General features: G+C 34.7%; 7 protein-coding genes across 12 annotated transcripts; 3 read left to right on the top strand and 4 right to left on the bottom strand.

The window, feature by feature from the left end:
• The first annotated feature begins 719 nt into the window (after positions 1–719).
• Positions 720–3,383, top strand: LOC142607498 (E3 ubiquitin-protein ligase SIRP1-like). 2 transcript variants are annotated; one of them, XM_075779016.1, is made up of 2 exons: positions 720–969; positions 1,964–3,383. In XM_075779016.1, exon 2 carries the CDS (start codon positions 2,015–2,017, stop codon positions 3,173–3,175), a length of 1,161 nt encoding a protein of 386 aa, XP_075635131.1. In that variant the 5' UTR covers positions 720–969; positions 1,964–2,014; the 3' UTR covers positions 3,176–3,383. The 2 variants fall into 2 exon arrangements, with proteins under 2 accessions (XP_075635131.1, XP_075635132.1); XM_075779017.1 differs by having other exon boundaries at positions 782–1,461.
• A 3,016-nt stretch (positions 3,384–6,399) lies between these two features.
• LOC142607539 (pyruvate kinase, cytosolic isozyme) lies at positions 6,400–10,421 on the bottom strand. Its single transcript, XM_075779077.1, has 3 exons — positions 9,981–10,421; positions 7,809–8,270; positions 6,400–7,497 (listed from the first exon to the last, which is right to left on the bottom strand). The coding sequence occupies exons 1-3, from the start codon at positions 10,191–10,193 to the stop codon at positions 6,685–6,687; spliced, it is 1,488 nt and encodes a 495-aa protein (XP_075635192.1). The 5' UTR covers positions 10,194–10,421; the 3' UTR covers positions 6,400–6,684.
• Positions 10,422–12,555: 2,134 nt separating this feature from the next.
• LOC142607538 (glucosidase 2 subunit beta) lies at positions 12,556–20,349 on the bottom strand. 2 transcript variants are annotated; one of them, XM_075779075.1, is made up of 17 exons: positions 20,022–20,349; positions 19,821–19,940; positions 18,875–18,970; positions 18,121–18,360; positions 17,151–17,383; positions 16,607–16,699; positions 16,415–16,480; positions 15,228–15,552; positions 14,997–15,101; positions 14,805–14,906; positions 14,635–14,692; positions 14,434–14,502; positions 13,692–13,779; positions 13,396–13,457; positions 13,256–13,307; positions 13,060–13,158; positions 12,556–12,966 (listed from the first exon to the last, which is right to left on the bottom strand). In XM_075779075.1, exons 1-16 carry the CDS (start codon positions 20,137–20,139, stop codon positions 13,096–13,098), a joined length of 1,890 nt encoding a protein of 629 aa, XP_075635190.1. In that variant the 5' UTR covers positions 20,140–20,349; the 3' UTR covers positions 12,556–12,966; positions 13,060–13,095. The 2 variants fall into 2 exon arrangements, with proteins under 2 accessions (XP_075635190.1, XP_075635191.1); XM_075779076.1 differs by having other exon boundaries at positions 12,556–12,962.
• A 4,089-nt stretch (positions 20,350–24,438) lies between these two features.
• LOC142606482 (uncharacterized) lies at positions 24,439–26,307 on the bottom strand. Its single transcript, XM_075777822.1, has one exon. The coding sequence runs from the start codon at positions 26,305–26,307 to the stop codon at positions 24,463–24,465; it is 1,845 nt and encodes a 614-aa protein (XP_075633937.1). The 3' UTR covers positions 24,439–24,462.
• Positions 26,308–26,574: 267 nt separating this feature from the next.
• On the top strand, positions 26,575–42,113 carry LOC142607328 (E3 ubiquitin-protein ligase BRE1-like 2). 3 transcript variants are annotated; one of them, XM_075778776.1, is made up of 19 exons: positions 26,575–26,834; positions 28,775–28,936; positions 32,491–32,578; positions 32,702–32,950; positions 33,096–33,263; positions 33,498–33,691; positions 33,789–33,872; positions 33,993–34,112; positions 34,194–34,380; positions 34,466–34,626; positions 35,868–35,939; positions 36,659–36,735; positions 38,381–38,575; positions 39,897–39,969; positions 40,114–40,200; positions 40,327–40,464; positions 40,538–40,740; positions 41,371–41,533; positions 41,725–42,113. In XM_075778776.1, the coding sequence occupies exons 5-19, from the start codon at positions 33,131–33,133 to the stop codon at positions 41,854–41,856; spliced, it is 2,019 nt and encodes a 672-aa protein (XP_075634891.1). In that variant the 5' UTR covers positions 26,575–26,834; positions 28,775–28,936; positions 32,491–32,578; positions 32,702–32,950; positions 33,096–33,130; the 3' UTR covers positions 41,857–42,113. The 3 variants fall into 3 exon arrangements, with proteins under 3 accessions (XP_075634891.1, XP_075634890.1, XP_075634892.1); XM_075778775.1 differs by having other exon boundaries at positions 26,660–26,834; positions 32,702–32,932; XM_075778777.1 differs by having other exon boundaries at positions 26,662–26,834; positions 32,702–32,955.
• Positions 42,114–44,005: 1,892 nt separating this feature from the next.
• LOC142607880 (uncharacterized) lies at positions 44,006–47,787 on the top strand. The gene is made up of 4 exons (XM_075779539.1): positions 44,006–44,444; positions 44,592–44,666; positions 47,182–47,354; positions 47,484–47,787. The coding sequence occupies exons 1-4, from the start codon at positions 44,123–44,125 to the stop codon at positions 47,676–47,678; spliced, it is 765 nt and encodes a 254-aa protein (XP_075635654.1). The 5' UTR covers positions 44,006–44,122; the 3' UTR covers positions 47,679–47,787.
• Positions 47,788–49,227: 1,440 nt separating this feature from the next.
• On the bottom strand, positions 49,228–55,660 carry LOC142607793 (uncharacterized). Of its 2 annotated transcripts, none has more exons than XM_075779423.1 (9): positions 55,541–55,660; positions 53,514–53,831; positions 53,016–53,141; positions 52,871–52,910; positions 52,682–52,764; positions 51,920–51,997; positions 51,764–51,817; positions 51,391–51,525; positions 49,228–51,268 (listed from the first exon to the last, which is right to left on the bottom strand). In XM_075779423.1, exons 2-9 carry the CDS (start codon positions 53,817–53,819, stop codon positions 49,565–49,567), a joined length of 2,526 nt encoding a protein of 841 aa, XP_075635538.1. In that variant the 5' UTR covers positions 53,820–53,831; positions 55,541–55,660; the 3' UTR covers positions 49,228–49,564. The 2 variants fall into 2 exon arrangements, with proteins under 2 accessions (XP_075635538.1, XP_075635539.1); XM_075779424.1 differs by having other exon boundaries at positions 53,514–53,824; positions 55,541–55,609.
• Positions 55,661–60,948: the final 5,288 nt, after the last annotated feature.

Here is a 60,948-nt window from a genome sequence, read left to right as displayed (position 1 = left end):
GGTCGATGATCGACGCGGGTCCTGTTGGATTTATTGGGTGGGTCGAGCCACCGGTTGAGTTGGGCACCCCTATATCGAATAGAACCAAATACCTAGTTTTCCTATAATTTTATAAATTGTCGCATGAAATATTAGAAGTGATTCTTTTAAATTGGTTTAGAGCTAAATTCTGTCCAATCACAAAAGCCATGATGTCCTCTAAGCATGTGAGATAGATGATGTGGACATCCCTCACTTTTGCTACCATAGTTGCCTCTCCTTTGTCAGGAAGAAGTCTCCCAAGTCCACATCTTCTCTTATGACATGCTCACTCTTCCTGGATGGATTGCTTAAATTTCCATTCATTTGATTTGCTTCTCTCTCTTTTTGAATTTTCTTCTTTGGATGTGAAGAAAATTTGGGAAACTAAGGAGACCAAAAAAAAAAAAAAAACTAATTTTCTTTTATAATGTACTCCGTATTTAATAACCAATTCACTTAAAGCAATGTACGGATAATTAATTTAAAAATAGACTCAAACACGAAGGACTAAAAATATAAATTTGAAACATAAAGTAAGAAAATAGAAACAATCAAAAACTTAAAAAAGAGGGAAAAATACAAATTAATTAAAAATTACATTTTAAAAACAGCAAACATGATAAGATGAGAGTAAAAAAACAATAAAATATAGGAAGAGAGAACAAAACAAATAAAAGAAAAAAGGAAATAGTGGAAGAGAAAGAGAGGGGAAAACGCGGTTTGTTGTCCTTGTTCCCAATCAATAGAATCTTTCCATTCTATTGATTGCCATTGTCTTTTCTCCTCTCTCTCTCTCTCTCTCTCTCTCTCGCTATCATTTCATTCCTTCTTTCCTCTCTTACTAATACAATTTAAAAAAAAAAAAAAAAAAAAACACAAGGCTAGAGAAAAAAAAAAAAACCAAAAAAAACACAGCTTTTGTGGTGATGTATTGTGAGGTGGGTTAAGGTAAAGATTTTCAAAACTCTTTTGACTATATATATCTTTTTATGTTATTTATGTTTCCTTTTAATTTAAATTTTTGTTTGACAAACTCAATGATGATGTTATTTCCTTTCCTTTGCTTGTATGGTTGTAATTTTATCTAATATCATAATTGTTGCTTTTTTTTTTTTTGTGATTCTGAATTTATCAAAAAATTTAGGAAAATTTTCTAAATTTATAAAATAAAAAAAATTTATGAAATTTAAGAATTATTAGATGGTTCCAGATCCTTCTCTCTTCTTTTTTTCCAATGACAGTTTTAAAGGGTTTTTTTTCTATGTCTCTCACCTAACTTTCTTTCTCTCTTTCCTTATTTTTATAAAAACATAAATTACTGAGTCTAAACCCTCCTTATTTTCTCTGATATGCAATACCCATGAGCTATATTTTATCATTTTTTTTTTTAGATTTTGGTTTTGGACCTGCTCTCTCCTCTTGTTCCTCTTCTGGGTCTTGGTAAGTGCAAAATTTTTCTCAATCTCATTTCTTTTTATTTATTTGCGGATCCAACAATTTTTGTTATAATATACCAATTTCAAAAACGCATTTTTTTTTTTTTTTTTTTGGGCTTACTAGATTATCTTGGTTCACAATATTAACCAGGTTCTTTTGCTTTTTGGGGTTTGACTTTTGCTTTTTTGAGGTTAATGGGTATGCAAATCTGTGACCTTTATTCTATAATCTCAAACAGTGTTTCTGGGCAATTTTTTAATCTTGGAATTTTGTGGGGTTCCTCTTTTTTTTTTTTTTTTTTTTTTTTTTTTTGGGTGTGGTGGTTGAAAAGGTTGATGATGATTTAGATCTGTGAAAGGCTTGCAAACTGTTTGATTATTTGCCGTTGAATGAATGTTTGACTATGAGGGTTTTTGTGTTGGGGATGGTTGATGTCTATTATTCATTGAATTGCTGTGTTGATTTTATTTTATTTTTTTTAAATTCAATTTTTTGATTGTGACAGAGTCAAAGGTGGTGGTGGTGGTGGTGGTGGGGAAAGAAGAGAGAAGAAAATATGGAGGAAACAATGGCAGCAAGGTATTGGTGTCACAGGTGTTCACAAATGGTGAATCCTGTTATGGAAACTGGTATCAAATGTCCCTTTTGCCAAGATGATTTTATTGAAGAAATGAGCAGCACTGCTGGGGATAACCAAGACCCTGAAACAGAATTTGGATCTGACCGTGCCCTTTCTTTATGGGCCCCTATCTTGCTCGGCATGATGGGCAATCCTCGCCGCCGAGGGCGGACTAGACGTTTTGAATTCGAGGAGGACGAGGAGGAGGATAACAATGATGATAATGGCGAGTCACGCCATGGGGGTGAGGCTGATGCGGAGCGTCAATTGGAATCCATTATTAGGAGGAGGAGAAGAAGCTCAGCTACTATACTACAATTGCTCCAAGGCATTCGAGCTGGAATGCAATCCGAAATGTCTGAGAATTCGGAGGGTGATAGGGATAATAGGGATAGGGATAGAGAGAGGGAAAGAGAAAGAGAAAGAGAACGCGTAATTTTGATCAACCCTTTTAATCAAACTGTGATTGTTCAAGGTTCTTTTGATTCAAACCGGGGTCAAGGTGAGAATCAGAGCTCCATTGGGTCGCTAGGTGATTACTTCATTGGTCCTGGTTTAGATTTATTGCTGCAGCATTTGGCTGAGAATGACCCCAATAGATATGGGACACCACCGGCACAAAAGGAGGCCATTGAAGCATTGCCTACTGTGACAATTAAGGATAATTTGCAGTGTTCAGTGTGTTTAGATGATTTTGAGATGGGTGCTGAAGCAAAGCAGATGCCTTGTAAGCATAAATTTCATAGTGGGTGTATTCTGCCTTGGCTTGAGCTTCATAGTTCTTGTCCAGTATGTAGGTTCCAGCTGCCTGCTGATGAGGCAAAGCGTGATTCAGATGATGGGTCTAGAAACAGTACTAATACCCCAAGAGAGAGTAGTGAGAGCAATGAGAGCAGTCAAGTTAGTGGCGAAGAAGGAGAAGGAGATGGAGATGGGAGAAGTGGAAATACAAGAAGGTTTTCATTTCCATGGCCATTTCCTAGTTTTTTTTCATCTTCAACATCTCAATCTGGTGGAGGTAATTCTTCCTCAACACCGTCATCTTCGTCAGCTAATGCAACTGGAAGTGGGAATGCATCTCAAACAGATGAGAATTGAATATATTTTCCTCAGTCATTATATGAGTTTAATGTTCAATATATTGCCAGACATCCCTTATGTATATATTATCGTACTTGCTGCATCCGAATCTTGCAAGAACGATTTGTGTGTTCAATCTTGTAAATCACCTGCTACCCTCTTAAGAGAATTGCTGTTTTTCTTAATTTGCCTACTGTTATATTGTATAAATTTTTTTTTTCATTCATTGCTTTTATTTTGTGTGTGTTTTAGGTGCTTTGAAAGTTCCAATATGATTGTAATTTCGTGTATGGATTGTCTGCTTGTTTGAATTGGTATATTGATAACAGGAGGTGGAGCCGTTTGATTTGGACCAAACTCCATTATAGATAAGACTTTTAAGAAATGCACCCATGTGGTATCTGATTCTTTCTATGCACTAATTGCTAGATGTTGGGTGTCCGAAACTCTCTACAATAAATAATTTTATTCTTTGGGTCTGTGATTTGAGAAATGTTTAATACTACAAACAATATCTTCTTTTAACAATGCTTTTCCTATTAGCTGATTGTGCTTGGTGATAAAATGTGGGGACAGATGACACGACCTGATTGGTCCAGCCGACAAAAAGTTGCCAGTTCATCACTTCAATTATACGCTGAAACCATGTGAATGGTCTAAAAATGTGTCTCGGTTTTTTCGTTTTGAATTGCACCATTGAGTTATAGGCTTATAGCTCAATTGCCATTTCTCTCGTATAATAATATAATAGAGGACTAATGAGTTTTAGCTCGATTGGCACTTTTTTCTCCTATAATAATTGGTTGGACGATAAAGTTATTGATTTAAGATCCATTGAGTTTATGTGTAGCTTATCATCCAAAAAAATAATAATAACAACAGCTTAAGGGATGAGAGCGGAAATTCATATAAAATTCATTGAATGCATGTGTAACTTAGCATCTAAAAAAATAATAACAATAATAATAGGATAAGGGATGAGGGCGGAGATTCACGATCCATACATTGCAACTTATTGATAAAAAGGAAGAAGAAGAAGGATTTGAATCATGCAATTGTATATGTTTTTGGATGCTAGAATATTGTTTCTGATATAAGAAATTCTGAAAATGAGATGGAGAAATATTGTTTTGGCATGATGGGTTTTTGACTCTTGATTAATTTTTTTTCGTTTTGAAATCTTTCAGTTTTGTTGTGGGCATATATTCAACCAATTTTGGTCTTACATATATTTCAACGTTCATTATTATTATTATTTTTTTCTAGAATGCCAGAATGTTGTTTCTGACATATAAATCCTTGAAGTCTGAAACCAAGATGGAGAATATTTTGATCTATTGGTCATGTTCCTCTTTGTGTAGCAAACTCTTGACAGCTTTCACTGTATAGTCTGTATCAATAATTTTTTTTTTCTAGGGAGTCACCCACTTTTAAACCTTTTTTGCCGAATCAAATGCAAAACTAGTGCTGAGATTGATGAATTATTATTTTTATTTAACTGATGAAATGTATAGATAAATTTTCTTTTGTACTTTGTTTGAGGAATAATCTAGAAACTTTTACTAACATTTCACACAGTCTTTGCCATAGTTAATTGAATTGCAATGGCTCCTAAGTACTTTTGTAAGGTGGAGAATAATGGTAAATTATGTAATACGTAGGTCAAAATTTGCGGTGGATCAATTAAATTTTTTTTGGGTTTCTTGGTCCCTAAAGTATCTTTAAAAAAAAAAGTAAATTATCCCAATTTGTCCTAAACAGTAAACAGCGAAGCAAATGTATACTTCATATAAGATTAGAAAATATAAGCTGTAAGGTGCTATTCACGGCTTCACCTTGTCCATTCTTAGCAAGGAGTTCACTGGTATTTCATATTTGGCGTAATTTACTGATGAAAATAAAAGAGGTTATAACCTTTTGCCAAATCTCTCATTAAAAAAAATATAATGATTAAATCATGTACCCTTTTGCCATGACCATTGCAAATTTTTTTCTGAAATTCCCATTCGTGGTAATGGATTTCTTTATCTTCTTCTTTTAAATTTTTTTTTTTAATCATGGATTTTTTCATCTTAATTCTTATAAAATAAAATAGAAATTTTGAATTCATCATATTTCATGGAATTAATGTGAGTTTATATGGTTTAATCGGTCAAGTCTCTTGTTATTAAATAATTTTTTTTTTTTTAAAGATCGTTAAATAAGGAATTTAATTTTGAATATTATTTACACAAAAAATTAATTGGTGTATTGGACTCATGATAACAAGCAATCACAATAAAACAGACCTCATAGGATCAAATCTTATCATATCTTTGGGGGAAAGAAAAAAGCTATGAAACTGAAATTTAGCATATGCATTTAAATTATGCATTTAGGCAAAGCACACAATGCGCTCTTATCCCCTTCCATTTTCCGTATGGGGAAAATTTGTGTGAAGTGGACATCAAACAAGTAGAGACATACATTTTATCCTTTAATGAGATAGCACCAATACTGATGAGAGAGAGAGAGAGAGAGAGAGAGAGAGAGAGAGAGAGAGAGAGATGTTTTGGGGGTTAATAATAGGATATGTGTAAAAATATTAAATTTATGCACTTAAGATGGGCAAGGCACAGGGGCTGGGGCTCGGGGGTGAGACATATAATTCCTTCCTACTAAAATGAAAAATTTCAAATCTTAGATGGACATTTTCCAATAACCTTTTTTAGAACTAATTTCCAAATGTTTTGAAGAAATCTGAATTTCAATAATGTGAATGAAATTCCTATCTTTCAATATGGATTGAACCATCTTCAAATTATTGCATTACATTTTAGTTTAGGCAACCTTCCTCACATCTAGGTTGTAATGTGGATTTAGGCTTTACAGCCAATCCTGACTGGTACCCAACCAACAACAAATAATACTCACTCTTGCCCACTTAAACAGATTTGGATCCCTGTTTTGGAAATTAAAACAAGTTCTCATAGTTTGCATTTGGATCTAAAGGATTTAAAAAACAATTGCCAGGATAAATTGTTTGATATAGACTTAACAACGAATTATGAATTGAGCTTTAAAGATCATACTCTAAAGATTGCACTTAAACAAAGACATTTTTATATATTATAGATTTAAATTAACATCTGACGTCTAAATCTAATCATTTCTAATGCTCAAATCCATCAATAAATTTCAACGATATAAAAATAAATAAAATTGCATTTTTCATACTCTATTTAAGTCATTTAAACTAACAATTGAAATCCAAATCTTTCTTTTATAATATCTTTATCCAAAGGAACCATTGTGTCAAAGTTTATATGATCAGACATTTGGAGATCTAAATCTCAATGCATTTTTCTCATCAAAACACATTTTACTAGTAATAAAGGTTTCTGTGACCAGAAACAAAAGCAAGGTTGCAAAATCAGAGGCATCATCATTTGCTCACCTTGAGACTAGCCACTTCCGACAAGAGGCAAAAGAGGAAAAAGGGAAACAAAGAGAGAAATAGGCTGTAGGAAAAAGATCGGAAATGATCATCACTTGATGGTCAAGATCTTGATAATAGATGCATTATCAAGCTTATGCAATGCCACAACAGAATCTCCATTCTTGCAGAGACCCTTTTCTTTGGCAAAGTGAATGGCAAACTCCAATGCTTCTTCTGTTGTCTCTGCATCAGAAGCCCTGGCAGATCCTGCGCTTAAAACTGGAATCAATCCACGGAAAATTAGGCTATGCCTTGCTGGAGCTTCATCGCTGCACGACCAGTTAAACAAGTCAGTAGTCATCTCCGGGACAACCACAGACAAGATGGGCATGCCTGGCCTATACTTGGCCACCAATTTTGCAGAACTTCCTCCTCTGGTTAGGACCAAAATAAGAGTTGCTTTTGCTGAGTTGGCTGTTTTGACAGCAGAAGAAGCCAGGCTCTCTAATGGGCTCATGGGCACTGGCGAGTGTTGCATAATTCTTTTGAAGACGTCTCCATAATCAAGGGTGTTTTCTGCTTCTACACAAATTCTGGCCATTGTCCGAACTGCAAGTTCTGGATAAGCTCCAGCAGCTGTTTCACCACTCAGCATCACGCAGTCAGTGCCATCAAGAACTGCATTGGCAACATCAGTAGCTTCAGCTCTAGTTGGCCGAGGAGATTTGATCATTGACTCCAACATCTGCGTTGCAGTCACAACAGGTTTTCCTTGAAAGTTACACTTGTAAATCATCACTTTCTGTGCAAGAAATATCTTTTCAATTGGGATTTCCATTCCAAGGTCACCTCGAGCCACCATAAATGCATCTGAATTTGCAAGGATGTCATCAAAATTTGCAACACCTTCTTGATTTTCAACCTGCCACACAAATTTCAAAATAAAACACAAGTATCGGAATCAAATAGTCAAAACTGACTTGAAAGTGTAAACATGCGGTACTGCTAACGATCTCATAGATATCAGAAAATATCCAGAAAAAACTTCCATATAATTCCAAATGAGGTCATGATGTATTCTCAATAAAATACCCAAAGTAGCAAAAACTGCCAGTTATCCTTTTTAATTGAGGCCAAGGCAATTTCCAAAGTTTGGTTTTGACTTCCACCATAAGCAGCATTGGTGAAACCACATTTCAAGATAATTTAAAGTTTCCACAAACATCAACATACCTTTGACATGAGAAGTATGTTCTTAGCATGTTTCCCAAGCAGCTTCCGAACCTCCACAAGGTCTGAACCTTTTCGAACAAAAGACAAAGCAATCATGTCAATTTTATTGGGAATTCCCCACTTCAAGATGTCCTCCTTGTCTTTCTCTGTTAAAGTTGGGAGATCCACTACAACCCCTGGAAGATTAACATTCTTTCTCTCGCCAAGAACTGCAGTGTTCTCACAGCGACATCGAACCAAACCCAATTTTTTGTCACAAGCTAAAACTTTAAATGAGATAGTGCCATCTGCACAAAGTATCACCATTCCTGGCTGTACATCCACAGCCAACTTCTTGTAGCTCATGCAAATCATATTCTCATCACCCTTTATGCTATAGTCAGTAGATATGGTGATTTCTTGACCCAGTTTCAGCTGGATGGGTTTGCTATCTTTGAGAAATCCAGTTCGAATCTCTGGACCCTGTTACATCAATTAGAAATTAACTCTTTTTCTATATTTTTATTAGTAACTTGATCTAGAACTTTAAAAGCTTGCCACTAGCCACTAGGAATGGCTTACTTGAGGTTTAGATAAAATGAAGAAGAACAATAACAACATTCGGAAATGAAAAAGGTGACAAAATAAATGGAAAAAGAAAAGTCATCACCATAGTTTCAAGGCCATTCAAAATGCCTTACTAAGGAAATGTACTAAAGGAACAAAAACTTCAGGAAACCAAGTTACAATGATCAAGCAAAACAAGAAGGGAAAAACAAGAAAAATATGGTATAACTAAACACTATTTGAGAAGAGTAAAAAAGACAATAGACTTAAACTCAAGATTGAATCGTTCGCAACCCTCAAAGCTTCTGGCATTCCGTTCCTGCCAAATACACCACATCAAACAGTCTGGAACAATCCTCCATATATCTAGACAACAGTTTTTTTTTAGAACATTTGTTTTTTGTTGGTAAACTACACAAGCCCATTAGGTCTTGAACCCCAAGACGTCACCCGCCAACCCATTAGAAATAAGTGTCAGTTGAGCATAGCTCATTGGCTTGTATAAAACATCACATCCACTCCCCATGACACACCTTCTACTCCCCACCCCAAATAAGAAAAAGTTGACCAAAAAACATAAATGATTCATATCACAGCTAGAGGGTCCAAAACATCACTACGACTTCACCTGCCATTACTGACCCAAGTGACCCTCTCCCATTTCCTGTTTACAATGTAGGGTGGTTTTTTTTTTTTTTTGATAGGTAATAAGACTTTTATTGAAAAAAATTGAACATCATGTTCACAATGGTGAAGGCTCTGAAAAAGAAGCAGATACAATATAATCAAAAACTAAAGGAAATAGAGACTAAAAATTCAGATAAAGAAATACAATTTGTACACCCCCAAATACCTAATCATAGTTATTTAGGTAATAGCCAATACCCAATCTTATCCCTAATTTTGGTGGAATATAAATCCAAGACACAAACCACTAAAAATAACTACAAACATTATTAGAAACCTAAAATAAAAAAATAAAAAACATGAAATGGGAATGTTTAAAATAGAATTTAATCACTCTTTTAAAGAATATATACTACCTATATTGAAACAATCCATTACATGGCCAAGATGCAAGTGCCTTGCACCAAAGCAATAGGTCACGAGTTCAAGTCCAAGAATCAACCTTTACCAAAAAATTAGTAACAAGGCTTCCTACCAATCAACTCTCCCAGACCCCCAAAAAAAGTAGGAGTTTGTGCAAGTATATTTGAGATTCTTCTTAATGCAAGTCATAAATTATAATGCCAGAAAGATCATAGACAGTTTTAAATGTGTAAAAAAAAAACATAGACAGTGGGATTGTGGTCCCTTGCACAAGAAACGAATAGCAGGACTCATGGTGAACACTTGGCATAAAATCAAAAACCACAGATTGTGCAATAAGAGTTCAAATAGTATTTGCTTGATCCAACAAACTATATGCCTATATATACGAATGTAAAAGAAAAAGACAAAACCCCATGTGGGTAATTACAAGAAAGGTCACCCAAAAAGCACAGAAACAAACAAAGCCAAAAAAATAAGTGGAGCACGAAAGGCAAACAAAGAAACCGATCGAATAAGAGAGAGAAAAAAAAATGAATACCCAGATGGAGAAAAGGTCTGGAGAGGTGGTTTTACCTTGGTGTCAAGCATGACAGCACAGAGAATACCGGTGTTTTCCATGGCGGTTTTGAGATTGTCGAGGGTTTCCTGGTGGTAGTCGTGAGATCCATGAGAAAAGTTGAAGCGAGCAACGTTCATGCCTGCTCTGAGAAGCTTTTCTAGCATTGGAACCGACCTGGACGCGGGTCCCAAAGTGCACACGATCTTGGTCTTTGGTTTCTGCTCCATTTCCCTTTCTTAACGAAGAAGAAGATTGAAAAAAACAAGAGTAAATCTCCGATGAAAAATGAAGAAGAAGAGGAAGAGTCAAAAGAGTTTTGTTGTGTTTTGAGATTGTAAAAATCTAAATATAAGGAGAGAAAATATGAGATTAAGACTTGAGAGAGAGAGAGAGAGACAGTTGAAAAGGGAAGTAACGAAGGCAGCGTGTTTTGTCAATGGCTCAATGCCCACTACTCCGAACAATGTAATAGGTTTTTTTTATATAGGTTTAGAAGGAGTATTCTTTTGACCCAACCAAAAAAATAATAATAATAAAAAATTTAAAACATTTTCTTGGTGCACAAGGTGTCCTACTTCAAAAAAAAAGTGTTATTAAAATGAAAAATATCTATCTCACAATATTTTTCATAATAAATTATGATAAATTGACACCGACTTTAAATTGAACCAATTGTCACTGAATAAATTAACAATTATCACCATGTACTCTTAATGTAATGGTCACTTCATGAGTAAGAACGGATAGTCAAATTACTTCAAATAAAAAAATTTGTCTTGTATAAAAAAAAGAAAAGAAAACAAACTAACACTCAAGAGTTTTCGGGTGAAATGTTATAAAAATATCTTGCATAGGCACATAGCACTGATAGCAGAATAGCTGCTATAGCACACAATAAAGAAAAGTAATAAAAAAGAAGGTATCATCTATAATATTAGGTGCTAATTATTATTAATTCCAAAACTAACTACTAGGTGGATATGCTTTTTTGTGTTTATCATAAAAAAGAGAATATGCTTTTTTGTTTATTGCTTATAGCGAGAGGGAATTTTTTTTTTTTTAAAGAACCCTGACTCTTTTCGTGCTGGTCTATTTGGATACGTTTTACTAATCATCACTTAATTACTTTAAATATATTACAAAAGATTTATCAAAAAAGTAAATAGTAGAAAAGAAGAAAAATATTTTCAAAGTGTGTAAAAAGTAAAAACACCTCAAAATATGGTGAAAAAGCCTAAAGAGTTGGCTTTTTTGGAAAACGAGAAACGGTTCAGAGCTGTTGGCGGTTGCCGTTGGTTTTAGGATTAGAGAGCGTTTCAAGAGGAAAACCAAAGGGCTGCTATCAACGTCAACAATAGTGAAATTACTTGATGTTTGAATTGAACACCGACAAATGTTTTCTTTCAATAAAATTGGCCTTTGAAGTTTGAACGGGTGTGAAAAATTGGGTCCTCTTGAGTCTTGTCTCTGTATTTTTTCCGCATAAGGTTCCCTAAACCCTAAACACATAAGGAAATGTCTTCTACTTTGACCAATTTTTTACTCTATGATGGTCAAATTTTCATCTTAGTATATGACTTTACAAATTACTAGAAGGTCTTTTATGACCACCATGTGGAAGAACAGTATTTATTATTTCTAATTTTCTGGCTTAAAGGGGCTCATAATAAAGCAGCCCAATGTTTTGAATGGGTGCTAGTGATATTTCATGCCCATAGCACAAGGCCGTTGATTGCTCATAATGAAATTCCAGGTTCAAACTTTTCCCAAACTACACGCTCACAAAGTTAAGTAAAACCTTGGGCTGTTGCCTTTTAACTGGTGCAAACTGCGAAGTCCAAGCACTTTTGCAGTTGGGTTGGTTGTCTCTCATTTATCATCACAGGTTCTACGTGTTTAGCTGTCAATTTCAATATTAAAAAGATAGTCGGCAGGCAATCACGGGACTATGTTTAACGCCTGTTTGGTTAATTTAAGTAATGTTGTTGGGGTGTTTTTAATATGCATGCAAGTAAAATATGTGTAAAATTATTTAAAATGTACAAAAATGTATTAAAACTTACCTACCAAACACCCCCCTAAATATAAATGGGTCGTGGACACTGCCCGGTGCCATTTAAGAAATTGTTGGTTTTTATTTTATGCAGCGTGGAGTTAATGAAGCTAACTTTTTTTTAGTTTCATTTATTACTTTAGCAGTATATTTAGCCTCTCTCTTCAATTCATGCCAATTATTTATTAGTTGTACTTCACAATAACTCATCTTTAAAGATTCCAAATCTTCTATCCTACTTTTTCAGTTCCACTCTATACTCCACCAATAAAAACTTGTCACGTGTTCACCTAATTAATTAAATATTATCATTATTAACTTATTAAATGCTACCGATATTAATCAATAGTAGTATTTAATTAATTAAATGAACATGTGGCAAGTTTTTATTAGTAGAGTATAAAGTGGAGCAGGAAAAGTGAGACAGAAAGGTATCATATGATGCGCCGTTAACATTTTTCTAAATCTAATACCACTTTCGAAACTCGATTCCCCACAATGATATGTTTTTAAAAAAAAAATTGATCTCAGTTACATTTAAAAAAACAAAGATTCAACTAATGAAAGTACTTTCCACTGATTATCATCACCAGTAATACTAAGGAACTATCATGTCTCGGAATCAACCACTCTAAAAAAATTAAGGATAAGACTGCTTGCTGGTGAAGTTTTGTGCACTAGATGTATCATTTTGTGCAACAATCACACTTGACTTTTAGTATTACTTAGTACTACTACTTAAATTAACCTCAATTCAAGAATGTAACTCAGGATGAATATCAAGACGAGTCTAGCTAAGCCCAACTTGAAATGAGGGCTCGCAAGTCCCAAGGCTCAACCTCAATCCATCTCCCCCACAAAAAACAACTGCCATATCAAGTGTGCTCCGGAACAGAAAAATTTCAGGAGTCCACCTCAGACGTTGCGTTTAACATTTTGCAAACTACCTGCCCAAAAGCCGCATTATACATTTCTTAACCTTGGACATTGAATAGATTAGTTTCCCATTATCAAATGATCACTTTAATCAGTCAGCTTACTCTAAATCCATTCGAGGGCAAATCCATCCAGAAAGTTCAAAGTTCATCGTGGCTTTGTGGTTGTTCTTTATTCATCAACTCTAGTTTATGTTGCAGTTCCTGTCACATTTCATTGTTTACCCATTCTACCGTCAGGATTTAGTGCAGGAGACAAGCAACAAACACCGCAAATTATTTAGGATTGAGAAAAAAATACCTTAAGCTTTTCTTCTAGGCATAGAGCTGGGGTAGATAACAATGCCACATATCTGCCATGACAACATTAACAATGAGAGAGATAGAGAGACAGGGAGACAGACAGAGACAGACAGAGAGGGAGAAGATAGCAATTCTTACTCGCAACGACTTGGTTCATCTACATCAGCAACCTCATTTTTCAGTCCACATCTTAGCCTGACCTGTGAATCAACGCAGAGAATTGCAGGGATATATCAAGAAAAAAGGGCATTTAGTTCTTTTCAGAGGCACTTCTAGTAAAACTTGGTGGCCTACAGTAACAACCTTTTTTTATAAGCATGATTGCCAGCTAAAGCAACCACTGAAGCCACAACCTCACTCACCCTTTGAAAAAGGGCATTTTACACCAAAGAAAACAAAGACATGACTCAACTTTATAGCATGAGAATAAGTACCTTCAAACTTCTATCAGGCCCATTCCAGCATTTGTCACCATTTGAAAACATCATGACTCGGTATGAATCCTCAAATTTGTCCCAGCGCCTATGATCCAGAGAGAAATGGAGAGAAAGAAACAGCAAGTAAGCTGATTGAGAATAGAATAAAACACATGAGAGAGAGAGAGAGAGAGAAATGTCACAGCAAGTAGAGGGACGTGGTGTCTGTGTCACACATATACACAACGTAAATCAGATACAAAAATGATAAACCCATATCCTTAAATATTTCCAAAAGTGCTAGAACAAAAATAACAGAATATCAGAAGCACCAACAACCGGCCATGACTCTACTGAGAGAAGACCAACAAGATAAGGTGGTCTGTACGGATTAGAATGTTACCATTTATTTGTGCTCCATACCAGGAGATGTAACCAACTGAGCAATGGCACAATTATGTCATAATTTTATTGTTCAATGTTGCATTCTTCTCGATGCATGGATATCAATCTAGAATTAAACTGATTGGTTCAACAACTAAGATGCATTCAAAGTCTCTGACAAAGATCTCCCGGGCAGAAGAAATAACAATAATAGATTATAAATTATTGTTTAGATAATAGACAACAAATGATACCTAGATAATATTGTTTAGATCCTTCTTCTGGTTTACCTAAAATATCACCTCAAAATATATACACACAAAAAGAACCAAGGAACCTAGAAATGTAAGGGAGAATATATGTAAGAGATACCAACCCCAAACGAGTTGTAGTATGGCTCTCCTCCTGGGAAGCTTGTTTGTATGGGCAGACTTTGTAAACATACCTGAACCAAGATTTTTTTATTGCCCAAATGTTAAAAAAAAAAAATTGAAAATAAACAGCATTGCAATGTACTTAAAAAAACCCATTATATCATGAAGACAATAAACTATTAGACTAAGACAAAATTTGTAACTTGTTCTGCTTGCTCTCAAAGCAACGATCATAGAATGAATAAAACTCCTTCTCCGGCCCTGCAATAATAAATCCAAGTTTAGCGTATGGAAGCCAAGCTAACAACTAACTTTCTCACAATGAAGACAAAACCTACAGCATAAATACAGACACAGTTCATTATGTACTAACCAAAATCCTGTTTAAGCTTCTGCGACAAACTTGATATTCTTGACTGAAGTTTAGATAACTTGGCACTGGAATCATCATATTCTTTGCGTACACTAGCAGCCTCTAAAGAAGCCAAAATGAAACAGATAAGCCATTTCCTTGCACTTATTTCCAGTGTTAGTAACTGAATATAGCATAAAAATTCAGTTATACCTGTCTGGTTTACTGGAGTCTGGAAAATATTAACAGCACGTAGAACGTTTTGTACAGTTTTTTGTATCTTCTCCAACCAAGAAGGGTTACTTGGGGTTGTTATATCTAAATGATGATTTGGTTAGTAAAAAATTAGGAGTATATCATTATAAAAAAAACAAACAGATTTTTTTTTTTTTTTTTTAAAGGAGGCACAAACAACAAATTCACCAGGAACAAACTGTTGCAAACCTGACAAGTCTGGTTCAGTGTCTGAGTCAGATTTGTATGAACCAGAATCATAATGATCCTCCTCTCTAAAATCTTCATCTACCTCATCTTCCATATCTTCATCCTCATATCTTTGGTTGTCATCATCTGTTTCCGAAGCATAGCCATCATCTTCCTCATCATGTGTGGCCTTATGCATCTCCTCATGGCCTCCATGATCTTTATCTTTTGCAGCATCAACTTCTTCAGTTTGTTTCTCAGTATTCTCTCCTGTCCAGCGAGAAGCAACAAGGCGACCCAACTCTTCCTTTGATAATCCCTCAGTCTTTTCAGATGCATCGTTCCCCTAAAGATACCAAGGAATGTTGTAATTTAAGATTCCAAGAAAATTTAGAAACTTTGGAAAGTGCCCCTCCCCTCTTTGGAAAAAGAAAAGGCTGATGATGGAAAACATATCTTAACTCTCTCTCTCTCTCTCTCTCTCACACGCACACACACACATGCATATCATTTATATTTAAATTCAGTCAAAGCTACTAGACATTGTAAAACTCGAGAATGTAACACATACAAACTCCGACACCTCTCAAAAACCATTCCCCACAGATATTAGTGACTCATATTTCCTACACAACTATTTCTACTTGAATGCCCATCTAGAAGTAGTCAACATAATATTTGCATACCCTCATCCACACTCACCCTATAATTTTGTTTATAGAATTTTTATATTAAAAATATCAGTCAATGTGGAATTGGTCCACCCTAGACTAGAATTTTATTAGACTAAAACGAAATCTTAGTCATTTTCAAAATCTCAAGGGTGAAAATCTCCAAATACCTCTCTTTATCTTTACCTATTAGCAAATGAAACGTACATACCATATCCATAACACAATGATATTTGTAAGAAATAATATGGCAATATTCCAATAAGTTAAAGCTGAACTGGAATTTCCTTCTCCCATAATAATTGGTTGGAGGGTGAGATCATGGGTTCAACACCCACTAGGTATGTAACTTACCAATCAAAAAATGAAATAGAATGACACTTTATTGAATAGTTAGGTATTAACAAGTCGGGCAATCAAGTGGTATGATAAGTTGGATTTGGAGATATAATAGAGGACATGAATGAAGAAATTTATATTTCCAATTAATAGAATTGAAGAGAAAAATATCACAACACTGGCTTTATGAGGAGATACCTTGCTTTCAGAATCATGAACAGTTTCAGGGATAACTGCAGACTCTTCCTTTGCTTCTGCTGCATGCTGTATTGAGATAAAAATATCTAGAAAAGATCAGATAATGACATTCTTTGCGAGTTCACTTCCCTCCATATCTATTTGGAAAAAAGAGGGGGGGGGGGGGGGATATAACTTTAGGGAGGATTTTACCTGTTCTACTCCATCAACAAGAGATCCTTCATTCCCAGAGTCATCACTGTACTCTACTTCAGCTTCTGACTCATCATTTTCAGTTACAACATCCTATTAAAAGGCTGTGAATGAGAAACTAGTAGATATAAACTTATTTACAATACAGAGGAAAAGTCACTATTGTCACAGGCCAAGCACAGGTAATTCGACACCTATGATTATACACAAGTTTGTGGTTGCATGCAGGCATGGGCAACTATAGGTATGTACAACATTTATCTGACAAAGTTCAATAGTAAACATAAAAATTACAAATGATGCCTATTGAAGGAAGATTAATCACCCACAGTTTCAGAAGTTTCATAGTGTATCATGTATTCTCTTTTCGTCTTTTAGCTTAACTAGTTGAAAGATGTGCACAATACGGGCAATTTATAAGCATTTGACAACCCTAACATTTACAATGAAGAGAAAATCATATGAAATTTTGTGTACAGTACACACAATACGTGTAAAGGTTGGTTGAAATTCAGCATCATATTAATTTGAAAATTAAAATAACCTGATCTGCAGAAGAATCTTCCAAAGTTCCAATGTCATCAACATGCATACTTTCAATGGGCTTTTCTTCATTGTTAGTTTTCTCCTCAGCTTCACTTGTCCCCTGATTAGCTTCCTGCTCAGTTTTGCTCTTTTCCTGGTTAGCCTTCTCCTCAGCTTCTTTTCTTTCCTTCTCTTCTTTCTCTTTCCGTAATCGTTCTTTCTCCTCTGCCTTTTCAATTTCATCCTTACGCTCTACATGGAAGGTGATGCAAACAACAATTACATGGTGGTAAACTTCATATTACAAAATAATCACAAAGGATATTCAAGTAAGACAGCAATATCTATCAGTCAGAAAGAGGACCAAGGTCACTAGAGTAAAATAAAAAACTCTATGTTTTCTAGAAGATTAACAGCAGATGGCTCATCATGTCTCTTATAGTCCTCTTCATTACAAATCAGAATAGCAACCTTTGTCCCCTTATTCTCAAATCTAACGTCGCTGCATCAGTCTATAACTACTATATTCTGTTGAAGTTATGCAGTAACTAGAACATCTTCTAGTAGTTCCTAGCGTTTCAAAACAAGGAAATTGCTATTTTCTAATTGGAATATTCAAAATGTGGCTCACCACTTGTACTTAGATGGAGTTTGGATAGCATTTATCACCAGTGTTTGTGCGTTTTGCTGAAATAATGTGGGTCCCATGGCACTTTTCACGGACTCATAAAAGTCATCCAAACACAAATTTCAATATAAATTTGGGTCCCACAGCACTATTCACACATTTAAAAATTATTTTGCTACGGTGTTTTCAGTTTTTAGCAAATAAGTGGTATCCAAACATGCTCTTAATCTTCTAAACAAAATATTCAACTTTGATTAGCTGGGCTACAACCTAGGGATAAACACAATGATTACGATTATATTTACTTGAAAATAAACAACAAGAAAAGGGCACAACATGGACACAAGTCACACAACTATACCTTTAAGCTGTTCAACAAGCACCTTCAGTATTTTTTCTTCGTCTTTCAACTTTAACAGTTCCGCCTCATCTTTTGCCAGAGATAGTTTTGCTTGTTCAACGTCCTGCTTTCGTAAAGTGACACCTTCTTGATATGTAGCAATCTTTTTCTTCAACTTGTCTCTAGCCACTTTGCCAGCCTCCCAGCAAGTATTTGGGCACTTCACCTTACCATCATACTCATCACTCCCATCACAGCAGTCTACATATCGTAGACAGGTAAGATTAAATTACAAAGTGAGTCAGGTAAACAATTGAGATACAACAGAAAATCTAGACACAAACAGCGTTTAAAGGAAGATAACAAAACTTCTTAGTTGCGAGCCCATGGAAGTGAAGGTATAATATCAAAGGCAGGAAGCAGTTTTCCTTCAAGGTACACTGAACTATATCTTTTAAAAACAAAATTTTTTCTATACGCTTCCAAATAGCGCCAACTGCTGTCTCCTAAACTGTCTTCTTTTTTTTTTTTTTTAAGGATAAGTAAGGTCTCCTAAACTATCTTGGATGTTACCCCTTTATTTCTTATGATATATCAGGCTTCATTCAATCCTCTTAGTGTTGCATTGGATAAGAGGGAAAATGATAGTTGGGTTGGCTACTTCAGCAATGAAAAATGTAACATTTTTTTGTATAGTAATTCAAGTCAAAAGGAAAGCTCATCAAGTAAAAACTAAAAAGTGAAGTGGCTAGTCAATTAAGCAAAAAAAACTTACCACATATACCATCATTCACTCTAGAAGAATATAAGAAAAGAGGAGCATGTCCTGAATTCCGACAATAGAATTTTCCCAAGGGGCATGCCGAGGTACCTAAAACCCACAAAAGAATATGTGAACTAAAGTAATAGAGAAATAACAGAAATATCTTTCATAATGAAAAGAATTACAATGACTTGTACTTCGAGTGCAATGATCAAAGAAATAAATGTGGACACCTAATTCCATTTGCAATGAAGATAGAATAGATAAACAAAAAACGAAACCACACTGTGATATGATAATGTAATGTAATTCCCAATAGAGCAAAAAGAAGGCTCTCTCTTAGCAATTCTTGAAAAATTAGGATAGAGCATGGTGGGGATATGACAATTTTTTATTATTATGTATTTATATGTTTATTTTAAGTTTGAAAATAAATAACAATTATAAAAAATTTTAAAATATATCTAAATTCAAAGTTTTTTCCAAAAAAAAATATATATATATATATATGTATATATGTTTTTCCTCCACACAATGAGGACATGCATGTAGGAGTGTCCCCCGCTGGCTTGTCTGACAAGGACAAGTGTCGGACACGGACATGCTGGAGATTTTGGAGTGTATGGGCTTCTTAGGAGGTAACACCAAATCCAGGAGCTTAGTGCAGGACCCCTTCTAACAAATTGAACAAAAAGTAAGGTTGAACAGACTACCTATGCTTATAAAGTTGAACAGAATATCAAAAAGTGAATCATGAAATCTCCATATACATCTATTCCTGAATGATTCTAAAGCTAAATATAACAAATAAAGACAGCCCATCTTCCAATATGGTACAAAAAACAACCAAACATATATGATTTCATTGATTTCTAAGAAATTAAAATATACCCATTTGATCAAAATCAATAAATCAATGAGAAAATTTCATAGAAGGGTAAAGGAAAGAAATAGAAACCAGGCTCGTCAGTGCCATCAGGGCAGTCACAGAAGTCATCATTGAGCTGGGTTTTGCTGAATTTCTTTGATCCATCTTTACATTTTATCCAATCCGATGATGTCTTGTAATATTTCTCATCTGTGTCAACAAAAAATACTTCATACCATCAGTATCCAATAAAATAAAAAATAAAAAAACTTGTTTAGGAAATGGGGTCACCTTCAGGAGCAATTCCGAGAAGTGGGTGTTTGAGAGGAGAAGAAGATGAAGACGCTGATCCAAATATGAAAGGTGAGATCAAAAGCGCAATACATATGAGACCCAAACTTGGCTTCATCTTCTACTTCTGAGTTCTGCCCAATGCACCTACTTTTCTTTTCTTTTCTTTACTCTCTGTGATTTGTTTTAGCTCTAAACGAGCGAGAGAGAGAACTGAAAACCTCTTTGTAAAATGTGGTGTGATAGACAGACTGGTCAAAATTAGGAAACCACAATGAACACAAGCGTTGGGGGCATTGTCGAGTGCCAAACGACGTTGTTTTTTTCTACACACTTAGGGTCCGTTTGGATAGAACTTATTGCTGAAAATTGAAAACTGAAAACTGAAAACACTGTAGCAAAATAATTTTAAAATGTGTGAATAGTACCGTGGGACCCATTTTTAATGAAAAAGTTGCTTAAAGGTAAAATTTGTGGGTCTGTAAACAGTGCACGAATGCACTGTTCACAGAAAATTGGGTCAACACTTGCGGCTGGAGGAAAAAAAAAAAAAAAACACAAAACACAAAACACAAAACGCGGACGCAGAAACGCCTATCCAAACTCCACCTTACTGTACTTAGGTTCGGTTTCTATATTTGCACCTTTTGCCTTTATATTTGCACCTTTGCCCTAAAAGTTTGGACCTATTTTCATTTTTGTTCTTTCTGTTCAATTTTCAAGGATTTTTTTTTCAAAATAATACTAAAACTTAAACAATTTTGTTAGTTAGCATGTTTCAAAAGTATTTAGCAAAATAACATCTCGAGGGCAAGGGGCTCAATTTTGTTGTGCTAATCAAGCATAATAAACTCAAGTTCCATGGAATTTGAGCTTCAAAGACTCGACTTCCAATAATCCCAGACAGCTACACAAAGAAGATGAACAAACCTGAAGACGAAGAAGAAACCCAAACAGAAACACAAAGAAACAATCGGCTTAGACTTTAGGCAGTGACAGCGAAGGTTCCAGAGGCGGTGGCGGTGAAGCTCAAAGTGAAGGTTTGCCGAATTCCTTAATTTTCTTGTTTGGGTAAAGCGGTTTGATGATGATTTGTTATTTTTCTTGTCTGAATCTTTGGTTTGATGATGATTTTCTTTTTGGGTTTGTTAGAAATCGAATCTTAAAGACTCAAATTCCATGGAAAACAAGTTTATTACACTTGATTTAGAACCACAAAATCGATTCTCACACACTTGAGATGTTAGTTTGTTAAATAGTTTTAAAAATATGCTAATTAATAAAATCCAATTTTCGAAATAATCATTATGTCCTTCCCCGTTAGTATTATGATCATTAAGTGTCATGTAAGTGCTTAATCATATGGACACATCAACCATATTTTGTTAGATTTTCCAAAAAGCCAATCTACCCATATATTTAAATTTAATTGAACAAAAATAAAGTAAGAAAAGTAATTAAGAAGTACAAAGATAGTGTCACTTCAAAACGAAAACAAAAGATCAAGTCGCAGTTGAATGACACGATGAGATCATGGACATCAAGTTCAACACCAAAATAACGTACTCTAGCATTAAAGGGAGGGATGTTGTGGAGGTTCTAGTCGATCATCACTTACGCTTAAAATGTTTCTCTCTTCTTTCCATTAATTCACACTTTAGATGATTGATTTTGGTATTTTTATCCTTATGAGCATTTTTCCTAGTAAATTAATGGTAGACTTGTTAGGATTAGTTCCCTAAAATCTCATTGTATGATGTAATGTATGACATTATGTTATAAATAATTAAGTTTTTTTTTAATCTAAAATAATAGTAACATGAATATTTGGACAGTATCATATAGACCTTGAGATACATAGTATGTGATTTAGTGGCAGAAGATATAAATCACAAGTTATTTGTAAGTTCAAAACTTTAGTTTGTAGCCGGTGATAAAATTGGGACTTCATCTGTGAAGATTATAACATGTCAACTAAGATGATTTGTCTTGATCAAGGAAGTTGAAACTTTTAGTTGATATGTTAATATGCTTTAAGTGTATAAGACATATTAAATTGAACCGCTGTGAGATTAATTATTTAATTAACATCTGTTGCTTGAATAATAAATCTCACGACTTCTATTTTTATAGATTTTCAATTCTAAGAGAATTGTGAACCCGATCATGAAATACAGATCGTTTTGTATATCAAGAATGAAATCTAATTTAACGGTCAAAGTCTTAATATGTTAGGTAACCGTATATAGTGTTGGGGGAACACATATTCTTAAGATGAAATCTATAATCTTTTTCTTAGAGACACGAAATATCTTCTTCAGATAAATTTAACGAGAATTGGTTATTCAATTCCAGCCACTTTAGTTAAGAGTTACTAAATTATATATATATATTGAAATAAGATTTCATAAAATATATGAATAACCAAAAGATTAAACCGGAGACTTAAGGAATAAAATAGTTGTTTACAAAGTGACAGTTTATTATGACTTTATTTACTATGGATTTTTCATGGAGGCGTCAAATGATATTCTCTCCGTCCCACTTTGTTTGTCCTCTATTCCATTTTGGGATGTCCTAAAATATTGTCCTGTTTTTAAAAATAAAAGATATTAGTTTACTAATGTTCCTATTATACCCCTACTTTATTTTCAAAACTATTTGAAAAGAAAACTAAAAAAAATCAATCTAATTGAGGTCACCTTTTTAATTACCTCATTAAGAATAACTAATTTTTTAAAAAAACTAATAAATTTATTTAAGAGTAATTTTGTAAACTTATACATTTTTATAAGGCAGACAAGACAATAAATAATGTTCTCTTAAAAAGTTTGACTTTTCAAACAAGACAAACAAAGTGGGACAGAGGGAGTATTAAATTAGAGTCTTGGGATATAATTTATTAATAAGGCCTAGAGTGCAATTATATTTCTATAGTGATACAGGTACTTGTTATATAATTAATGGTAATTTTAAGCTTGTCAAGAGTTGATAGATAAACCTGAAGCCCATTGGAGTTAGAGCCTTATTTGTCCCTTTGGTCCATCTTAAGCTACACACTAAGAGGGCGTTTGGATTCCACTGAAAAATGCTGCGTTTGCGTTTTCAGTTTTTTTTTTTTTTTTTTTTTTTTTTTTTTTTTTTCCAGCCGCAGTTGTTGACCCAGTCTTCTGTGAACAGTGCATTCGTGCACTGTTCACGGACCCACAAATTTCACTTTTCAGCAACTTTTTCATTAAAAATGGGTCCCGCGGTACTATTCACACATTTTAAAATTATTTTGCTACAGTGTTTTCAGTTTTTAGCAATAAGTTCTATTCAAACAGACCCTAAAGCCTAATTGGGTTGGCCTAAAAGGCTAACCTAATTAGATAATCAGTTGTTTATTTAATAATAGTTATTAAATAAACTAATTACCTAGGCAGTTAATACGTACTTATGATTAAAAAAAAAAAACAATTTTCTCTAAAACATCTTTTGAATACATTTTTCCAAAAGAAAAATTATTGAACTAATTGAGAAACCACATATTTTAGGCATATGTGGAATTAGGGAAAATATTGAAATTCTCCCTAAGTTCAATCTTCTTTTTGTTTTGAATTTTACTACATCAAGGTACACAATTTAAATATATCATGTTATTTCATATGAATGAAGTAGATCTATAATTTTTTGCTGCTTGTTTTGTATGAGATGCAAAACTATGTTTTCCAACAAGACTAACTGAGGTACTGATTTTGCATGTGTGAAGTTCAAGAAGTAAATTGGCTAACAATAAAGTTCAGAGAGTGTAATGAACACTGTTGTGAGTATGGGGCTTGATTTAAGTGTTATATAATATTATATGTTTATATAATTATATGTATAAATGTTTAAATTATATTCATATGATACAAACTTGGAATTAAATTGTGCAAGTTTATAAATAAATTTATATAATATCAACTTATTATTTTATGATTTATTGATAATATAAATAATCAATTTTATAGTAAAATTTTATAATAATAATAATAATAATAATAATAATAATAATAGGGTAAATGTTATTGTACACAAGCTACTCCAAAGTTTAAAACCGTGACTTTAAGTGACAAGTTATGTTGTTTTGGGTGTGTGTAAAACCGTGTGGATTAGTTTGTATGTAATAAACACCACTTATATAATTTCAGGCTTGGTGATAAGGGCTATTAAGTGTACTAGACCACACAACTCACTAGCATAGCACACAATACAAGATAATCCTAAAGTAACATAGAAAAATAAGATAATCTTGAAGGGTAGCTAATTACACACAATATCTCAAGCACCCATTTGCTGATGCAAGTACATACCATACTCAAATAAATCTTACAATGACATACTTTCATTATTTGTGTTTCTCACATTAATAGTGAACCTTAAAGGTATTGTCAACATCAATTCCTAATCACTCCATCTATCACCTGTGTGGAGCTAGATTTGTTTGATGGTGGGCTTTGCTATCATTTTGAATCCTATCAACATACATGGGCAGGCGAATGATCTCTTCAATCTCATTCAACAAGATGTCCTTAGTGATATTGTCTCTTATACTCCGAACTACCTTCTTGTATGTATTGATATCATTCGGAGTTGATTTATCTAGTCTGATCCGCATAAAGATCCATTCATCTTTTTCAGAATCCCATGAACACTCAATAATCTTTCCAGAATATGAAGAAGGATCTACACCGTCTTCGAATGCAACCCGATATCCTTCCATCAGTCTCTTCCTCCCTCGTTCATGCAGAAAAAGAAGCTGACGATTATCACCATTCACCTCAAATAGAAAGTCAACCGAGTTCATGTTAGCAAATTTCCACTTCAAGAGTCCTTCATGTGTGCGAGGAACATAAGGATCATCCCAACCCTGAAAAATAAGACCATCTGATTCATGTGAAAGCTTTAGCTCTAAAACCTTGTTAACAATAGAGAGCAACCAAAAGTCTTTCCTCCTCACTCTAAAAGGTTCAAGGTCATATCTATAATAAGGATTCCTACATTGGAGAATATTGGCCCGTTCATAATTCCGAGGTTCAATCACTTCTTTCTCAAGCAACTTCCAACGTTCATAGAAAGGCAACTCTGTTACAGAAACTTGATTAATTGCCATCACATCATAGATAAGATATCTTCTCTCTTTCTTATCTGTTTTCTTAATAGAATCAATTACCATCTCCCCATCAAGTAATGTATAGTCATGAGTCTGTTCTCTACAAGGAAACCTCATCTGAACTCGTCGAAAATTGAAATTCCGATCAATCAAGTAACATCCATCCATGGTTATCAGCATCATATATCGCGTTCCATCAGCTTTCCATGTGGTATAATAATAGTGTTGCCTCAACAGCTGCAGATTGTCCTTGTTAAGAGAAACTGGGTGTGACCCTGGAAACTGTGAGTTCCCTCTAACCCCAACACCCAACCTAAGTGTTTGATAGCAGAAACTACGCATTGCATCTTGCTGGTCCCTAGGTATCTCATCTCCTAATACATCATCATTGCTCATTATCACTACATCTCTCTCCTCACCATGAGTAGTAGTCTCATGCAATGGAGCAACAGCCGCATCAGAAGACCTTTTCCACTCTGGAGTTGGAGGGCAAACAACAATATCCCGAGGCTTCTTTTCATGATAAAACGCATACAGCGCATCAATATATTCCAGTTTGTAAATTCCCGGAGGCCGAGCTTCGACAAACACGTTGATCGCCTGGGTGACACTGACAGAAGCAGGAAAAAGCGAGCGCATAATATAATGAACAATCATATATCCAGTGCGATTATGGCCATGAGTACAATGAACAACAACATGGTACTTATCGATACTTCTCTGACGAGAGATGAATTGCGAGACCTCATGAACAAACTTATTCACAGACACATTATCAGGTACAGCATCCCGACCCTTGCACTGAATCTTAACATGCTTGATGCCCTCGTTCTTCAAATCCCACACCGGATAGTACCGAGCAGTGTTCGTCAAATCAACCACCAAACCAATCTTTCTTCCCAAAACTCTCTGCTGACGAATCAGTTGCTTGAACGAGAATCTTTTCTCATGAGGAACTTTGAAGGAATCGCAAAGCGGAACCTTGGAAGGAACTATGAAACCGCATATTTCTTCACCAACTGCAGGACATTCCAACCAACCGGAAGGAATACTAATAGTAGTTCTGTTGGTTTTATCATCATCTGGGTTTTGTTCTCTTTTCAATCGCTTCCGCCTCGCAGACTCTATGCGTTCTTCATATTCTTCATCCATGGAACACAAAACCTAGCTAGAGAAACTTAGATAGAAAGATAGGGTTTTGGGTTATGCGTATGTATATATATAATATTTGCACTAACCGACTAGGTGACTTTATCTAATCCGACGACGTTTTTTAATAGATATGATATGAGTTCCAATTTTCCAGTTAAGGGTTAGGATCTGTTTGAAAAAAAAAAAATCTACGGCCCAAAACGTGCCACTTTTTTTACTTAAAAAACCAAAATAGCAAATTAAATGTGGTTTACTTTAACCAGAGTTTTTTTTTTTTGGACCGAACTTTAACCAGAGTTAAGTAACACAGAGTTATATAAAACTAAAGTAGTAACGGTAGTGTATCGGTGTGGCGGTTTCCAGAATCAGAGGCAGAAAAGCAAAAAAAAAAAAAAAAAAAAAAAAAAATGGAGAACGAAGCAGACTACGATGAGCCCGAGACGAAGCGTCCTCACCTCAGCCTCGCCTCGCCTCGCAATTCCGCCGCCGCCACCGGCGCCGCCACTTCCCCATCAACCAACAAAACCGTGAGCAAACCTTCACTCTCTCTCTCTCTCTCTCTTGATATCTTCTGTTTGGTTCCCCGGTAAATTAGCTTTGATTTTTGTTGTTTTTCTGATATAGTAGAAGCGGTAGAATGAAAATAATATGTCAATTCAATTTTTGCATGTGATGTTATTTTCAGCTTTTGTGTGCGATCGTTGTCAAATTAGGCGTAGACTTGTTGTTTGTTGTTATTTTGGTTGCTGTGAAATTATAGGGTTGAAATTGTGAATTCTTTAGGGTTTTCAAGTATATGAGGCTGGGGGAGCAGAAACTATGTTAAATTTAGTGGAATCAAGTTGAATTTGGTTCACTCCTGATTGAAGTGGGACCATGAATTATGCTTCTTTTAAGAAACTAGTTTGAATTTTTTTTTTTTTTTTAAATTTTAGTCTAAAATAACAGTTTGAGTTGAGGAATGAGAAAAAAAGTGTATTAGTTTCAGTTGTGCTTGATTGTCAGATCGGAGCTATTAGGTGCAATTCAGGTGAAGTTGTGGTGCTGTTTCTGTTTGGTTGCTGAGAAAGATTTATATATATCATGTTTAATAGGCTAATAAGTGTTTGGGTGCAGTTGAGCGGAAGTGGATGTATCCTCAATCAAGTTGGAACCAAAAATATGCTTGTAAGGAATTTTGTTGGTTGCCTTTGAGCTGAAGTTGAGTCTGGTTGCTAAAAAACATAAGACCGAAGAAACTTGAAAAAATATGAATACAAATGGCTCGTTTTGATAGAGGTTTTTAGGAGGAGGGGTTTGATTTGAATTTTTAGTTTAAATGACTTGAATAAAGTATGATAGGGCATTTTTTTTCCCTGGTGATGAAATGTATGGATGGATTTGAGGTTTATTAATATGTGGATTTGAAATGAGGTAGATGTAAAATGTCATTTCAAATCAATAACGTTATAAGCGTTTTTGTTAGAGAAAAATCCACAAAGCTCAGATCACTTAGTCTGGTTAAATACGTATCAAGCCGCGGCATTTTTCATTAAATCCTCATAACCAAACACAACCAAGAATTCGCTGTTTGGGGTCTTGAGAAAATGAAGACTGGTCCTCAAATGTGCGATGTACAAATTTGGAGTCGGCTGGGGTGACATTTGTTATTGGAAATCAAAAGAGAAAGTCGATCTCAATTTTTTAATTTTTTATTGGGTGTGATATAATCTTAATTTTCTGGGTGAGCAAAGAGAGCATTAAGATTGTTATGTTACATGGAACAGAGCAAGGTGAAGGGTGAGGCTGTGGGTTCAAGACCCAACAGGTTCATGTCTAATTACCAATTGAAAAAAAAAATTAGAAGAAGAAGAAGAAGAAGAAGATCATTTTGTGAAAAATCAACAAAGCCTAAAGAGATATCTCTTTACCCCCCAAATTTATGTATCCAATCTAGGCATTAGAGCCCCCTACATCTGCATGCACTTTATGTTTGGAACATTTTTTTTCTTTTTTTTGATGACGTAGGAGAACTTCAATTATTAGATTAGTTGCACGTTGTAGAGCATACTATACAACAATCCTAACTATTAATGTTTGGAAAATTTCTTGATTAAACAATTACATGTTGCTCAAGCACAAGCAATCCTACTGTTAACTATCTTTCAATTAAAAGTGAAGCATTTAGACTGCTGAGTTTTTAGCCCATTATATTTAGTAGTTGGACATCAAATTGTACAACATTTTAGTTGCTTTTACTACGTCTATTTCCTTCCTTATAAAAATAAGTAGTTTCGAAGTGAAATTTCTTTGTTTATGTATTTCCAATTGTGTGTGACTTGTTATACATGATCTTACGGATATTGCAGAGAATGGTTCTGGCATATTGATAGAAATGATTTGAACCAATCAAAAAAAAAAAAAATTTATATACATATATATATATTGATAGAAATGTTTTGCTAAAAGGTTAGTCGTATTTGTGCAGGTTGATGCTACAGTACTCCAGTACCAGAATCAGAAACTTCTTCAGCAGATAGACATACAAAAACAAGAGTTGCATGATATTGAGGCGAGGATTAAAGAATTAAAAGACAAGCAAAGTTCTTATGATGATATATTAATTGTAGTGAACCAACTCTGGAATCAGGTGAGTCTTGATTATTATGTTTAATAGTCGCAAGCCCGTGTGATGCACGGGATTCATGAAAACAATAGATAGTCATCTATTATTGCATGTAATCCAAAATTTTCTCAAGAATCACCATTCAAACACTATACCTAAATGGAGAAAGCATCACATAAAATCTTACCTAATTCAAATATTTTTGGAATATATGGCTAGATTCATGAACGGATAGTGATAAATTTTGTAAAAATGTGAATAATCAAATCATATAATGTTTTTAGAGGAATTGGCTAGGTAAATACTGTGCATTTGTTACTTCATTGTGAGTTTGCCTATGCATTTAGTCTCCTTGGAGTTATTTGGGTGATGCTATGGATAATAGTTGATGCATTGGTTGGTTGGTGGAATTGGTTCAACAAATGCTTGTCCGCTGTGTGGAATTAGCTCCTTTGTGTGTACTGTGGAAAGTGTGGAATTCCTGTACTTTTGAAGGTGTGGAAGTGTCAGAAGTGCAGTTGAGGCTTTCTTTCTTTGGTTACTCAGTGAATGGTCAACTGCCTTGGGTTTAAGGGACAGTGGTACTATCACTGAGTTTGCTGATTCAATATCCTTTAATTGTAATTCTCTGGATACAATTTCTGGGACTATCTTATGCTTTGTACTGTTCATGAGGTAGTTCTTTCAGAATGCAATCATTTATTTATTAAAAGAACAATGTTTTAATGGGAAGATACTGTAATTACAAAAGGACAATACTTATGTACTTAGTTACTGTTTCTTAGGTTCCCCTCTTAAGATTCTGTCATGTGGTTACTTCACTTATAAAATATACTTTCATCTATGAAAAAAAAGCCACATGGCAAAATCTTAAGAGAGGAACCTATAGAACAGCACCTAAGTACTGTACCTAAGTCTTACGCATTATAAAAAAAAAACAATGCATGAAGCAAAACACAAAGAAATTTCCAAATTTAATTTAACTCTAAAAATACTTAATTATATCAAATGTTGTAATCACAATGTATCGCTTAATCAATCTTCCAATAAAATAACAACAAAAACAACATATTAGTATCAAAATGGAAGAGCTTTGGTCATTCCAACAATACACCTTGTGCTATAAGTTATGAGAAAGGGAACCTTAGCACTAAATTTAATACAAACCAATTAGCAAGGCCCAAAAAGGATAAAATGTTGGCAATTTTGGAAGATTGCTAGTGGGTTAGCCTGAATTATAAAGAGTAGTAACAAAATAGAAGGTGAAGTTACTAACAATACTTAAGCATGTAAAACTCCATAACGTAGTTGTTAACAAAGTATTTAACCCAATTATTTATGTGACCAACCCAATCTAATCTATCGAGGATCTATAGCTAACCCCAAATTCTGGGACTAAGGCTTTCTTGTTGTTGTTGATCAGAAAATCTATACTTTTTGTCTAATTTCTTATTTAGGTCCTTTGTTTTCGTCCTTTGGCAAGGCAATACCCTTGCCCCATTCTATGAACCTCTATAGTCTATCCTCGGTCAATAAAAAATAAGAAATCTGTGAACAAAAAAGCATGAAAATAAATAAAGTTAGAGAGAGAGAGAGAGAGAGAGAGAGCATATGCAAATCTAAAAATAGAGTATTAAAAAAAAAAATTCACGTTGGAAATGTTTTGAAACCCATTACTCTATCATATTTTTGTTTATGGGGAATTTAGGGTGAAGAAGGAGAAAGAGTGGAATGAACTTTAAATGCAAGAATATAAGGAGCTGAAGGAGTAAATGTAAGAATTTAAGAAAAAAATTAATGTCTTGGGCAACTAGAGGGGTTTGAAAAGTTTATTGGGTTTGATGGAGGGAGGAAGAGTTGAAGGGGTTGGGTTGGGTTGTGGGAAGGAGAGTTGAAGGCGTAATTGGGAAGCAAAAATCTGTGGAAGCATTCAACCATTAGATTAGGAAAGAGTTTTGAAGCAAATAAAGCATCAATTAAATGGAAAATTGGGGCCCACATGGGTTAGCTCAATTGGTTGGCCTCATGGGAACCCCCCACGAGGTCTCCGATTCAAGTCTTTAAATTACCCGGTACACGGTTCTTGCATGTGTATCTTGCAGGCGGGGTCGTGTGTACAGGGTTTACTTGACAAGGGTGGGTACACGAAGTTGCCTTGCCTTGAAGAGGTTCCTTGTCATAAAAAAACAATAATAAGAATGGTAAATTAGTAAAATTAAAAGGGAGTTAAGAGGAAAATAAAAGAGATATGAGAGATTTGTGGAGAAAATAAGAAATAATAAAAGGGCAAGGAAGAAGGAAAAATAAAAATTAAATGTGAATAATGAAGGAGCTAGTAAATAATGAAAGGACAGAGTTTTTCTAGAAAATGGTTTGAAGGAATCTTTGCCAATTTATTATGTGGAGATTCATAAAACCATCGATGTGTATTAAATCAAATTACATTTTAAATTTTTAAATAAGTCACAGGATTCATTAAATAGGTCCCTGACTAAAAGTACATTCGAGTGTTTGTTTCAATCACATTGTAGTGGGTTGGAGGGATTTTCCTCCAAACTGGTATAATCAATTAGGAGGTAAACTCTGTCCTTAAGGAAAATAAATTAATGTCATGGGGCAACTAAGAGATTTTTGGAGAGAAAAGAAGAAACAATAAAAAAGCAAGGGATTTTAATATAGTCATACTTTATTTGAACAATTTTAATTAATTTGTTTTTAGCCTTTCTACAAATTCCTTTTCTTATGAAAAAAAGAAGGAAAAATAAAAAATAATGTTGTGTGAACAATGAAGGAGCAGATAAAAAGTAAAAGATAAAGTTTTCCTCCAATTTTTTTTTTTGATAAGTAAAGTTTTCCTGCAAATCAATTTCAAGTAATTTCTTCCAACCTGTTATGTTGTGGTTCATTAAAATCACCCAGGTCTATTAAACCACATTATTCATTAAATAGGTCAGTGTCTATAAGTGCATGTGGATGGTCGTTTCAATTGCCACATAGTGGATTGGAGAAATTTTCCTTTAAACTGATTTGGAGGTAAATTCTGTCCACGAGGAAAAGAAATATGTCATGGGGTAACAAAGGGGTTTGATGGAGAGGAAGAGCTAAATCGGGGAGAAGAATTAATAGGAGATGTTAAAGAAGGAAGTCAAAAATTTTGGAAGCCTATCAAGCATCAATTAATCACTATTAAATAAGAAACAACAAGAGTGGGGAAGATGGGAAAAAAATTAATATAATGTGAATAACAAGGTAGCAGGTAAATAAGGAAAGAAATTAATGTCATGGGCAATTGGAGGTGTTTGAGGGAAAGAGGAAGAGCCAAATGGAGAAGCGTTAAAGAGGAAAATCGAAAATTGTTTAAGCATTATATAATTAAGATTTATTGAAGAAGAAGAAGAAGAAAAAAGAAAAAGCGGGCGGTGGGATCCTACGTGGCACAATGGCAGAAGGGTGGAATTAAATTCTAAAGCGACCGTTTTTTTAGACAGTATAGATATGCACTTTCTGTTCGTGCTTTAATTTTCTAGTCCATAATGACTGAAGTTCCCAATAAAAAATTTCATTGTTTTGCTGTATAGTTGGTTGATGACTTAATCCTTCTTGGAGTACGAGCTGGGGCAGGCCAGGTTGCTTTAGAATTTTTGGACTGTGCTGATCACTCTCGAGGTATTTTTTTCTCTAATTTTTTCAATAAACATATGTACTCTGTAGTATTTCCTTTGACGGCTTAATTGGACTTCCAAGATTTTTCATGTCATATAAGGTTGATTGACTTGAGATACATTCTAGGTTCAATTCCATCATGTCCTGCTGAGGAAATATTTCTTTGTAGACTGCTACAAAGGGATTCTATTGAAGCCAATGGTAATGATGAGATCATTAGATATGTTGAAGATGCCCTTGCTTTGCGTCATTCATCTACTAGGGAGTTGTTGAAACTCCTGCAAGATTCAATTGATGATCAAAGGGTGAGGACTGAGAGCATTGCTCGGGCTTTGCATGGAAAACTATCTTCAGAAGGTCAGAAGAAATCTTGATGTGAGGTCCAATTGTTAATTCATCATTCTTCATATCTGTTTTTTATGTTTAAATTGGTCGTTTTTTTTTTATTAATCTTTGCAGTAGTGTCTTTTTCATGAAATTTATATTGATTATGTCATTATAACACTTTTGGGGTTCTCAGATGCCATCATCCAATTGTCAAAGATTGATGATATTATGAAAGAGGAGGCTATCAAGCTGGGTAAAGTGATTGATATTCTCCACTTGAAGCATAAAGAATACATTGAGAAGATTCAAACTTACATTAGCAGCCATTCAATTGATGAATCTGAGATTAAGCGCCTTGCAGGTCTCTAAGATAGTTCTTTCTGAACATATAATTTACATTATTGTGGCACAAATTTATTCTCTTACTTGTAAATGTATAAGTATCAAGATTACCATGATTGGGGGTATGCATTCCAGATTCAAGAAGTGTGCAGGCAGATAATTCTACAGTATCACAATTTACTAGTTGTGTATCCATCACACGAGACCTCTAGATTGTATATTGATGTGTATAACTTCTGTTTTTTTTTGGAAGGTGAGCTGGACGAGTGTGTTGCTGAACTTGAAGAGAGTAGAAGAAAACTAGTCAATCTGAAAATGCAAAAGGATGTAGCATCTGGGATGCATACCCCCACTCATGGTACAGCCAACGGAAACTTGTCACCGGAAAAGCCTGCAGATAGGACAATGGGTTTGCGGGAATTGAAGGACTCTATTGAGGAATCAAAGGTATCACAATGTAAACCAGTTGCTTCCCCCCCTCCCCCCCGCTCTCACCCTCCCAAATCCCTCTCTAACCAGGCATGTGTTTAAACAAATAATGTAGATACTGGCAGAAGATCGTCTTTCTGAGGTTCAAGATGCACAGGGAGAAAAGCTAAGCTTGTCAAAACAATTGCAAGATCTTCAGGTCTCTGGAATTGAATTCTTTTCTTCTTCTATGGTTGATATTCCTTTTGCCTCAGGGTCTCACTTTATATTCACTTTAATTTTATGCATGAATCTCACTTTTGACATTGTACTCGTGCAGAATGAACTGAAGGATGAAAAATATATTCGCTTATCCCGATTATACTCTTTGCGAAATGATCAACTTCAACATTGGAATGCTGAAGTGGAGCAGTACAAAGTGTTGACAGAGTCTCTGCAGGTTGAACTGTCTTGTCTTATGTGTTGGCACTTACTTTTTTTGCTTGTTCTATATGGGTCTTTCTAAAAATTATAATTTCAGGCTGAAAGGCCTCATATCATGAGAAAGGAGAAGGAGGTGAGTGTAAAACTAGAAGCAGCAGATGCTTTGAGGAATGCCATTGATAATGCTGAATCTAGGATTGGAGAGCTAGAGCTTCAGCTACAGAATCGTATAGATGAAAAAAATGAGCTTGAAATTAAGATGGAAGAAGCTGTGCAGGATGCAGGTTAGATTACACATTTGATTTTACTTTATTTTTATGGGAGCAATTTTTTGGAGCTTCTGGTTTGTAAGGGTGTTACTTACTGCAGGGAGAAAGGATATTAAATCAGAGTTTCGTGTAATGGCTTCGGCTTTGTCTAAAGAAATGGGAATGATGGAAACTCAGTTGAAGCGATGGAAGGAGGCAGCCCATGACGCACTGTCCTTAAGTGAGGAAGCCCAGTCTCTAAAAGCTCAACTAGATAGGAAGGTTTTGTCTATTTACCTATTTTGTTACTTCTCTTGTTAGTCAAATTATTCTTATGCATCATGTGGACTATTTTGAGTGAACAGAACACCCTCACATTTGAAGGGAATGATCACTTGCCATTGGAGTTAAAAATGAAATTCTCACGCTCTATGTATAATTGGATTGCTGCATTAAGTGTTCTTTCTTTTTCTGATTTTCTGGACTTTTGTAACTTTAGATCATGTCTTGTAGTAACTCAAGTACTATTTGCGTGTACCTGGCTGTGATTTTTTTAAAGCACCATCTAAAAAATTTTGTACTTTAAAAAAAAAAAAAAGTGAACTCAACTTTTGATAATTCCTTAGTAATTTGTAGCCATGCCTAGAGCCATATTCTCCACAAATTTTAGTAATTAGGTGCCAATGCTCTTTAGCTCAAATTTCATCTCCTCTCCTTGTAAGAACAAGATGGATGGTGAGGTCGTGGGTTCAATAACCTCTGGGTTCTTGTAATTACCATTAAAAAAATTAGCAATCATGTCCTTTCTCATTGCCTCTAGCCACGTTGTGGCTATTTCTCTTTTTGGAATACACCTTCAAAAATTGTGATTGAAAATATTTGTTGGCAATTAATCTGCGGCAACACTATGCTTTTGGGGCATAGGGTAGACTAAGGACACTGGGCACAAAATAGGCAGAATTGTTGAGTCCCCTCCCCTGACCCCCAAACAAATACATAAGGTTTGTTATTTTACTACCCACATCATATTTGGCTACCTATTTTTGAGATTGATCTTTCAAGAATGTGATTGTAGTTATATGTTGGTTGTTGGTCTTCCACGACGTTCCCTTTTTGGGCCTGGTATATACTTGTGTAGAGATAGGAAAGTGACCATAATATAGGGAGAGTTGTTCTCCCCTCCCCACTACCCCAAACCAAAAAAACAAACGTTGAATAAGCAAATACTATCCATAGTTTTCATTAAGCTTTGGCTAAGAGCCTTTTAGCTCTATGGGCACCACCTTGTGTTTCTAATGGAAATGTTCAGGGCTTAAATATCCGCTCCCTCGTTGAAACTATCAAATTATCCACCCCAACCCCCCCCCCCCTCCCCAAAAAAAAATAGTGGTTTAGAAATCAATGGAACTGCTAACCATCTTAAAGATTTTCCTTTTATTCGTACTATATCTATGTTGTCATCATTTTCTCTTATGAGGAGACTCATTTTCTGAAATTTACCTTTTCCTGTGTTTTTTGTGTAGAGTAATGAAATGCAGAGCTTATCAGACAAATGTGCTGAACAAATGATGGAGATCAAGTCTCTTAAGGAACTGGTAAGATTCTCAATTCTAATTATGATCACATGGTTCAACACTACTTCTTGTTAGTTCTTAGTTGTATGATTTTTCCTCAACTATTTGATGGGATCATTTTGGCATTGATGTTATTATATTTTTCTTATGTATTGATTTTTCATGTAACCCTATATTACACAGATTCTTTGAATTTCTGTCCCTGCTGTCTGATGCCCCCAATTTTATATTAAAGAATCAATTTGACTGAAGCATCCTCGTCATATCTGTCCCTCTAGAGTATTTCCTGCTCGGTCAAATTAGATATTAAATGCATTCTTTCCCCCAGTTTCATGTCTGATTTCCCTATTGAAAAATCCATGAATTTGGTTTATCATGTGCTATATTTGCATTTTGTGGCCATAGGTCACAACTGACTTGCATGATTATGGAAACAGGATTACATTCTGATGATGGTATTCAGTCAAATAGAATGCTGAAAAAATGTTTTCCAGTGAAATTCGGTGTGAATCATGAATATATGAGATGAAAATATTTGAAGTTGTTGCCTAGTCAAGAACGGGGAAAAAAAGAGAACGAAACACACCCAAAAAAAAAAAAAAAGCACATGGAGATATATGTGCTTAAGCTTTGAATTAAGTGACTATTTCTTTTGAAGTATATGAATTATGATTTTAAGATTTTCTGGGCTGTTCTATAACTGAGCTTATATAGAAAATGATAAGACAAACATATTGCAGATTGATAAGTTGCAGAAGGAAAAACTTGAACTGCAAATCTTCTTGGACTTGTATGGACAGGAAAGTCATGACAATAGGTAAATTGAGGATCCTTATCTAATGGTTTATGTTGTTAAATATGAAAGTGATGGTATCTTGGTATTATTTGTTGTAATTGTTTCTTTTTGAGAAATAGAAAATTAATGATATTTTGGGTTGCACTCATGTTGTATGGGTAGTACCTTTCTAGAAGGGTTTGGAATTTTCTAGTGCTGATGTGTCCCTACCAGCTGTCCCATTCACGAATATTCCTTATCTTATTGGAACCATCGATTCCTATATAAAAAATGAATAGTAAGAGGGCATATCAAGAATTTCTAGAATCTCCTACTCTAAATGTCACTCTTAATGTTTTCTTTCCTTTTTCAACATTTCATTACTCATGCTTGGGATGTATATGTAACTGTTATGTTTGAGAGGAAGATTAGCTATGAGTAAAGGCGGTAATCATTGCAGTTGTGCTAATATAAAAGAAAGTCACAAGCCTAAATCTATAAAATCCTTTTATGTGTGAGAGATATCTGTCTAAATGATGGATTGAGTATCAATCAGGAGAATGGTGGTATCTTTGAACAGACAGTACTCTTGCCACTTCTTTCAGTTAGGACAGCAGTTCAATGGGTATTCCATTATGTTCAAGGGTAACAACTCAGAAGTACCATGCATTTTGTTTTAAAAGAGTTTTTTGTCTCTGCATAGATAGGTGGATGAGAATCAGATGTATATGTGATTTATATGATTTTGGTATACAACTTGTTAGGATATAATGACAGATTGAGCTTTCTAGGTAAACATTTTGGTATATATGCTAATTTCAGTGTTGGTAAAAGTGTCAAAGTGGACATAGGCCTCTTGGAGCCTAGGCGCAAAGCACAAGCGCACGCCCATTGAAGTAAAATGCACATTTTTCAAATATAATATCTAATAACCTTTAATAGAAATATTCATAACGTATAATAAAAAAAATATAAAAACTCAAAATTTGTATATTTTACAAATTAGGTAAAGCGCAATTATATAATGTTTGTATTCAAACTTTACTTAAGTTATTTCAATATTTAAAATTTATATATAGTTAATTGAAAAAAAATTTCAATGGACAATATCATAATTAGAAAGTCTAAACATAACATTTTATTCTCTTGTGCTTTATAAAAATACATAACCATGATAGTTATGATCAAATGATGTATATGGTTCAATCAACATACATCCAAAAATCAAAGACCAAAAAGTACAAGAATAGTAAATTATTGTTCGTATCTTTTGACATGTAAATTAAAAAAATTTGTGTAATACAACACCTTAAGAATAGTGGTTGTATGGTAAATCATTGGTCCATGTCATTTCTTTCAAGATCAAGCTATTAATTTTGATGATTCATATCTTTTTTAGCGATAAAATAAAAAAGCGTGCCTTGACCTACTTTGTGCTTCTTATTCAAAAAGCTTCAAAAAGGCATGCCTGAAGTGTGCTTCATTAAATGAGCTCTTTTTTGGCCAAGTGAAGCGCTCAGACCTTGGGGCTTTGAGCTTTGAGCTTTAGGTGCACCTAAGTGCACTTTTAATTACACTGGCTAATTTACAAATTTTGCCCCTTATTTCACACTGCTTTCCCTCCTCCTTAATGGATGGTAAATGCATCTCATATTCATACATTTAACCCTTTAATTTTGAATTGCAGAGATTTGGTGGATATCAAAGAATCAGAACGCAGAGCTCACTCACAAGCTGAAGTCTTGAGAAATGCTTTAGATGAACATAGTCTAGAGTTGAGAGTGAAAGCTGCCAATGAAGCTGAGGCTGCTTGCCAGCAAAGGCTTTCTGCTGCTGAAGCTGAAATAGCCGATTTAAGGGTTAAATTGGATGCTTCTGAGAGGTTGCTTCTCTTTTTTTTTTCTTTGCCTAAAATTGTATCCACATTGAGGGGGTTTTTTGGTTTTGAAAATCTGTAGTTGGATGATGATATGTGTGTGTGCGTGTGCTTTCAATTCGATTTCTTCCCATGACAAACTTAAGGAAAATTTTTTTTTCTTCTTTTTCTTAAGGGGCATGGGGGAAGGTTAAAGGATGAGAGTGATGTTTTGCTTTTTCTTTTTCGTATTCTTCATTGTGGTCGAAGGAGTTGGTTTGGTAAACACTCTTCCGCTGTTTAGAATTTAGCCCCCCTTATGCTTGATGTGGATGTTGTTAAATGGAGTGTAATTATCACTCTTTTGAAGATGTGGAAGCTTTGGAGATGCAACAGAAGACATCTTTCCTTAGGACCTTTCATTTGCTTGTAGTTATTATGCTATCTGGTGTATTACTTCTGCGCACAGCGTATTACTTTTTATTTTTATTTTTTAAAATAACAAGTGATAAGTAGAAATGGTTTTAATTTTTTATTTTGGTCATGATGCAGTAGAGGTGGTTGATTTCTTTAATTCTCTGTAGTATCCTCTTCTTTCTGGGAGAGGATGTAAGGTGTTGAAAAAGATACTTAGCCTCCATTGTTTTGCGTTTCCTAGCGGTGCTTTTTTTCTTTAGTGGGTCCAATGCACTATTCACAGGACCTGCAAACTACTTTTTTCAAAAGAACAACTTTAAAATTGGGTCTCATGGCACTATTCACACATTTAAAAATTATTTTGCTACAGTGTTTTCAATTTTCAGTTTTCAATAATAAGCGGTATCCAAACAGACCCTTAGTTCTTTTAGTTGAATCATGAATGAGAGTATAAATGATATGGGTTTATCATAATGGACATACTTCTAAAGAATTTGTTGAGTTGGGGCATTTTGATGACACCATGTGTCTGGAATTCAAGCCATGTGAGGTTCTGAATGAGAGGGATGGCAGTTCCAATATATGGCTTTTAGAATGAAGTGGAGTTGGCTGTAAACAGGGCTCAGCTAAGAGAATAAGTATCGTGTAATTATGCTGTATGTGGAAGTTTTGCTGGTTTTACGATTTTGCAGATTCAATCTGTCTTTATCTTTTTATTATTATTTTTTAAAGATCAATAATCTCTCTACTTTTTAGTTGGGAGTTTTGGAACTTTATTCAATTGCAAATAGATGTATATATACACTTTTCTTGCTTTGCTTGCTATGAAGATATTTATTATTGATACTGCGGATTGTTCTTCAAGCTTGCAACTAGAGAAAAAATTTGACAATTAAAACCTTTGTGGTCTATGCTTTCAATTTTTCTACAGGGATGTTTTGGAGCTTACCGAGGCTATTAGAAATAAAGACGCAGAAGCAGAGGCATACATAGCAGAAATTGAGGTACCCCAGGGTTTTTAAAATTTTTCTTTTTGATTTTGAGTCTCACAATCAGCTTCAAATTTAGTTCCTTAATATCTTGCACTACATCTCCCCTTTTTTCTGCCTTATTGGTTTCTTGTCAATTGATTTATTATTTTCCTGCAGACCATTGGTCAAGCATATGAAGATATGCAGACACAGAACCAACATCTGTTGCAGCAGGTGACTGAGAGGGACGATTATAATCTCAAGGTTTGTCTTGTTATTATCTGCATTGATGCTAGTTTGTTATGCTCTGCCTTCTTTGTTTTCCGGCAGTTCTGCAGTCCAATGCACGGGCTGGTCATTCCTAATTTTTTCATGAGATCCTTAATGCAGCTTGTTTCCGAGAGTGTGAAGACAAAGCAGGCACAGAACGCTTTACTCTTGGAGAAGCAGGCATTGGAAAAGCAACTTCAGCAAATTAATGCATCAATAGAATCCTTAAAAATGAGGATTTCTCACAGTGAAGAGCAGGTAAGGATTCCCTGTACTCAAAAATGAAGTTTGCTACTTAGATCCTTTATCAACCCAAGGTTAAATAATGCAGATGGAGCCTTGTCTGACAGAAGTTATTAAATGTACTCAAGAAGAAAGACATCTTGCAGTCAACCTGGAAACAGCCAAGTGGGAATTGACTGATGCTGAGAAGGAGTTGAAGTGGCTTAAATCTGCTACTGCTTCATCTGAGAAGGAATATGAGCAAATCCAGCAGGATATGGATGATATCCAAATGGATTTAGAGAATGAAAGGTGTTTTTTTTTCCTTGTTCTGGAGTTGAGTTCATTTAAATTATAATAGTCTATTCAGGAACTTCTGGTTTTGTGTATGCATCACACAACTACCTCTATCACAAATTTATAGTTTAGAACATAGAAGGAAAAGGTAATTTGTCACTTGGTACAGTGTTTTGTGTGTGTGTGTGTGCATGATGCCATTTCTGACCTGCTTCTAATTCAGAAGGTAGGTTTTCCATTGATATAACATGGCAATACCAATCTAGTATTTCACTGAAGTGAATGTGATATTGGAACCAATTTACTTCGATCTTTTAATTGATGGCTGTGAAGCTTCTTTGAAATTGACTTTTGGCATGTGGATCTACGGGTGAAGGGCTGTCTCTCTTTTTTTGGGCTTGTGTAGGGGTAGGCAGGTGTAGATATGGTATCTGCTTGTCAAGAAATCATGTCATACTAAGCTACAAATTTGCTGTTACAATTTGATGCTATTTCATAATCAGATTATCTAAGTTGGGGATTTCTTTATGTAGAATTAGTAGCTCTTTGTTTATTACAGAAATGGATCATAGCTATTTAAGCACCTTAAATTGTTTATGTTTCAAGCTAAATTTGCATCTAAGTAGATGGAATTGTGTCGAGCAGAAGCTCAAGGAAGAAGCTTGAGGACGAGCTTAGGGAATTGAATATCAAGGTTGCCGAGATGAGTTCTGAAACTGGAGAGGCTGCAATACAGAAACTCCAAGATGAAATCAAGAGTTGCAAGTCTATTCTAAAGTGCAGCGTGTGTTCTGATCGACCAAAGGAGGTAAGTGTGCTCAAAGCATGCAAGCTTACACCCCTGCGATCCTTCTTTTCGTTCCTAGCTATATGTATCCGAGATTTTAAGTTCATTGACCTTATGAAATCCTTTAAATTAGTATATTATTATTATTTTTGTTTCAATGTGTGTATATTCTGTTACACTGATGGATGTCGGTGTGATTTATATCCTGACAGGTTGTAATCGTGAAGTGCTATCATCTTTTCTGCAATCCGTGCATCCAAAAAAACCTAGAGATTCGCCATCGGAAGTGTCCTGCATGTGGAAATGCATTTGGTCAAAATGACGTTCGGTTTGTAAAGATATAGAAGAGCTTCAACTTAATTCTGTAGTTGTAGTTAGCAACTTAGCATCGATGAAGCCCCAACCCCTTTGTAGCTGTTGGTTTCTTTCGTAATAGAATGGGATTTTAAATTTAAATCAAAATAAAAATAGACAGGAAAATATACATGCCTCCCTGCCCACCCGAATGCCGTGTCCCATGTGCATTGGCACTTCAGGAGACTTGAACCTGATAACTGGATTTCAATTTTCAATCATATAAGATCTCATCCTTTTTTCTACATCGACTTTGGTTTTTTTTTTTTTTTTTGTATTAAATAATTACCTACACAAGCCAACAAAAATGGAAAGCTTCAAATTGAATTTCAAGCTATTAATCTCTATCTCTTTAAACTCTACATGGAATTCATAGAAGGGAAAATTAGTATACATTAACCCTATGAGCTTGTCTTAGTGGTTTTTAACGCATCATCATATTTATGAGATTCTAAATTTTAAACTTTTATCTAGTATTTGAGGGTAATTTCTATGGGATTTTTTTTAGTAATAATTTGGTGCGTGTGATATGGAGGGTTGCATATATCCAAAAAAATAATTAGATACTCGAATTGGTCTAACTTGGTGCATGTGATATGAGAGATTGCAAATACCCAAGAAAATAATTAGATCAAAGATATCTATATTGTTTGTCCAAAAAAAAAAAAAATGGAATACATTGATCAAATGCTACTACGGTAAGCGGAGAAGGAATATTTGATTCCTGTTGGCGATCTTTATGGATAACGTGACAGTGACATGAAAATCATCCACATCCAAATCCACATGACCTGGCTTTGTTATTAGACTGGATAAAGATATTTTATACTAGATTCTAGGGCCAATGCTCCTTCAGTCTCCACCACCATCCCATATTCCCATTCGTCTACAATCTAAACCAAAATTAGAAGCAGTCAGCAGCCAAGCTTTGTATTCCTTTCCAATCCAATTCATATATCTTTTTATTTATTTTCCGCTTCTATTATTGCATTTTTTATGCCCTCTCAAATACTCCTCCATCCAAATATAGAATTGAGTATCCAAATTAGAAATTTAGGTTGTGTTTGGTTCTATGTAAAATGTTTTTCAAATGTAAAATATTTTCTGGTGAAAATATTTTTCGGAAAAGATAATATTTTCAGGTGTTTTGTGGTATTTTAAAAAATACTTCGAAAAATATTTTTTAGTGTTTGGTTGTGTTCTTGAAAATACTATAGAAAACACATTTTCTACTTGTTGCTCACATTTTCTCACATTTTTTCAGCTTCCAAATATGATATCATTTCTCAGTCCACAAACACAAAAGAAACAAAACCCAAAAAAAAAAAAAAAATTCATCAAATCCGGTGCAATCTTTGCTTGATCGCGCGGTGTGATCGGCGCTGTGCTGCGATTGACGAGACCTGTGCGATCTGGTGCGATCAGCGCGGTGCTGCGATCGACGAGACCGGTGTGATCTTTGCTTGATCGGCACGGTGCGATCGGCGCTATGCTGCGATCGACGAGACCGATGCGATCGGCGCGATCTCTCCTTGCTCTCTCTCTCTCTCTTTGCGCGTCTGAGTCCGGGAATGGTTTGAAGTGAAAATTTTCACTTCAAACCATTTCCGGGTCAAACCCTTTAATTTTATAGTCAAATGAAATGCATTTTCAAAAATTCTATTTTCCATACGCAACCAAACACATGGTTTTACAAAAAATGATTTCCTAAAATAGTTTGAAGCCAAAACAAACGGACCCTTAAAGAAGTTACAGTTAATAATTTAATAAATCTTCACTGAAAATTAAAGATTCAAGGGATTTTTTTTCTTACTTTTTTTTTTTGGTCCGAAATATATTCAAAGAAATGAGATTGGATAAACCTGACAAACAATTAAATTTCATTATTTCATTATTTGCCTGTGTATTATCAAAATATAGTATATATATAATATAATAAATGCTAACGAAGGACTTAAATTCATTAGTTTATATAAATTATTTTTAAAAATATTTTATAAGAAAATGATAAAAAAATTAAAATTTTCGTTTAATATTTTCTATAATAATTATATTAAAACTTTTTTATTATGATTTATTAACAAGAGCATGGTTAACAGGATTGTTATAAGATCACAAGTCAGCACGACGCCGTTTCTCAACTTGGGAAGACAAATTAATTGTGCCCAAACCAACACCCTCTCATATTTCTCTCTCACTCTGAAAGACCATTTCTTGAGTTGAGTGTTTAGGCAATAAGAAAAAGAAAAGAAAGAAATGCTTCTCTCTCTAGTACACACCAGCAGCTTCGCATCACCTTTTGAATCCAAAAACTATACCAACAATCTCAATCCCACCACTTTGCTGTTGCCCAACTCCTTCATTCCAGACTTTCAAACTGAAGTACCTACAAATGCCCTCAAAAGTTTACTTTGTTTGAGCAGTAAAAGAAGATCACACAGTAAGAGAGCTTTCACTACCACCACTACTCATGCTTCTCTGCTTGAAGCTCCTGTCTTGTGGGCTGGTAGGCTTTGCATCTTCTATGCCCTCTTGAAGGCTGGCTTAGCTGGATCTCAATCTAACCCAATTTTCTCAGGTTTACTTCTATTTAAATTGACACTATTGCTTGATAATGGGGTTCACTTATTTGCTTCTTTTTCTGGGTTTTTCAATGTAAAGATATTGTCTTTCCATGTAAAGCTTTTTAATTTATTTTATTTTATTGTGTTGTCATTTCATTTAGAATTGGAAAGTGATGATGGAGGAGCTGGTGATTTGGGGTTCTCTCAGTGGTTGGAGAACATACAAGGGAAGCCAGGTTTGTGGGTTTGACTATACTTGCTTTCCTTTGATGGTTAATACTTATGTTACCCAAATGAATGAAAGTTGGACATCTTCCTTACCCTGTGTTTGGTTGCTGAGAAATCTGGGAACAGAAGATATAAAAATTATAAATCATATTTGAATTTGTTTCAAATATGAATTATTTGAAGGAAAAAAAAAAAAGTGAAATATATTGCCCCAACTTAGCCAATTTCTAATATTAGGCATAGCAGAGTGGAAGCTTTTGCTTTCAGGCCCCAGATATATTGAAGATGAAGTTTCTGCATTTAAAATCAAGACTAAAAAGGTTGTAACCAGTGCACAATGCTCCCACTTTTGTGAGGATTGGGAGAGATCATGGCAGGTAACCTTACTCCCGTTTTTTTTTGAGAGGTTGATTCCCGAACTCAAACCTGTAACCTGTCACTTTTGGTGGAAGGCTCTTACCTTTGTACCAAGGCCCGACCTCTAGTTAACAGCAAGACTAATGAGAAGAAATACCCAGATGAATTAATTGTTATTTCTCTATTTCTGAAATTTTAGGCATGGATTACAAAGGTAATAGATAAATAATTTAAAAACACATTACCGAGATTTTAACAAATTTTTTCCTGTTAGTCTATGCCTAATTTTGACCCAAAAAAAAAAAAAAAAAAGGTTATTAAGGATTTCCGTGAGAAATTTTAAAAGCTAGTAATTAAATTGTTTCTGTAACAGCTAGTTTTGATCTGGTCATGTTGGCTGTTAAGCATCAGTGGCTGAAGGTGATAGGAGAAGTTTAAAAAATCAAGATTTTAAGCAAACCATATTACAGGGTGAAGAAAAGAAAAAATATTGCTAAGCAACACTGTTTGGAAGTCAAACTAAAGTTGAACTGTATTGTGATTATCAAAATGAGGTAGAAATCCATTACCCTGAATATAGCCTTTTTTAAGAGTGGAGCTTCTCAGAAATAATGGTAACTTTAGAAAAATTAAATTCCAACAAATCCAAAGAACCATCACTCAAATGATTCCCAAACTTCTGTAGAATGCAAACAGAAGATATTTCTAGTATCCTTTGTTAACAGTCATTTTTTTCTTCAATAACTTTTTGTAGGATTTGGATTGGAAATAAATTTGTACTTTTTACTTGTTAATTATAAAATTACAATTTAACAAAAAATAATTAGTGAAATAAAATGCAGAAAATATTACTATATATTAATTTCTCAATATATCCAATATATCGTAATTTGATTTTTAGTTAATGAGTATTGAAGTCATGGCATTAGTGTGACATACACCTCATAGGCACACACCTGGTTACTGAACGCTATAGCTGACAAACCATTGTCTCTTAGGGCCTCATATGTAGAATCCTAGTGTAATGAAAAATTTTACATGTCTATGCAGTTGACTATAATGCCTGCATGCCAGATAATGTATTCTCATGAAAATCACTTCGTTTGCTCAATAGTTGTTGAGCTTAATGACAAGAATCATTGTCAAGTCTGGCATGAGACTCCAGCCATTTCTGTTGCCTTAGGTTGATAAATGAGTAGAATTTTCAGGATCGATGTTTTACTTGATTGACTCATGTAATGATTTAACTAGGTTGCTTCAGCCTTCTTAGCATATTCTTTGTTTTGGTTCTATATAATATGCAATCACTCGTGAACAAAAATGGGCAAAAGTCATTGGGATATTAGGTGATTGTACTTTTTCATTCATTGTTCTACTTCTATGTGGTACTGAGAAGTGATCTATGGTGTTCTGACTCTGAAAAGGTGTAGAAAGATTTACAATTTTCACAATGGTATGTTTCAAATGAGTGGCAGCTAGGGAGAAAGGGGGTAGGTTGCATGCCAATCACCTCTCCTAGACCCCCAAAAGTGGGAGCTTTGTGCACTGGATATACAACCACATAGCGATTGAATTTATGGTTCACATGATTGAATTTATGGTTCACATGCTCTAACATTTACAAGAATTGCTTGTTCTTTTAGTAAAATGAATGTTTTGTCATTTCTGTTTGTCTGTCATGTTGAGTTCCTGAGGACAGAGAATGGTTTCTTTAAGATTATTGATTTTCTGTCATGTGTCCTAATCTTCTAAGTAGTGTCTTAAATTTTAATGGAGAAAGATATGCGAGTGAGGAAGGGGGTGCTTTGTATAGATCATCTTTTGAACTTGTACTTCATTGCCGTAGCCTTTCACTCCTTCTAAATAACAAAATGGATGAAAATGTATGGGAAAATATTCTTCTAACGAAAATTTGTTCTCAGGAATCTTTCATGTCTTATGTTCTACTTGAATACATCAAAATGTTATGAGGATCGAAACTATACCTGCCAACATAAATATTCTAGATATATATGTTTGATCTTTGTCTTCAAGAGTTATCTATTCAAACTGATTAAAAAGAAGAAGAAGAATTTTTTTTTTTTTTTTTTTTTTTTTCTATTCAAAGCTGTATCATCTGCTTAATGTTAATAACTAGGTATTCCTAATTCTTGCTCTGTTGAACAGTGAATGAAGCAGCTGATAAAAGGAAATTAGTGAGTAAATGGCATCCTACAACAAAGGGTACTCTTAGAAGGAACTACAGAGTGCCGTCAAAATCTGAGGGGCGGCACCTGCTTAAAGCCATTGCTTCCCTATTGTCAGATGATGATCACTTCACAGATGCTACTTCCCACAAGGTATTGCAAACTTCTTGAACAATTTCTAGAGTTTCATTTTCTTTTCTGTTTGTTCCAATATATTTTTCTCTGTCAGCAGGGGTAGCTAGATAACATTTTAAAACAAAAATTTTGTTCTGGCATTCTCAGGGCTGTCAAATTAGAAGGGAGACTGCTCATGGAGAAAGTGTTTGTTGTAACAACGTGAGGGCTCTGTTTGATGAGCTCCCAACACCCCACCTAACTGTAGAAATCACACCTTTTCCAGCTGGGCCTCTCACAGAAAAGGATTACACCAAGGCTGAGAAGCTTGAGAGGGTGCTCAGATCCGGTCCTTCTATTTGAGTCATCTTTGATAACTTTCTCTTTGTATGTAATTAGTGCTAACATTGTATATATAGAAAATGCCACGTACTGTTCTCTTTAATAATGCACTTAAGTTCATTTCTGACTACCTTCTAGGATCAATTTTGGTCTTTCAAAAAAACTTCCCCCTTTTCTTTTCTTTTGAGTCAGAAGCCTGCATTGTCTTAATTCAGCAAACTAAGAGGTTCGTCTAATCCTAGAGAACTAATTGGTTAGTTACTTGTTCAACCATGCAGCTTAAGGATTCGAGTTAGTTATTGCCTATGCACTTTCTGATCTGCTAAGAAACTTATAGATGTTAGATTCTGGGAAATCCAAAAGAAAAGGTTAGATGGAATAGGGTGCATTTTTTATTATTATTTAGTTTTCCACCAATGTGAAAAAAGAGAGCTGGGGATTCAGGAAGGCTTCGCTCAATGTTTTCTGCAATGTGAGAGAAGATGTAATAGGAAGATGGTGTTCAATGTGTTTGTAGAAGTACCACTGCATCTGTGAGCTCCTATTCTATAATACAAAGTTTAGCTTGGAGAAGGGATTCAAAACAGCATGCCTTGGTTGGAGGGGCATACTAGTAGGAGGGCGATTGAGTGAATTACACAATTTTAGCATTTTGATATGATATAATTTGAATATTTTGAATTTGAAAACCAATTGAGGATTTTTTTTTTGTAAAATACTATTTTGGCCTCTAAACTTTATCAAAATTTTGTTTTTCGCCCTTAAACTTTATCAAAATTCATTTTTGCCCTAAAATATTGAAAATGTTTTATTTATCCTTAAACTTTACCAAAGTTTGTTTTTCATTCTTAAACTACTAAAAAAGTTGTTTTTTTTCATCCCTATTTTTGTCTCTAAACTATTGAAAAAACTATTTACAAAGTTTGGGGATAAAAAAATAACTTTTAAAGTGTAGGGAATGAAAATAAATTTTTCGTAAATTTTAGGGGACCAAAATAGTATTTTACCATTTAACATTTATTTTATAAAATGATAAGAAATTTGAAGATTTATGATATTAAGTTCAGTATCGTAATCTACAATCTTGCTGCAATGTATAAGTTATTCAACATAATATGATAGAAATTTCTTAATAAATAAATTTATTATCGTATCTATTCTTAACAAGAATGATCATAAATATTTTTATACAATTATTCTTAATAGCTATTATGCCTAAATAAGGCCGCACAAAGAAGCTCTTTATATTAATGACTCTGTTGTGCGGTTGAAAGAAAGCTCCAAATTCGGCGACTAGTTAGTCAATAAAAAACAAAAAGTGACAAACACCAGAACACATGATCAAAATCATATCATATTACATGATCGAAAGTGATATTATATATTTTTCAAACAAAAAATAAAAAACAAAGGTACCAAGCGGCCATCAGAAATTTAAAAAAACAAACTAGAATTTTCCATTGCATTGCCCCTCTTTCGTCTCAAGACTATATTGTTGTTATGCAAATTCATATTCAAATTCTCATTCAAAATTCAGTACAGGGTGTTAATGCAAAATAACAGAATGAAATTTTCCAGTGAATTATGCTTCGTCTCAAAGCTGTATTGCTTTCATACAAAATTAAATCTTCATACAAAATTCAGCACTAAGAAAGGGGAAAGACAGACAAGGAAAGACAGAGAACCAATGGGGAAAAAAATTATATTGCGACATAGATACTGCTATAAAAAATTACATTACAAACAGAAACCTGTCAATTCTACAAACCTAGAAATTTATACTCCTCTTTTGGGCCCTATTGACCCTTCAAATAGTTAGCCAACAAGTGTAGTACCAACTCCCAAGTTATTTCACTCCAACTGAACCCACCAAATCCTCCTACTCTGGATTATTCACCTTTGACATATTACCCCTCAGACTTTGAGGTAGGCACAGAAGTGGGCGAGAAAGGATCATAAATCTGCTGTCCTCCTGGTTTAGAACCTGGCTTACCAGAAGCAAAGGCAAAAGTGTTGCTAAATTGTTGATTTGGAGCCAAGTGAATCTCCGGCCTAGTTGGGCGAGCTGGATAATTTTGTTGAAGTTGCAGAGAATTCCCCGGCCTGGGAAGGATAGGACCAGGCAAATTGGGCATTTGTGGAGCTGGATTAAAGCTCCTTGGGCCCATTTGTGGGAGTGGAGTCCTAGGAGCAACACTTGCATTTGGATATGCTGGAAGTCTGGGTGGACCTGTTGGCGCTTGGCTTCCGGAATAGGGAACAGCAGATACCGGTGCTTGCGGCTGACCTACTGGATTACTGAACTGTGGCCTTTGAAAGACTTGATTGCCAGGTTGAGGTGTTATTTTGGGCATAGCCAAGTGAAAAGATGGTGCCTGAGTTGTTGGAGGTTGCATCTGCAGAGTACTCTGACTTGCAGGTTGACTGCTTATTGCAGTGGGAACTGTTTGAGAGACTGGATTCTGCGGCCGGTGAGGTTGAAAAGTAAAATCACCAGAACTTGGAGCTGTCACCATCGGTGGTTTTATGGAAGTGAAGTTTGTTGTACTTCCAGAAACAGAATTTGGTCTTCCTGCTTGCAGAGGTAAAGGTGGTTGTGTGGATGATGGTGAAGGAATTGGTGCAGATCCCAATCCTGGGTTTGTAGATGAATTAGGTGCTTGTGTTTGGTGTAGAGAAGCTGAAAATGAAGCTGGATTTCCCCCTTGAGGTGGTGGATTCAATGCAAAATGTGGGGTTGCAAAAGGACGGTTCGCAACATTACTGGAAAACTGGGGAGTGGATGGCTGAGGAAAGATGACAGGTGAACCCAAACTGGCTGTTGACATATTTGAAGGTGGTGCCATAGATGCCACACCTGGTTGTGGATTTTGAGGATGAGGCCGGTTGGGTGGAGCCATCTGCCCCATGTTACTCAGACCTAGAGATACTGAAGCACTACCATGGGCAGACCATACAGTAGAGCTCCCAGAAGGGGTCAGAGGTCGGTCAGATATTGATCTGGGTTGAATGCCAGACATTGGTTGAGGAAGTGAAACCATTAAAGGCCTTGTTGGTGGGGGTTGGCTACTAGTAAATGGAAATGGACCTGAAACATTAGGCTGAGCTGATGAGGGCTGTAACGCTGGCATGGAAAGATTTCTGTGTTGGCCAATATGTCCAAAAGGACCTCCCATGTAAGGATTCTGTAGAACTTGTGTCGGTGGCTGTGGTCTAGGTGGAACGGCAGGTGGGTTTTGGAGAATTGAGTTGAATCCAACCATTGGAGTTGGTCGAGGCCCAAACAAAGAAGGCATGTTCGAAGGATTCAAAGGTGATGAGGATAAATGGACATAATTGTTGAGACCTGGTGCTGAAGGATTTGGAGGAAAGAGGCCAGGAGATGCATGCATTGCACTGTGAGATTGACCTGATGGGAACCACAGCCCAGGGAATTGAAATTGACCTTGTAAAGGAGTTTGCGTAGGTCTGGCCTCTGATTGCAGTGCTCCCTGGTGTACTACACCAGTAGGAAACATGTGTGAGGTGGCTGCATCTTGTCTTTGAGTGAGAACGTCACTATTATCCCCAGAAACTGATGTAGATGCTGTGGATACAGCAGCCAAATTTCCCTAAATAAAAGGTAATTTTAAAATTATGAATGTTAAACAAAACTCAGCAAATAATAAACAAAAGTCTTTACAATATAGCTGAGCAACTATGGGTCATAGAACTTATTGCAATCGAAACTCACTGATACTGAGGAGACTAGCAGTTCAACAATAGAAACCGCTGCATCAACTTTCTCAAATGTTTCAGCTGATATTTGAACATATAACTCTTCATATGCACCCTGAACTTCATTTCCATCAGATGGTTTAATTTCTCCCTGAAAATGAATAGATTAAAGAGTGCAAAAAAGAAACAAGTCAAAACCACTAATCCTCAATTTTGTTGCATCTTGAAGCAAACAGTTCAAGGTAGATCATTCTGAAGTAAGACATGTTTAAAAGATATTTGACGCTGTCAGAAGAATATAAAAGTATTTAGGAAGATGAAGAAAAGACATAGCAATCTATGATTAAATATGAACATCAGTATTTTTCTTTTTTTTAACCAAAAAATACCTTCTCTCCTGTCTCTGCTTTGTTACCATAAACTTGTATTTTGGCTCCAGTTTCCTGGAATGCAGGTAGCAAATGAGAACAAGGTAACAAATTTGTTGATAAAAACTCACAAATCATTAGCACAATTTTGTAAAAGTGACAAAACAAACTTCTTACTTTTTCTAATCGCTTTTGATTCTCGCCTCCCGGCCCAAATAGTAGGCCAATAATGTTGAACCCAGGATATTCTTTGACCTGCAGAGGCAATATACCACACGGTAGTGTCAGAAATTAAAAGTCTTCAGTGGAGTCAGCAAAACTTGATATATATATCAACAAAACAGAGATGCGGAATTGTTCAGTGCACACACAAACTTCAAAATTAAAACAGATGGTAAGTTTGAATTGTACACCTTTTATCTTCCGTGTGTGCGTGCACACATACACATACAGAAACAGCATCGTGGTTTCTTTGCAATGCAACTTTGCATCATCTCAGTTCATTTAATAATTGCAAAAGAAACTCCTAAAATTTTCCTAAGGCACCAATATTCTCTCTCTCACTCATTAACAAGTTCAGCCCAAAATTTATTTTACATAAATTGTTTTAAAGTTTTAATGGAGTTACTATTATAATGGAAATTAATGCATTTCTGTAATTATTTTTTATCTTGAATAATCTTTGACCTTCTATACATTTATACTTCAATGAAACTCTATTACTTAGTGTTATCAAATTTTGTATTTAGATATTCGTTTCAAGTGCAAAACCTTTTTTTTTTCTAATAGCTGCATATCTATGTAATAATAACAATGCAGCAATTGCTAGTGTCAAGAAAAAGAAAATGAGAATTTCTAATCTTTCATCATTGTGGTTCCAGCATATTAAAATGGAGGATTAAAAAACATGTGCAACAAAAGGTTGAAAACCAGACTTACAGGGATTGGAACTCTTGACTCCTTCAACAATGGTTTATAATCAGGTGGGACCTTGTAACTTGGATTCAGTTTCAATAATTCACCTGAATTTCATCAAGACCAAAAATAATTATGCAATACACAAAATTAAATAGAAAAATAAAGAAAAGAAAAGAAACAACAAAATCAGGGAACATATGTCAAACTTACCTATGGCTTCCCGCTTTTCAACTTCCAATAGCTCCGACTTCTACATCACAAATTCTAATGTTAGTGCTTAAAAACTTAGACTATTATTCAACATGAAAAATCAATACGCAACAATGTAGGAACCCAATATTAACAGTGACCCTACCTTGCTATTTCTTTGAGGACTTGGAGATCTGTGATCTAAGTTTTCAGCTGTTATTGATGAGTCTTGAGTGTCCCCAGCCTCCAAAGATCCCAATATTAGCTGTTGCGTAATTTGGTCCACCCTCGTCTGCTCAAAATTGTACCACCACACAGGCAGCAATATCACTTAGTGGCACCTGGAATGGGAAGCTCCCATGCAAACTATTCACATGGAAGATGCCGACATTTCAACACCCAATGGTAAAAAGGGAAATTTTCAATTGCCATCAGCTTAGCAATAAATATTCCCCCACAAACCGGGGCTATAAATGCCTCCAACCTATTCTAGATCTCAAATTTTCTTTTCTAAGTTGAAACGTCCTAAATGAATCAAAATTCTAAGACTATATGAGAAGAAGAGGGGGGAATAATAAAAAATTTGGATAAAAAATTTAAAGATAGAACTCACATTAGAGGAAAGATGACAGAACATGACTTGAAATAAGAATTCCAAAAGTACCTGATAAGCTAAGGCTCTTCCCCTTTTGACCGCAGCATCCTGTGTGAGATCAGGGCCCCATTTTGTTTTCCTCTGCACCACTTTGGTACTTTCCTCATCAGCTGCATCACCACCTTCCAGCTTTTTTACTCGAAAAATCGGAACTAATGAGCCTGATAATTTGTTTTTTGGTATAACAAATCCAGATTTTGCAGCAAACTTGGAAACCTTCTGGCTACTAGATGGTGTTACAGACGAAGCAGTTGTTCCAGACATCTTAGTACCGGAAATCTCAACAGCAGATGTCGTGTCAACCTTTGCACTCATCCTGTCTACTTACTTCGCACAGAAGTAGCATACATGGAAAACATTGGTCACAAACAAAAAATTTTAATCCTTTGAAACTGTCATTTCAAGTCTATCCATAATTAGACTGACAAGAAAAAAATATTTAAAAAAAAAAAAGACTAAAACAAACAGTTCAAGTTTATTAAAGTTGGCATTTTTTTCTCAATAGTCAATACATAATGTAATTAAACAGCCAGGAATTTTCAAACATTGAAAGATAAAAAAATAGTAGGCACTGACAAGAGTAAATTTACTGGTGTATCAAATTGGGTTTTTGGGAAAAGATAATATTATTACATCCACTTGGAGCCACCCAAAAAAAAAAAAAAAAAATATATATATATATATATAAATAAATTTTTTTAAGAAAAGCTACAGTACAGCCAGTATATCAAATCTGCTCTAATGGTGACATGATCTAGAGGAACTTTCTTGAAGCCCATGAATGGGGGAAATAGCATTTGCCCACCCACAACTTAGGTCAAAGCCATGAGAAGACACCAGGAATCTTTCCAAGTAAAACCATTGCACAAATGCAATCCTTGCAATTGGTAGGAAAATATTAGAAAGCAATGTGCTCAATCTTTTTTTAAATTAGAACTTCACTACAGAAGACCCTTGAAACCTGCACATTACATCCATGTCATCACATCCTCTAATATGTGACTAATGCTACTTTTTATTTTCCCTTTTCCCAAACGAAACGTATGAAGAGCGTATGGCATTAAGCCCTTATCCATTCACTGTTTAAAATAACATGGGATGGATGAGCAAATAACTTGACTTATAAAGCTCATTACCAGAAAAAAGTATGGGCATTAAGTAGAAGACTATGAATAGATGATTGTCTATTAGTTTAGACAACAAGAAACTAAAGTCATATTACAGATAGGCATTCCCTTTTAACAGCACACTAGTTTGCAAAGCACCAACGAAAAGCTCTTGCCAATTGCTTTCTTATGTTTATCATTTTCTTACGTATACACAATAAAATTGAACTATCAAGTATGCCAAGAGCCTTGTAGTTCAACTAGCACCTCCTAATATTTCCAAAAAAGACGTCCAGAATTCAAATCCCCCAACCCCCAACTATTATATTATCAAAAAAAAAAAAAAAAAAATTGAACTATCAAGAACATTTCTAATAAATTATAATCCCAATAAATTCCTCCCAAATTTTCATCCAATTTATTTAATTTCACTATTTCAACTCCAAAAAAAACTACCCTTTTTTTCCACTCCTTTAACTTATAAACATACATACCAAAATTTTATAATTGATAAAATTGCCAAAATATAAAAATGGTCCTAACGTATATAATCAAGCATTGTGTCAGACACTACACTACACTACACTAGTACTGGAATTCATTTTCCACATCCCTGAAACCTTTCAGAATATTAGAGTTTCTAACAACACAATAGCTATTAATTACAAAATAAACTAAAATCATTGCTTTCAAATCCTAATTACAATTAACATTTTTGAGTTTGAGACCCAATGAAACAAATTCACGCTTTACATATGACCAGTGCAGTACTAAAAAACCATGCATTTCAAAAAAATTTCATATCCTTTTTCTTTTCCCAGGCTTTCTCAGCAACCAAACAAAAAGTTTAACCCCCAAAAAAAAAAAACGTAAATACATAAACGGTGCGTTTTGTGAGAGAGAGAGAGAGAGAGAGAGAGAGAGAGTTACCAGTAGAAGAAGGTGTTTGTCTCAGATTTGAGGATGCATATGAAAACCAAAACGCTGCGCTTCAATCTCTCTCTCTCACTATGCTTTGCCTCTGCAAAGAGGAATGGCAACTATACTGTCAAAAAACTTCGTTTATTCAACGCTAAACCCGACCCGACTACCCTGTTGTGAAAAAATAAGATGGGCTGGGCCATGGTTCAACCCAAACCCACCTCATACTTTTTTTTTTAAAAAAAAAAAAAATTTATAATAAGATGGTCAGACTTGAGAGAAAGGAGATATGAACTTAAGGCTTTGTCGATAAAAAGAAGCAATTGAATTACAAGGTTCTTAATATAAATTATAATTTTTTTTTTCTTTCTTTTTTGTATGGATTTTAGTATAAGTCCTTTTTTTTTTTTTTTAATTATCTCACTCTTAACTCCTAAGTCAAGAATTTATACGGTCTTCATGGTAGATCACGTTATTTTTCCACCATTTCACTAAAAAATTCTCATGTGTTTAAAATTGTTGAATTAGTTTAACTTTTTTTTTTTTTAATTATAAGCTAACTCGGCAATTTTAAACAAATGAGAATTTTTTAGCAGAATAGTGGATAAGTGACGTGGTCCATTATGAGGATTGCATAATTTCTCCTCTTAATTCATACGATATTGCTTTGTCTAAAAATATTACAAGAGCGATTTTACATGTAATGTATTTATGGTTTGAATTGAAATATTTTTAAAATTTTGGAGTTTAATTTAAAATCACCTCTAACCATGTGGTTTAAAATATATTTTATCCAAAGATTAGTATGACTGGAAAATGAAAGGAATTGGGATTTTTTTTTTTTTAAGAATTAAAATTGGGAAGACATTTTTTTTTATTTTAGAAACACAAAATTTGGGAAGAAATAAGTGGATAATGTAATATTGAAGAAAGATGATTAATATGACACAATAATGAGCAAATAGCATAGTCTTTTTTAAGCAATATTTTACTTATATAGTAGTAGAACTGTAGATGTTCTAATTTTTCATTTTTTTTTTTCAATTTGTGTGAAATAACATAAGCTTTCAAAAAAAAAAACATAAGAGAACCTCTGAAGAGGTTAGAAAGGATTTGTCCAGTGCATAGATCCTCTTATATAACTTATTATAATATTTAATTGTTATTAACTTATTATAAAAATAATTAATAAAAAAAAAACCAAAAGTGGATTTTATTTTATTTGCCGGAGCAACAATATCTATAGAAGTTCAAAAATGGAGAAAGGGCTTCTAGCCCAATAGCATCACCTCTTCCCCTATCTCCTGTATCGCATTTTGCGGGTTCAAGTTCAACCCGCCTTTGTTTCACTTCCAAGTAAAATGAGTATAATTGAGTTATTTAATGGTTTATCTTATACTTTATTATGAAACTTGAATTTTTAGTTGTTGCTTCCTATAGGAAATTTTAATTTTAGCTTCATATGAAATTTTTTCTAAAAAAAAACTTCATATGAAATTTAAAAAAAAAAAAAGATACCAACACTAACTCCTCAAACATAAAATTTCAAACAAACCATAAGATATCTAAAGACTGTGTTAGAATGGATATTTGTAAGGTTCAAGAAATGTGGACATGTTTAAAGAAGTTTGGATTATAAAGATTAAAGAGTAGGATAAGTTGTGTGAAACTAAGAATTACTCGAGTTTGAGAAGTATTTGTGACTAGCTCGAAAAAACCACACTCTCCAAGAAGGGAATGAGAAGTAGGTAGGAAAAAAGATAGAGACTACTGCCACTCTACCAGTGTTGCCTGGCCCGCAAAAATTTTAGAGTAATATAGGCTTATTAGTCCTCCATTTCACTTGAAATTTTGATATATTTATATAAGTAGAATTTTTTTTAATATTTATTTTTTAGAGGAAAGCCCCCAAAAAAAAAACCATATAGTTTTATTATCATGACAAATAAATCCTTGTGCTTTTAAAATTGCTAATTCAAACCTTGTATTTTAAAAAATTAATCAATCTTGATTAAAAAAAATATCTAGGAAAATTAAATAAATTTTAAGTGCATTTTCACAACATATATTGTGGGGACTAAAAGAACTTAAGTGGGTATTTGGACCTTGGGCTTTATGGATGGGCACTAATTCGTTCTAGACTAAAAGCCCCTGGAGCTGCAGGTCGGCTCATGGGTTGAGAGTCCGAGAATTCGTCCGAGGATGAATCTCTCTTCGGACAGACCCGCGAAGACCTTGGGATTCGCCAAGAAGATCAAGGTAGTGTTCTAGACGAACCGTTGGTTAAGAGGGGGATCTATATACTTTCTAAACGCCATGGAGTGAAGGAAATATCTAGGAAAAGGCTGCAACCTCCCCATTAAAGACCCTGCATCTACCTCCCTGACCGCATTAATGGGGAAATGACCCCTGAACAGTAGAAGTCAACCTTCTTGTTATCATTTGAAGACTTCCAGAGGGTGGTGGATGAGACAGGTGTCTCATAGGGTAATTTGTGTTACACGTGGATAAAGTGGGAAGAAGAATAAGTATTTAAGGAGGAGAGGGAGGTGACTAAAGAAGGAGGAGGAAGAACTGTAACCTTTGAAAGAGAAAGAGAAATAATATACATAAATCATTCTCAGATTACGTCCGAGGAGGTTCATTTGCCCTACTTGTCCATTGTTTGCAAATACTGTAATATCCTAGTCTGTACATCAAATTTCGGATATCACCTAACTAGATTGCGAGCCCACACTCTACAAATTTAATTGTTTAAGGCTCATTGGGCCTGAGCCCACATGTGTTTTTGGGTCCAGGCGCAATTGTGCACTTACATATATAAGAAATTCATAAAATGATAACTATTAAAAAACATTAAAACTATGATTAATCCCTAAAATATAAAACTATGAATACACTTGAAGGATTTAAATATTTTTTTTTATATATTTCCTTTTAGAAATGGCTAAAGGCTAATTAAAATAAAATGACATACGGAAAAGACTTTGAATATGTTATAATAATAGTAATGAAAATTTATTTATTTTATTGGTATGTGTCATGTTTAATTATTTTTTAATTCAATTTGAATTTATTATTTTTCTACTTAGGAGCATCACAAAGTTGTTTAATTTAGTTGTTGGCATGCCAAGCAAAAGTTTGCCCCTTGGCATCCAATTTAGAATACTAGTTCATACAATTTATTTTTTCATTATTTTCTTTCTTTTCAAACAAACAAAAAGTTAACCCGCTATACAATGGAGATTGTCAATGACTGAGTAGCGGCGACAAAGATTGTTGGTGAGAGATGGTGTGAATATAAAGATTATTGGGTGGTGAAGATGCAATGCTTGGATGTTCGATGATTGAATCTTGAATCTTGTAGTTGCCTATATTGAATCTTGGAATCAGAATATATCCTGATTTCTAATCGGATCTAATTTCTCTAGATTTCTGACCATTTTTCATAATTGATTGAAATACTATCTAGTTATTTATTCAATTTTATAGTTAAAACATATTGTGTATAACATACAAACTCAATTTATAGTTTTCTCCAATATCTAATGCATAAATTGACTTGTCTTCATACATGGGTCGTGCAATCAAGCAATAATAATTTGGATTGTAAATGTTTTACATTAGCATCTTTAAAAATTATAAACGTTTTAAATTGAAGGTTGCGTAATTTGAAAGGAAAAAAAAATAGTATGATGTATCATGTTTTAGAAATTCACCCACTTATGTTGCTCATGATTTAGTGTAGATATAAATAGCATCATGAATAAATTACCATATGAAACTATTATTTTTTTAACTACCAAATTTAACCATGTAACTCTTTTTTTTTTTTCTTTTTTTTAAAGTCTAATACTACATATACTCTTATTTTTTTTAACTACCAAATTTTACCACATGTAACTCGTATTTTTTTTTAAGTCTGATACTACATATAATTGAGTGTTCCCCCTCCCCACTTGTAACAATTTTTTTTAATAAAAAAAAATCAACATCTAATAATTGTTTTTAAAATCTTAATAAATAAAAAATGTGTATTTATCATACATCTATAAAATTTGCTTGACAGCATGTAATCTAGATGTCTAATATCTAAGAAGATATTTAGTGTATTTGGAATATGCATCATCTCCCTTGTAACATGTAAATCCACTATGTTTAGAGCAACCACATCAGTTCCTTCATTTTACACATTCATTTTTACACTAAAAACCTAATTTTTCTATTTTACACATCTATTTTTACGAAACACCCACATCAGTTTATCTATTCTATCACCTCTTTTAATTAAATAATCAATTTTTTCAAATTTTTTATTATTTCTCTTAACTACCCCCTTTAATACCCCCGCGCTCTCTCTCTCTCTCTCTCTCTCTCTCTCTTTACCCATTTTTTTCTGATTTGTTGTTCTCTCTCTATACCCATCTCTACCCATTTTTCAGATCAACTCTCTCAATCAGATCCAACCAGATCAGACCCATGACAGGACAGCTCCGACATCGCAACCACCCACCCCACCACTCTAGCCTTGCTCCTGGGCCGCGCCACGGGGCGTCACGGCCTAGCCCGTCCATGCAGGTGCGGGAGATGGCGACGCGGCAACTGGAGGAGCGCAAGGCTGACTAGGGGTACTCGAAGCTCATGGTGGCTCTGGACATCATGTGGAACTTGGCGTTTGTGGTGGTCTTGGTCTCTCCCCAGCTCCGATCCACAAGCATCGATCAAATCCGAGATCTCCCTAGCCCCGATCAGGCAAGACCCACGAGCTCTAATCAGGCAAGAGCCACAAACACCGGTCGTTCCAATCAAGCACCAATCGTTCCACAAGCATTGATCAAGCACCGATCTGTCTGTGTATCTGTGTGTGTGTGTGTGTGTGTTTTTTTTTATATTTTTTTAAGTGTATCGTTGTTGATTTGTCTGTGTGGATGTGTTTGTGTGTGGGTGTGTTTGTGTGCATTTGAGGAAAAAGAAGAAGATGAGAAGAGGACAAGCAGTTTGTTGAGCACAGAGAAGAGAGAAAAAAAAAACGAGCGAACATGAAATTAATAAAATAAGAGATAGATGAGCTACAGTAACCGTGTAAATATACACGGTTACTGTAGCTCATAGATGAATTTGCACAACTTTACACATTTTTACACCCACTGATGTGGGTGTTTTTTTGCTCAAAATGTGTAAAATTTGTACTTTTTTTTCTATTTTAGAAGACTTGAAAGGAATTGGTGTGGATGCTAAGAGCCACATGTTTTAGATCTAAAATAGATACGGAATGTGTAAGGCTCACATATGAGAGAGATGATATATGTGCTAAATGCATGAGATTTTTAAAAAATAATAATAATTACATCTCATTGCAAAGATGGACGTTTCCTAAGAAAAACTTTATTTCTTTTACTTTTTCATCATGATTTGGC

This window comes from Castanea sativa, chromosome 8 (genome assembly GCF_040712315.1).
Source record: "Castanea sativa cultivar Marrone di Chiusa Pesio chromosome 8, ASM4071231v1".
NCBI classification, from domain to species: domain Eukaryota; kingdom Viridiplantae; phylum Streptophyta; class Magnoliopsida; order Fagales; family Fagaceae; genus Castanea; species Castanea sativa.
This window is presented reverse-complemented; position numbering and strand designations above follow the sequence as displayed.

Coding starts and splice junctions, on each gene's coding strand:
- LOC142607328 (XM_075778775.1), top strand. CDS start 26,715: ATGGAGAACGAAGCAGACTACGATGAGCCCGAGACGAAGCGTCCTCAC. Junction 35,940..36,658: donor TCAAGTCTCTTAAGGAACTG/GTAAGATTCTCA, acceptor AACATATTGCAG/ATTGATAAGTTGCAGAAGGA. Junction 36,736..38,380: donor CAGGAAAGTCATGACAATAG/GTAAATTGAGGA, acceptor TTTGAATTGCAG/AGATTTGGTGGATATCAAAG.
- LOC142607498 (XM_075779016.1), top strand. CDS start 2,015: ATGGAGGAAACAATGGCAGCAAGGTATTGGTGTCACAGGTGTTCACAA.
- LOC142607539 (XM_075779077.1), bottom strand. CDS start 10,193: ATGGAGCAGAAACCAAAGACCAAGATCGTGTGCACTTTGGGACCCGCG. Junction 8,271..9,980: donor CTGTCATGCTTGACACCAAG/GTAAAACCACCT, acceptor TTGATGTAACAG/GGTCCAGAGATTCGAACTGG. Junction 7,498..7,808: donor ACATACTTCTCATGTCAAAG/GTATGTTGATGT, acceptor TTTGTGTGGCAG/GTTGAAAATCAAGAAGGTGT.
- LOC142607880 (XM_075779539.1), top strand. CDS start 44,123: ATGCTTCTCTCTCTAGTACACACCAGCAGCTTCGCATCACCTTTTGAA. Junction 44,445..44,591: donor ATCTAACCCAATTTTCTCAG/GTTTACTTCTAT, acceptor CATTTCATTTAG/AATTGGAAAGTGATGATGGA. Junction 47,355..47,483: donor CAGATGCTACTTCCCACAAG/GTATTGCAAACT, acceptor TGGCATTCTCAG/GGCTGTCAAATTAGAAGGGA.
- LOC142607793 (XM_075779423.1), bottom strand. CDS start 53,819: ATGAGTGCAAAGGTTGACACGACATCTGCTGTTGAGATTTCCGGTACT. Junction 52,911..53,015: donor GTCCTCAAAGAAATAGCAAG/GTAGGGTCACTG, acceptor TTTGTGATGTAG/AAGTCGGAGCTATTGGAAGT. Junction 51,269..51,390: donor TGCTAGTCTCCTCAGTATCA/GTGAGTTTCGAT, acceptor CCTTTTATTTAG/GGAAATTTGGCTGCTGTATC.
- LOC142606482 (XM_075777822.1), bottom strand. CDS start 26,307: ATGGATGAAGAATATGAAGAACGCATAGAGTCTGCGAGGCGGAAGCGA.
- LOC142607538 (XM_075779075.1), bottom strand. CDS start 20,139: ATGAAGCCAAGTTTGGGTCTCATATGTATTGCGCTTTTGATCTCACCT. Junction 18,361..18,874: donor AGTGAATGATGGTATATGTG/GTAAGTTTTTTT, acceptor TACGATATGTAG/ACTGCTGTGATGGGAGTGAT. Junction 15,553..16,414: donor TTCATGATTCTGAAAGCAAG/GTATCTCCTCAT, acceptor TGGTATCTTTAG/GGGAACGATGCATCTGAAAA.